A 52702-nucleotide genomic window follows, 5' to 3' on the forward strand; every position below is an offset into this window, starting at 1 on the left:
CGCCCGACAACATTATTACACTCCCCGGAGAGAGACATGCACCGCGCCCGAACGAAACACAAGCAGCACCGGAACACACAGACACACAGGATTTAGTCTGCTGTGAGGAGAATATCTTTCCGGGGAAGTGTGTGAAGGATTCTCCGATATGAACTGTGAGGTGTTTGTATGGTGGCTTTGGACCTCCGGACTCAAGATCAATAATTGTGTGTTGGTGAAGAGTGACGCGAGAGTGCGTCGTGAGTTGAGGAGAGCGCAACCCTTAAAAAGTTGATAGGAAATTAGTGAAGCCGCAGTACTGTGAGAAAGGGGGTGAAGAAAGGAGATTTGGGATTGGTTGAGTAAAGATTTTCCCTAAGAAGCAGAGAGTTAGCCTCCCGGAGTGGATCCGCGAGAGAGAACTCTGCGGTGGAACGAAGTTCCGGAGAACACCAGCGTAGGCAAACGCTAGGGAGTTGTACGTTGCATGGAGTGGTCCTCGTGTAAAAATAAAAAGTTGCTTTGTGCAAGTACGTGGGAGTGGCTACACGAGAGCTTTCCTTCGTGCAAAGCTACATGAGGGAAAAAGCTCACTAGAGCCTTCCCTCCTTAACGCTTTGTTACAAGATGACCCACGCCGAACGAAGGCGCGGCAGGTGCGAAAGAAGAACTTAGAACGCGGGTGGCAGCATGAAGTATTCAGTGTTCGTGTCATTGTGTCTGTATTCTTCCGGCTGATAAGGCAACAGGAAAAGGGACAGAGAAGTTGGGTCAGAGGTGGTTAAGGCAATTTAGCACGAGTGAGCGTATCAGCGATGTGACGTACGCTGTCGATTTTCCTCCGTCTGTGCGTCTCCAATGTACGGTGAATATACTCTTCTTGCCCAGGTTTTGTCTGTCCTCCCGCTATCCGCGCGTGCCTTCGCAAGAAAAGAACATCGAGCAGCCACGCCGTAACAAGAACTAGCCGACCGAGGCGGGAAAGTGGTCGGACGGGCAAACCGAACATGCATTCGTGGGCGGCCGAAGCGCTTGTGGACTCACGACTGCGTCAGACGTGCGGCGGGCAGAAATTGGTGGGGAATTCCTTGCGAAACGGGCCGACCTCGGACTCATTCAGACACAGGAGAGCCGTAGCTCACTAGCTTTTGTCCTGACACCTGGCGATCTACCGCTCCTGAAAGCAGTGCAAGCTGGTGGGGATGCAGCCCTCGAAGGCGCGGGGGGTGGCGCAATGTCTGTGTGGTGACTGTGTGTAGCCAGCGCGTACGCGTTTGCAGACAGCGCTGTGCTTTGGTCGTGGAGCAACGTACGTGGCCCGCCGGGCGCTGTGCTATGGGGATGCCCGCCTTTCTGGGGCAAGTGTCGTGTGGGCTCCGGGCGGGTCGCAGCGGCGCCGGACAGCTGAAGATCCGTACAATGAACCTTACGGTACACGGTAAGTAGTCACCTTTCGGCGCATAGCGGCGGGCACTAAAGCAAACCAAAAGTTGCGGAGGGGGAGGGGGGGGTCGACCCCCTCGCTGATCCTCCGTTTCCCTAGTCACTCCGCTGAGACCGCTTGGCCGGCCACGTATCCTTGAGGCCTTGCTCGTCAGACTACCGACGAGATGGAGCCGGCTTCCAGCACCGGTTGTCACTGGCGCCCACCTGCTGGTCGTTCGTTGTGCTCGGGCAGGGGCTGTGAACCGTGACACCCACTGTAGACAAAAACTAGAGAGTAGCCAAACAGAAAGGCCCAAAGAAAGGAAGCGGCTGCCACTCCCTCACGCTGTTAACTGCGACCGTGTGCCACGGACAGTGTTGGTTCTGACTGCTCTTTGTACTGAGTAACATTTGGTCTCGTTTTGACGGGCATATTTGAACAACCAGAACTTCTAAGGCTGGTGGGAAAGCACTGTCTTACTTCAGAGGCTTCTTTCAGAGAAACGTCCGGTCTGCCTCGCTGTGAGCTGTGACAGCTTTTGACGTCATAGCCGCTGCATTGCTGATATGTACACAAGTGTCACTGGAACCGTCTGCAACGCGGGCGTCGCGGTTCTTTTCCTACAGTAGGACTCAGATTCTCGCGCCGTACCTGTCGCACACGGTCTCGCGGCCCGGCTAACCATGTCTTGCTGGGTCAGATCGCCTTCCGAAGGGCTCGCACAGTGGCGGTGTGCCCGGCGGCGTATTAGCCTCTCGGGGCGTCGTTGTATATTCGGCTCGACAGCAGGCGCGGATCGGCCTTCACACAGACAATTTGGCGGGCCACGACCCGTGCTACACGTCACTTGGCAGGTTTGTCGCACGGAAAAAGGAGAATAACCCAGTGGAGTAAAGGGACAGCATGGCTCGCGCCACAGCTTTGCCCAGGTCCCGCGTCGTATGAGGTAGCAAGCTACGGATTTGAAGGTTGCTGTCACCGGCCCGAAGCGCCCGACTTTCGGGAGAGTGCTTCTTCTGTGTGTCTGGGCTCCTGGTCACCCAGCTGACCGCTGCAGAGTAGGGCTGAATAACTGGGTCGCGGAGTCGGTGGGCGATGACGTCGTGGCAAAGGGGAGACCAGGTGCAGGGGCGCTGCCACTCCCCCCCGTGGTTGAGCTGGGGCCCCGGAGGAGGGGAGTGGCCAGTTCCTTGTGGTGACGCAGAATGGATGGTGGCTGAGCGCCACTGGTGTCACTGCGAGAAGAGTGAGGGGAGAAATGTTCCCGTGGCAGCGCGCCAGCAAACGACAGCGATGCGAGCTTTTTTCCAGACGTGCCTTCTCTCTCCCTCAGCAGCTTCTTTCGTTGTTCCTGGCTCTGTCGGGCTGCACCTATCGGTGTTCCGCGGCTCTTCGTACGACGTCTCTTGCTGGAGTAGATACGGTGGCAGTCGTCGGTATGCGAACCACCCACCCTTTGTCCCGGCCAGCGTTCCTCCCGGATTCTTTTTTTTTCTCGTGTCCCCGCTCACCTGCGCGCCGCGTTTTCCTCTAGTCGAAAGGGAGCCTCTTTTTTCTCCTGAATTTGTGGTCTCTTCCAAGCACTTTCGGGGGGGAGGAAACCTGTACTTTTGCCAGACTTCGTTCGTTTCATTTGCCGTCCATGTTTGGGCCTTAATGCGTCTTTGCTTGTCCTTTACCTTGGGGTCGGTCGCATATTTTCCCTTCACTTACCCGGGCAGATTTGTGTACGGGCCCAGCTGCGGTGTCTGAGCCCCTGGTGGGATGGTGTATGGACAGTGACACGCAATTGAGTTTAACTGCAGCAAGCGGAGCACAGCCAGCGTCGGTGCGTGCGTGAGCATTTCAGCGAGCATAGGCCGTGCTTTAGCAGTTCATGGCGAAGACTGAGTTGCCGCCCTGCCTTGCTCGGGCGCTGTCATCTCGTAATTCAAGTTGTATCGTTTTCCGGCCGGGAGACACTGCAGATGTCATGGTGCGCGTACCCCAGCCAGGAGGGGCTACAGCGGACTTCTCTCTCAGATGATGTCAACATTTGTGTCCCGTCCAGCGCCGCTCATTGCGTAATTGGCAGCCGTACTTATGTGAGGAGCTGCGCTTCTACTTCACAGCCCATTTGTGCCACGGATTTTCCCCGGCTCACACCTCTTTTTCTCAACTAGAACCGAGGTATGGCTGTATGTCACATCGTACGGGGACATGATCTGCGGCGTGTGGCCGCGCAGCCACCGGGCGGGGAGAGGGGCGCTCGGTGTGCCTTCTCCCGTGCTTTTTAACTCGCTAGAAACAGGGAAATGCTTGCTTCTTTTTCCGTAGCCGACTGGTCTTCACCGTTTTCAGCCGTCAAGGGATCTTCCCCTTCCGCTCGCTCAGCTGCTGTAGACGCAAAAGCGTTTTTATCTCTTAGATGTGGCTTTCAGGGCTTCCAGTTGGGCTCGCCAGCGTCGAAAATGCAAAAGGTGTAGTGTCCTTCTTTTGTGAGGCGATTTACTGCGGGCACTAAAAAGTGCCTTCCAGTGTACTGTGTAGTAGTGTCTGTCGTGATGTGCACCTGCGTTGCACGGGAATCGGGAGGGGAAAGTAGGCCGCGTACTAGTCTTCCGAGGTTCACCGACCCACAGTCCCTTGTGTGGGCTATTCAGGAGAAGCGCGCGAGTTGTACTAGCGCAGAGGCCCAGGTGTCTGCAGGACGTTTTCATTTGAGTATCCGTCCCGGTATACCCGTACAAATCACAAGTGGTAAACATGGTGCTTCAGCGCAACCGGCGTCGCCAACGGAAAAAGAAGACGTCAGCGGGGATCGGCGCTCCGGTAGCGCCGGCCTCCTCTGCGCCGGCGCCTCCGGGCGGGGGGGCAACTGACGAGAGTGGAGCAAGCAGCGGATGTGAAGATGGTGGGCGGGTATGGGAGAGTGGCACTGTAACGTGCCCTTCTTCTTCCGCTCGTGTGCAAGATGAAGATACTTCTTTTTTTTCCCCGGCGTCCGGCGCCGGACTTCATTTCCGGCATCACGATCCTGGGAGTAGCCTCGGCAGCTGTAGTGGCAGTGGAGCAAGCAATGATATTCAAGGTGGGCAGCCGGAGGTACAGGGTGCGGGCCCTTTCCCGAGAAGATCCTTGCCAAGACAAGATGCTCAGAGTCTGCAGGAGTTCGAGAAGCGGTCCTTCAGCAGCGGTGATGACGAGGATGTGTCTGCCCACCGCCAGAGAGAAGAGGGCGGGGCAGGCGAGTGGAGCGCCACCGAAAGCGACGAGCCGTACTCCAAAGTTGTGTACGATGAGGAGGATGATGACGATTACGAGTCAAGGCATCCAAGCGATGGAGATTCTTCTTTTTCTTCCCGGGAGGAAGAAGATGATGATGAGCGGTATGAAGAGGAGGAGGAGGGCAGCAATCCCCCTCTGGAAGTAAGCGGTGACGATGAGGAAGACGATGAGGAAGACGATGACGATGATTCGCAGGACCTTCGAGGTGTATCGCAGGCCGGGTCTGCGGGAGTGAATCCTCAGAGTCCACGCTTCGCATCCGGGGACACGTCTCGAGACACCGTTGGAGATACGTCGAAGGGGGCAGGAGAAGGTGGTGGCGCCGTGGCCAAGTCCGATATCGGGAGGGACGAGGAGGGGGGCGGAAACATGGAAAGCGACATGTATTTCACGGAGAGTGATGATGAAGACGCGAAGGAATATAGGAAGGGAGGGTACCACCCTGTCAAGGTTGGAGAGATTTACAATCACCGGTATCGAATCGAAGCCAAGCTAGGGTGGGGGCACTTCAGCACTGTCTGGCTTGCTACAGATCTCCAGTAAGTTGTTCCGGCCAGACGTCCTCGCTCTTTTCCGGCGTAGTGAGGCCTGGAACTGCAGGTTGTGTTGGACGCGGCGGTTGTCTGGACAAGAACACGTGTCTTCAGGTGTCTGTTGCCAGATTGTAACACGGCATAATCTCAGTCAGCGGGATGACGTCACGGTTACTGTGGTGGTGCGATGCGGAGGTAGAAGGCGAACACAAGCTCGGCCACAGTACTACTATCCTTTGTGTCCGTCTTGTGGCGTTGGCCGGCACTGAAGATTTTGGTGGCGTTCCTATCGCGAAGTTTGCGTATGAGACAGGAAATCAGAGAGTTGCAGGGCAACGCTGTAGTGGGGCTGTGGCCTGGCCCCCCCCCTGTCGCGGGCGGTGCCCTTTCAGGGGCCAACCGTCTTTTTTTTTGACTGTCCTTAGGCAGGAGAGAGTTTGTAGGACAGCTGGAGAACTCACTTGAAAAGTTCGTACGGGGGTGTTGTATCCAGGCCGTGGTGGGAGCCTGGTGGGGCGACTTAGAGGCCAGAGAGGTGGAGGGGCAGCAGCCTCAAAATTTTGTCGGTTTTTGTTGCCGACGATGCCGCGGGGCTCAGCAGTCGTGTCTGTCAGTAGTCGACCGTGACGCCACCCCGTAACGACTTGGCTATAGACTGCGGTTCAAGGGGCGCTGGGGCCGTGGTAGTCTCCTGGTTTCGCCATTGAAGCGAGGGCTGATGAGAGGCCCGCGTGAGCGGCGTTGAGAATTGGTGGGCGTTGACCGGCGGACGATTTCGCCCGCGGGAGTTCTTCGCCTCCGCTGTTCTCTCATGGCGGGCTCGTGAGGACACTGGTTCTCTTACGTAGTAGCTCGTGCAGTAGCCTGTGTGTTGGCATGTACGGCTTTTCTTTCTTTTTGTGAAATCAGAGTATGTTTTTGCTTTCTCCTTGTGCTTTTGAAGCGCTAAGCCGTTGGACTACGTAGCAATAAAGTTCCAGAAGAGTGCAAAGCACTACACCGAGGCCGCTGTAGACGAAGTTCATCTTCTGACTGCCGTGAAGGAAGGAGTGCATAAAGCCCTCTGGCGAGAGGCCTCGAAGGGATACAGTGTGCGTACTTCACATTGCCCTGTCTCGGAAGTGCCAATGAGGGAGGAGATGGCGCGAAGGGGTGGACTGGAGGAACTCAGATACGTTCCTTCTCGCTTTTTGTTTCTGAAAAGCGGTGGTGGCGTGTGTGAGCAGCTGTTGTGTCTGGACAAGAGTCCGTAGCTCTCCTGCGAAATCCGGCATATAGTGATGACTTCTGTTATTCTCAGCACTTCGTGCCTTCTGTCAAGAGCTTCAGTCTGTCTCAAGGGAAGAACTGCCTACGGGTTCTTGACGTGCTTTTCCGTGCTTTTTTCGTCTTCCGCTTTCGTTCCGAGCTCAGCACGTGTGAAGGGACGAAGGAGTGTGTCAAGCCGACGTTCCAGAGGGGATGTCGCGCTAGATTGGCTGTTCATCTTCATACTCTCGAAGAGACAGAATACTGTGCATGCTCACTGTGAAAGGAGATGCGTGTGTGAGATAGTTTGTCTTCACTAGTGTGCGTTTTTTTCCTTGCGCGTTACGTTTACAGGAGATAGTCAAAGAGCGGCTGGCAGAAGCAAAGCCGGCGGACCGAGACAGTGGCAGAATCCCTCCTCCTCCTATGTCCCCCAATTCTTCTGTAGCGCTTCCACCTGTGGTGGTGTTCAAGGAGAAGTTCTCCCACGTCGGTCCGAACGGACGACACATGTGCCTTGTATTCGAGGTGTTAGGTAGGTCCCTTGTTTTTCACCGAGACGCTGTCACAGTTTGCACACGTGGTCTGTCGCAGTGACATGGATTGAAGAATTCATGATGTAATCCAAGTAGTGATCTCGGAAGGTTCAGAAAGGCCTCACCCCAGGAAAGTTAGAGAAGGGCGCGAGTCTACCTGCTGTCGGGCTGAACACTTAGTTTTCCTAGATATACCTAAGCAGAGCAGTCTTGTCTGGGAACTTCCCCGAAGGTCTCAGTTCGGCATGCCCAGGTCTGTACATACAGTTTTCGGGTCGCAGACGGTTCCCAAAAGTCTTCCGAAACATTGTGCGTCAACGGGCGGGCTCTTGCAGACGCTTGCGGCATTTTGCTTTTCTTCTTTCCTCTTGTGGCCTTCAGGCCCGAATCTCCTCTCTCTCATCAAGCGCTACAACTTCCGGGGGTTGCCGATGAACCTCGTTCGGCGAGTGGCTACAGATGTTTTGTACGGCTTGTCCTACCTGCACGATGTCTGTAACATCATCCATACAGACTTGAAGCCGGAGAACGTTTGCGTCTCCGCGTATCCACTACCTCCTCCACGCGCTCCCTCTACGGGCGTCACTGCGGGGGAAGGGGACGTTCCAGGTAACCCCGCACTCACTGCGGAGGATCGAAAACGTGAACGCAGAAGACGCAAGAAACAAAATCGTAAACGAAAGAAGGCCCTCGCGGCGGCTGCCGCGAGTGGGACCGCGGCGGGAGAGGAGGAGAAGAGTGCAGCGGCAGGAGGAGACAAGGATCTAGACGAAGACGAGGACGAAGACCACCAGGCTTTGTGCAGCAACACCGGTGGGGAAAATTCTCAGGAACCACGAGACAAGGGAGATAACACGAAAGAGGAGGGAGTAGACGGAGACAAGGACGAGGAGGAAGCGGATGTGAAAAATAACACGCCACCTTACGTCAAAGCAAAACTGCGGCCGAGTCGCTCAGATCCTTCGCTGCTAACCACGTACACTGACAATATACATGCGCTTCAGGGCACTCTGAACAGGTGAGGCGGCTAAAATATTAGGTGTCGACTCGGTCGATTATGGCGTTCTCACAAAGAAACATCTACCTCTCCAGAACGTATTCCCGTCTTCGGCGCGCTTGCTTCTGTTCCCTTCTTTTATCTCCCGGTACCTGCCCACCTTTGCTGTATCGTGTAGCCGGTGCCGCTCATATTTTCTTTTTTTGTTCGGGGCCATTGACAGTCAGTTTCCTGGATTTGTCAATCACACGAGGGGTTGCTTTTTCTGGTGCTGCGGCAGCAGGGTGGGCGGAAGCAGTAGTGGAGAAGGGCAATTGAAAACGGGAGCAAGATATGCACGAGGGAGTTTCGCACCAGAGAGGACGCCTCGTTCTCAAATAGAGCCAGAAATGCGTATGCGCCTGGAGTAGAGCGGATTTTTATTTCTTGCAGCACCCCAGAGCGCAACACGCGAGAGCCCGGACCACAGCGACTTCGGCTAAGGATCTAAACGGAAGACTTTCACTAGGATACGCTTGTTCTATAGTGAGACACAGTAGTGCGCTGCTCCCTCTGTTCAATGACATGCTGCCAATGTGTGTGCGACTCCGGTTGTTTTGGGTTGTATAGACACATGTATAATTTTGTCGGGTATTCTCAATTCCGGAACCCCGCAGCGTACTGTTGTCCGCGGACGGGGCGTCGAATCATGTACTGGCTTCCGGTGGACTACGACTGTCCTGGCGGGGAAGCCGCTTCACAGGTTGGAGACACGTCCCCCGCTCGTGATGCTTCCGCGGAAGGATCCCAGGACAAGAAGGGAGACGGTAGTAAAAAGGGGAAGGGTAGCGGGGGTAAGACAGGCTCGAAGGGAGGCAACAACAAAGGGGGAGCCTCTGGTTCAGCCGTTTCTCCAAGACCAGAAGAGAAGGGCGAGAATAAAAAGGATGGCTTACCAGGGCGGGCTGGAAATGACGGGGACACGGTGGTGGGTCACAAAAAGAAAAAGAGGGAACCAGAGCTTCAGCAGCTTCCCCTTCTTCATGATGATCTTCTTCTGCATCCTGTGGCTGAAGGCGTTTTCGCAAAGCAGCAGAAAGCTGCAGGAGGGGCGTCGCAGGACGGCGAGGCGGGAGGGACAGGAGGCACGGGGAAAGGGACCGGAACACTCATGTGGGGGCCGTACGCTAAGCTGGCGCCAGGAGAGGAACCTGTGAAGGAGTGCACTGTCGTCGATACTTCCGAAGGGAAAATCTGCATCAAGTTAGTCGACATTTAAACTGCCCCGCACTGTGAAGGAGACACTGACTGTATCAAGGGTGTGAAATTGCGTCCGTCGTCGTTTCCTTGTACGTTCCCTGGTCTGGGTGGACTTGGGTTCGTTTCTAACTTCTCGGTCGAGTTTGAACGGGAGTGTCCCTAGTGAGCTTTCAGCAAGTTTGATCTGCGCAGCGTAGGACCTAGACTGTTTGGTTTATTTTGTCGGATCAGGGAAGGTGTCATTTTCTCCATTGTTTTTCATACGAAGCTCGATAGTTCAGACTGCCGTAACTTCTTCGTGTGATCTGCTGCGTTGTCTGCGATTTCCGTTGTACCGGGTGAGTTCCCGTCCGATCTGCATTTGTATAATCTGCGTGGTAGTTGTAGCTGTGTGTATCGCTGTTCGTCAGTGTTAGCTTGACATGGTATTATCCTTAGTCAGCCAGTGTCTCCAGATCGAACTGTTTCAGTGTTGTTCTTTGTTCAGGCCTTTACCTCCCGGATCGTCGTACATTTTCGAACAGCCGAGTGCTGTTTATAAACTTTGCGATCTGGGTAATGCCTGTTGGGTACAGGAGCACTTCACCGATGACATTCAGACTCGGCAGTACCGTTCTCCCGAGGTAAGATAGTCTGGACATCTACCTCATACAAGGGTGCATGTTTCTTTCTCGCTTGTATGGAGCGAGTTTCGCGTAGCAATGCGAACAAGTAGGCACTCAACGTGAACGTTTCCTCCCTGGTTGAGTTGTGTCCTCGCGGTAGATTCTTTGCTCTTACTCTTGAGCTGTAGTTGGTTTTGGTGAAGAAGAAATGTTCTCTTGCTTTTTGGACAAGCTCATCTTGAGATCAGTTACTGTTCATCTTCTGGCAAAGGACACTTCTGCCGCATCTTCTTTATTTTCGCTTGCTTTTGTGGCGTGGTACATTTTCTTCTCCCTACTGTTGTCTCGGTGTTCTCCCTGTAGGTGATAATCAGGGCCGGGTATGATTGCTCAGCGGACGTGTGGTCTTTCGCTTGCATGCTGTTTGAGCTGATTACTGGGGATTATCTCTTCGATCCGAAGTCTTCCTCCGATTTTGATCGCGACGAAGATCATCTGGCGTTGGTGAGAGATCTGGCTATAGTTCTGCCCGCAGTGGACAGTTTCACTGTGTTTTCTCACATGAGTTTTGTGAGTGTGCGGTCAGTTTCAGTACGTAGACAACTGCTCTGTATGTGTCCGAGAACTGAGGAGCTTTGGCGCACAGCTACAGCTGTCACTTTGGGCGCCCGCTGTTGTGGGAACTTTGCAGTGTTTGTTTGCTTGCTGTAGGGAAACCCCAGCCGGTGTGTAGGTGTTTCATGCTCTCACGTTGCAGCTGTTGAGGGTGGTCGTCGCGTGTTCTCATTTGTGCGGTGGGGACGCCTGTGTGTGCCAGTGCATTTCGCTTCTTTCCTTACCAGCATTCCATAGATGGATCGCTTGCCGGTTTTCCTTCTTATCAGATAATCGAGCTGCTCGGCATGTTTCCTTCGGAGTTCATCAGTCGCGGACGGCTGTCAAGCGTAAGTTTTTCCGTCATCGTTCACTCAGCTGACTAAGCACCTTGAATAGGGTTTAGGTAGAATGAGCAGTTAGTCACTCTTTTCCGTCGCATGGAAAACAGTCAATGTCTGAAATCGCCTCAGACTAGCTGTGGGACTCCTCGTAGCTTTTGCGGGTTTGACCTATCTTCTGGAGGGCTTACGAGGTAGAAAGGTGTGGGTGGGCGGACTTCTTGTAGCAGGTCGGCAGTTGTGTTTCCCACCTTTTCCTTCAGAGGTTTTTTCGGTCAAACACAGGACAGCTGCGAAACATTCAGCAGCTGCGCTTCTGGCCCCTCGATGCGGTACTTCGTGAAAAGTGAGTGCATGTCCGAGACTCTATAGAACAATCCGAGCCTCTCCACTTTTTTTCGTTGTTGTGTCTCAGGGTAGTGGTACGTGGCTTCTCTTCAGTAACGTCTCTTCGCTATCCGTTCAAGGCGCCCCGTGCCCTGTGGGAGGTCTGCCTGAGGCGTGTTTCCGTTGTTGCTGTTACGACGCGTATAAGCTTGCACACTGACGGGGCCCGTGCACGGCTGTTTCCCGCCGGCGGTCGTACCCGAAGCGCGTGTGGGCGACGGATCAGTCGAGTTCTGTAGTGTCGTCCTGGTAAACACAAGCCACAGAATCCGGGGCGCGTCACATACGTCGTCCGTGTGTGCTCACGGCCACCAACGGAAGGTGACAGGTTAACTTGGCGTCAGGAATCTCTGTGCAGGGGTCTCATACGTCGCCATTGCAATGCTTTATTTCAGTCCACCAGTCCGAGCGTTCCAGTTTTTCTGACACATTGAGATGACTACCGGTGGCTCTCTTTGCACAGATCTGGAGCCTCTGCTTTTGGTGGTGTAATTCGTCGCTGTGGTAGCGGGTCTGTGAGTTGTTTCGCCTTCGCATTTTCTTTTGCGTGTCAGCACGACATTCCTTCGGTTCTATTGCGTTAGTGTGAGTGCCGCGTGTCATCTCCCTCTGCATTATTTGTTCAGGTATCACTTGCCGACAATAGAAGCTGAGTCTCTCTCAGATTTCTTGTTACCGATGCTCGTGATTGACCCCCGTCATCGCCAGTCTGCAGCACAAATGCTTCGGCATCCATGGCTGCGCATGCGCACTTTGCAGGATGAAATTGTCTACGCTCAGATGGTGAGTGCTTCTTTCGTCACAGACTTTATGTATATCCTGCTATGCCGCATGCTGACTGCAGCTGTAGTGTGCCCTAAGACATACAGCAGGTCAACCCTACGAAGGGCTCTCCGAACACTTGCGGAGAAAGGAAAAGAACTGTGCCGTGTATATATCCTTGTCTTGATGAGGTATAGGCACGAGCAACGGGGAGGTGAATGAATGTGTTGACGAGAGTAACAGAGGAGGCCAGAAGAAAGGGAGGCGGGGTGCCGACGATGTGGGTTGTCTGCAGGTTACATTATGCGGGAGTGCAGTGACAGTTGAATTACTTCCTTTTTTGGTACGCACTTCTGCGACGTGAATCAGCGGAGTACGGGATTCTCTAGTTGTCGGAAAGCGGGCGTAAGGTGTGAATACACATTTCCATTTGCGGGCATAGGGATACTGGGTGATCCATTTCAGAGAGTCATGCCATAATTTTAAGGCGCGCTGCACAGTCAGTGGTCACGTAGATCCCCTGATGGTGAAAAGCCTTCCCAGGTGTTTCAGATGACTGAAAGACGACTTCGTAGGTGCGTGGTGGCGCCTCCTTCAGTCGAAGAGCGATGCAGCAGTCACGGGTGTACGTGGCGAGTGTTGGTATGGCCGTTTCCGACTGTTCTTCAGCGGCGAAACATGCATGTGAGCCATCCTGTCATCGATGGAGTTCTTCAGCAGCTGCCTCCTACGGGAGACGATGCTGACGAGGATGACGCCGGCAGAGCGTGTTGCTCCGCGCTTGCTTCTTCTCCGGCGCAAGCTCCGCCTGTAGGTGGTGTCAGTACGGCGGCGGTGGCGTTGACCCAGCCACACCACCACCTTGCTGCACATCCCTACAATCCGCACAGTCTTTTTCATGGAGGCGCGCCCGCCAGTGGGACCAGTCATCCGACCAGGTGAGGATGTTAGGCAGCGCGTTGGTTGTCACAGGTGCTGGGCTATGTAAGAGCCAAGCGTCTCAGTTGTGGAGAGTAAGGGGCGTTTTGCCCGTCACGCACACTGCTACAGTCTCGCCAGGATTTCTTATAGCGATGAAGTTGCTCCAGAACTTTTTTTTGTGTGTAGAAGCCGTGTTAGTATAGGACACGTGCGTAATTCTGGGGTGCTTCTTGGAGCAGGTTAGATTACCAGGTGGTACAGATGAATGAGCTGGTGTGTAGACAAGTGACTTGCGTGGCAGAGGTTCATACGCGGAGGCGAGGATCTGAGGGACAGTAAGTGCCTGAGTTCCTGTTAGTACGAAGGAGTTATGTTAGGTGGGCCTCACCGGAAATGAGCGCCGAGGCGTTTTTCTGTTTCGACATGGCTAGTTCATTGCTGTCCTGTCGCGTTTCTGCGAGTCCGGGGTGAAACGTCCGGGGAGCAGCCGCCGTTTTCTACAGGAGGGAAGGGGTCACTCTCGTAATGTCCAGCAGTTTTGCACCTGCTGTGTTCGTCCCTTTGCAGCTCTGGTTCGTCCTTTTCCGGGGTTGCAGCGGCTTCATCATGTGCGCCTTTGCTTCTTTCCTCCGGGGCGGGGGCTGCCTTGGTGACTTCCCTTCCACCACCACCCCCACCACCAGTATCAGCGTCTAACCCAGCCGCGTCGCGAGCCGGCTATTCTGGCGGCTCGACACTCGACTCGGTTCTGTTATCTCCGAGCAACCGCGGCCCTTTGTCGGGTTCCTCTGTGGCTTTGAATTCCGCTGTTTCTGTGGCAGTGGCGGCGGCTTCAGGGCAAGTTCCTCCTCCACCTCCGCCGCCTCCACCACCACCTATTCCTTCTCACATTTCTTCAGTTCCTCTGGTGCCGCATCAACCCTCGCCTCTCGGTTGCTGCTCTCTGCCCTCGCATCCTCCTTACCCTCTTAGAACAGAGAACCAAACAGGAACGCAGCAACAGCTCCCAAGAAGTTCGGACGCCAATGTAGGGGTGGAGGCAGCAGGTGGTCGTGGACCGGGAAGTAGCAATGCTGGTCCTGTTAGCTTTCTTACAGGTAGTTCCCTTGCTGCGTTTCAGCACCATTTGAGGACAGCACAGCTGAGCTCTGTCGTTGCTCAGGGTCAAGCTGCTGGGGCGGGTGGACAGAGCTCGAATGCAACGCTCTTTGGACAACAGTTGCCGCCTCATGATCTCCAACAGCTTCTTCTGCTTCTGCCTCCCGAAAAGCAGCAATTGCTTCTTCAGGAGACTGGTGGCGGTCCGGGGGTCTCAGCGGGGCGGGGTGGTGTGGAGGCACCCGCCAGTGCTGCGGGTGCTCCTAGCATGGTATGTGTACATCAGGAGCTGAAATGGCTATTCGTCTGCACCATCGTAATTTTAAACTAGGATATGCAAGGGGAAAGTCTGTTTGTCAAGATAGTAGGACAGAGTGTTGCGTGGTTTTGGGGAGATGGAGCGTGGTAATGTGTCCCCCTTCCCTCCAGGTGGGCATTGTAACTGCAGAGTGTGTCTGGGCTGGTTTCTGGTTTCAGTTGTCTGAAAGCCTCTGTTGACTGTCGACTCTCTGGTGTAACACCTTGCGGTACAAGGCGCGCAGGTCAGATATCTTCAGCATTGGAGAGCACTGTGTGGCAAAGCGTGCGCGTCGAAGGTGGACGCCGTCACACTGCCGACAGTATGTGGGCTCGTTTTCATTCGTGTGAACGCTTTGCCGTGGTAATGTGCTTTCTTATTGGGGAACGTGGCTGCCGTATGCGTGTTCGTATTCCTCGAATGCGGCAGGCCTGGTTTCAAGTGATCAGTACGGGAGGGATGTATCAGAAAGCATTTGCATAGATGGTCGGATGTAATCGCTTGAGCGCCGCGGTGTACACTTTGTATATGCGCTCTCGTAGGAGACATATGACCAAGCTTTCGTTGCTGGTCGCCTAGATCCGACAACCGCATCCTCGTCACCGCCTAATGCGTCGTTTTCTGTGGGGAGAAATGGCGGTCTTGGTGCTCTGACTGCTCGAGCAACTTACGGAGATCATTCGCACGTGACTGCGGGGGAGAGAGCAGCCAAATCCGGAGTGGTGCCAGCAGTTGAGAGTCGAAGGCAACACGACTGCTCAGCGGATAAGGGTGGTGGCAGCCTTGGCAGTCGATCATCTTCGCTGGAGCGACACGATCAGATTCGTCAGGGGATGTTGCTCGGGGCGCCGTCGAACATGTGTCCTGACACCCGTCTTTACAGCAGTAATGATAACGCATTCGCGGGCATGCAGCAACATTGTACTTCTTTGCCAATCGGTATAGGCACTGGAGGTGGCGGAGCCAGCAGAGGGGCTCTAAGGTACGCTTTTCTATGTGCAAATGCTGTAGAAGTTTCGAGGAAGGGCGGTGTACGTAGTGTATGTGTGAGTACCTGGATTTTCTTCGGGGTTGTTGTTTCTTTGTGAACTGCGTACCTAGAGACCGAGTTCGTATGAAGGCGCACGATTCTCGTTGCGTTGTCCTTTTGTCTGGCAGCGTGTGCGGTCCACCCGATGTGGACTTTTCTCCACACCAGCCGTTTTCCGTGACGGCCGGTGTGGGAGGAACCGATTCTGAAGCAGCAGCTGACCTGCTGCTGGCGACTGATTGTCAAGGACAACTGAAAGGCAGTCGAGGCTCCCTCCCCAGCGGCGTTGCCAGCGGATCTTTTCCTTGGCGAGTTCAAGGTCAGCAGCTGACAAGCGCAGAATTGCTTGCCGCGTTCAAGCAGGATCAGCGGGCTCTTAGCAGTTGCTTTTCTTACGATGGAGTGAGCGGCCAGGGAGCTGGGCCGCAATCTAGGAGTGGTACAGCAAGCGACGTCAACCACCATCTGCCTTACTCAGCCTGCTCGGCGCAGCAGGGAGCCGGTAAAGTAGCATCCAATCTGGAAACCTTTGTGTCACACCAGGGCCAACAAGTCGCGGGTAGTAGGGGAGGCGGGTTTTCCGGAGTCGGACGAAAAGATGAGGAGAGAGGTAAGCCCCTTAGTTCGTGCGTCAGTTTCGGCCTGGCTGGAGCAGAGGGTTCAACGTGAATCCCAGTTGTCACTTGTGCACATTCGCCGAGACGCTTACAGGTTTTGGTGTGAGAGAGGTTGGTTTCGCTTGTGTTTTGGGCTTCAGGTTGGCCCCCGGCTGCTGTCATGCCTGCGCAGACGTGGCGTCCAGATTGTCCAGGCATCGAGTTCCACGCGTTCGCGTCCCAGCGGCAGCAGCACCTAGATCACCTGGCGCAGCATGGTGGAGTGCAGCGCACTCACATGCAGCAACAGTTTCACGAACTTGAGACCAGAGAGAAGGTTAAACAACAACTCTTGCGCGAGCAGGAGGACCTGACCCGGTTGCTTGGGAAGGCCCAGCAACAGTACAAGCAGCACCATTAGATGATGAAGCGCGTGCCTAGTTAGGAGGCGATGCAGTGTTCTGGAAGGAAGGTAGAGCTCGGTATGCAGTAGCAGGGATTGTGGACAACAGAGCCACGAGACGGACTTTTAGTCTACTGCGTATTCATTTTTACTGGGACGCCAGCATCTGCGTTGTCAGTGCGGTTTTTGAACAACGTGTAAACCTACCGTCGCCTACCGGAATCAGGCCCTACAGCACCGGGCAGCTTCCCAGCTCCTGCTTTGTCTCATGTCTTCGTTTCTGTGTTATCGCCGAATGTCGCGTTGGCGGGTTTGTTGTGGAAAACGAGTGTGCTGTATGGTATCAACCTTATTTCCTTGACTTATTCAATCGATAAAGTATGACGCAACGCCACAGAAGATGACCACGTCTAATCGCATCCCTAACGAATTACGCTGGTGGTGGGCGGTCACCACCGTAAGACAGCAGAGCCTGGTCCACTCATCGGTATACACCCCCACGTCGCCGACGCCAAGCGGCGGGTGCCCTGTTTGCTTAGGAAGCAGATGTGTTTTACGGGTTCGTCGTAGAACACATAGGCACACTTCTTGGAGTGAGGCGTTCATGGAGCAGCGACCGAACTCTCTTAGCGTCCATTCGCGTGTCCTGGTTGTGCCGTGACTGGAGGTCGGGCATCCAGCCCGACAGTAGGCACAGTGCTGAACTCAGCCGGACCGAGCTGTATTTGTCTGGGGCGGGCTCCGCAAGGAATTCTAGAAATTTTCCACGAGTCCGCGAAGTGCTCTCCGCGCTTTCTTAAGAAAACTGGAACATCCCTCGTCATCGTCCACTGTTAGTTTCTTTTGGGGGACAACGGCCTCCGGAATCTCCATCTCTTTTGCTGGAGGTATCTGCGATGGCGTAGCGGTATTTGCCACGAAAGTTCACTGAGTCTGATAAAGCGTCACGCCTCACTTCTTCCGGCTCAACAGGCGCCTAAACACGGGCAAAGCAGTGGCTCCCAATTCAAGGGTGAACCCGTATGCTGTGCCGTACCTGCGGTGGTCGGGGCGTCACGGCTTCTTCAGCTGTTGTCAGTGCTTCGGTCACGTCTGCGAGGGGAAAATCAGACACTCTTAGGTATGCATGGAGTGCATTCGCTTCCTACCCATCTCCTTCGGTTTCTCCGGAAGAGGCCTGCAAAGGTGTAGTCAGCGAGGCTGCGCCGGCCACGAATCATTCGCTGCGTACACTTCTTTAACCTCCGCTTCTCCTGACCGGGGAATCTTGTTCTGCAGAACCGAGTGTGACGGCTGATCCGGGGAAGGTTAGAGCCCGAAGTGTTGCTTTACCGGAGAAGCATGTGGAGTAGCGTGAGGCGTCTCCGGCAGCTCCTTGCGGGCTGAATCATTAGTTGGTCAGGTAGGAGCGTCAGGGTGAAAAGCCGCATGCAGCTGCATTTTCACCTTCTGTTTTCCCCTCTTTTCTTCCTTCCTCCTTGGCTGCATTCACCACTTGAGCGGCTTCGGTTTTCTATACGGAGGTTAACGACTTGCCTTGCGCAAGCTCTGCTTCTTCCTTAGCTTTCAGCGTCTCTAAAGGCTTCTTGTGCTTGTGGCGTCTGTGAGGACACGCATGCTTGCAAGCAACGCAAGCTTTCCGATTCTTCCCTTGAGGATTCTCGAGCAACTGCTGATTCTGATCCTGGACCTGCAGAGCGTCGGTGCAAACTATGCAGACCGCCGTTGCGACGGCCAGGAATACAGCGGCTTTCATTGTGGCCGTCAAGAGACCGACGGAAATACGAGAGAATTCACAGGTATGAACAGGTGCGCCCGGGATGCGGAGCAAATGTGGCACGGTGAAAAGTGGACCGGGGAGATGGTACGCGACAAAATGTACATACACCACACGACATCTGCTCGCGGGCTGAAGTGCATGCGCTTGTTGTGGGTAGCCAGCCTGTCACTCCGATAGCTGTCACACCTTAACGGACCGGTTTCGGCCACCGAACTGAATTAACCCAGGTTGACTGCACTGCAGTAGGGGAGCCGGCCTCTCCATACTCAGGCTTCGACACACTGCTTGTCTCCGTCCACGATCCAGCCTTCGATTTCCGTCTCACGAATCGCCTTTTCTGGCACGTCCTCGTTGTCGTTTTTGGTCGTCGGCCAAGCAAGTACCTCATGAATCGGCCGGCGGAACTGCGAGTCAAGGTCCCTTCTCTGGATGGCCCAGTAGCGTACCTGCCCTCCTCCGCCCCCCCGCGGTAGTGGAAGAGTAGATTCTGCACAAGCCTGCGAGCGCCGCAACTGTCGCAGCAAGTGTGCAAAGTTCTCGGCAGGTCAGCGCCATCCGGTTTGCTGTTTGCCGTGGGCGCTACACCCTTTTGTAAGACGTGCTGTATTCCTACGCCGGTCCTGCGAATTTAAGTGTGCCTATCACGATGGCGCACCCGCCTGGATTCTCACCGTCTAGTGGCTCGGTTATCAACGGTAAGTGCTATGCAATGAACCAGCACCTCCCTATCTCCTTCGTCAGCTTCGTCAGAAGCCGGAGAGCTACCAGATGACAGACTTGTTGGCGAATTTCTCGGTTATCACCAACAGCCTGTTAGTCTTCGGGCTCTGCCGAGTTAGTTTTTTTCATGGTTCCGGGTGGTACGTTCTCGCCAGTGCTGCAGAAGAGACCCGCAGTCGACGACGCAGGCGTGAGCCGGAGCATGTGGTGCGCTCGATCTGATACGCCTCCGACTCCACAGTGTATCAAAGTCCAGAGATTGGTGTCACGCAGGAGGGAGTCTCCGTGAGCCTGACTCTCCGTGGTGCTGTTCTTGATCTTCGGCCGCCGAAGTGCCTCACAATTGGCGGGCTGACCTGTTTTTTAGTTTCTTCTTTTGCTTTCTGTGCAGTCAGAATTTTTGTGCTCAAGTCTCCATCACGCCCTCCATGTTTGGCATTTTAGAATCGATCTTTTCTCTTTCTTCTTTTCTGATGTGTTATTGAATATAGCTAGCGTAGCTCATTGGTAAGGGCACTGACCTGTGCACTATCCAAAAGATGCCCGGGCTCGAAACGCGGCTGCGCCACCTGGCATACTCGCCTGTCCGCGCATTTCACGGTACAGGGGTACCAGCCGCAGGAGCTAACGCAAACATCTTGCACATGTATGTGCAGACATGTACATATATCTATATATATATATATACATAGATATATACAGCAACACCCTGGCAGTCGCTCTGTTTCTTGGATCACCCGACGCAAATAGGCTGTTCGTTCTCGGGAGCTGCACTTTCTGCTTGGCCAGCACTCACGTTACTTTCGCCGTTTGTTGCGTGTACGGGGTGTACGGTTGGTGGTGGATAACGCATAAGGCACAGACATACTACGATTGTTATTTGGTGGCTGTTCAGTGCCCACCTTCCGAGTGTCGGGTAGCAGTGCTCTGTCCAAGCGGTCATCGGTCCCCAGGGGCTGTACTGCACGGGTCGGCAGGCTTGTCTGATCTGCGACAACAGACAGTCGTGCTGTCCGCTTGACCTCTTCTATATCGTGGCCGACTTCTACATGGCGTGCCCTATCTACAGGAGGTCATCCTACGGTTTACGTCCCGCTGATTAACCAGACGATTCGTCGGAATCGTATTGTAGAGATTCCTGAGATCCACGTCATTGAGAAGCTGGTCCCCAAGATCAAAGTGCAGGATGTGATTCGGAAGGTGCCCAAGACAGACGTACGATGGGTGGAGAAGGTCGTAGAAGTCCCTCAGGTGCAGGTAGGCTGAATGAGTTTTGTTGTCGTATAGACAGCTACGGTCTTCGGCACCGTCAGTGTCCACGGGGTCAGCGGCATGTTGTGCGCAGGTGATCGAGAAAATCGTGGAAGTCCCGCACGTTCAAGAAGTCCGGAGAGAAGTTCCGCGGGTTGAAGTGCAGGAGATAGTACATCGTGTACCCCGGTACCACGTGCAAAACATAGAAAAATACGTGGAGGTCCCGCAGGTTCAGTACGTGGAGAAGTTTGTCGAGGTCCCGCACGTCCAGGAGGTGGTGAAGTACCGGGTAAGCCACTCCGCTCTTCATGTGTGTCGTGTGTCGCCCCGACCGACGTAACCGGCACTGTCACAACTTGAGGAACGGGCTGAAGTCCGTCTGGGAGATATTGCCCTGCTGCAGCGGTGGGACAACCGTGCCCGCGGTGAAGTGCTTTTCAGTCACGTCGCTGAATGTTTGCTACAGCGAGGGACAGGTTTCGCGGTTGCTGGTCCGGGAGGTCGAGATCTCTTCTGCGATGCAGAGGAGACTCCGTAGAGTCATCAATCTAGAGACTGGGTAGCCGGAAGGTGCTCTTTGAGTTGGTCGTTCAGGAGAAAGTCCAAGTCATAGAGGTCCCGGTCGAGAAGATTAGGGAGGTTCCTCGCATTGAGGTCAAAGTAGTTGAGAAAATTAGGCACGTGCCAGGTCCCATTGAATATATCGACATCCCGCAGGAGCGAATTGTTGAAAAGCCTCTCTACCAGACGATTGAAAAAGTGATAGAGGTTCCGGAAGTCCAGGTGAGAAATCGCTGAATCTACTATGCTCGTCAGCTGTGGCTGCTCCTGACGGCGACAGCTTCGCGTGGTAGTCTCACTACCGTAGGACAGAATACCACCCCCGCTTCTGGCTTTTCAATGACGCGGGTCATACTTCCCCGCACGCCACTGCCTTTTTTTTCGTGCTTCAAACTGAGGACGATGGATGCCAGTGTGCGTGTACTCTGTGTTTCAGGATGTCCTTGTAGAGAAGCCGATCATGGTGCCGGTCCCTGGTCCTGAAGTCGAAGTCCCAATCGAGGTGCCTGTTTACTATGATGTGCCGGAGTACTACCCCGTTCCAGGGAGAGTGATCCCTGTTGAAAAGGAGAAGTTCTATGAGAAGCTGGTAGAGATTCCAGTGTAAGAACGGCCACTGTAGAGTCCGTCTCTACCTGTATACAATATGTCGCTGACTCGTCTCTCCAGCTTTTTCTCCAGGCTCGTCGATAGAGTCCTGCTTCAGTTGTGCACCCGGCCCTGACTACGTAGTTCTGAAGTCCTTCCATCTCATGGCGGTGAATCTCTGTATTTCGATTCGCTTCAGGCCTGTCGCACAGGAAAAGGTCAGGGTTGTGCGGGTCCCTCGCGAGGTGCCGGTCGAAGTGTACAAGGAAGTCACCGTACCCCAGTACGTTGACGAGGTCGTGGAGGTGCCCGTGCAAGTACCCATTCCACAGCCTCCGCCTCTTATTCACCCCATATTGCAAAACGTAAGGCACTCTTCATATGCGCAGGGCAGCTTCTGTTTCAGCTTATTCATTTCCTCTGTCTTAGTCCCATGAAACGGTGGACGCGTCCAGCTGTTGCTTTTCCCCGTAGTCGCTTTAGTGTCAAAACGCGGTAGCCATCGCGTGTAAATCTTGGTTCTGTCTTCATGTGCTTGCAGCAAATCATTGATGAAGATCCCATCTACGAGCAAGGACCGCCGCGCTACGTGTATGAGGCTCCGGTGTGGGCACCGCCTGTGTATGACACTTCGCCTCGCTCGCCTCCGATAGAAGCGCCTGGGTATTTGCCACCAGCTATTATGGATGCCAGCAAGCAACCCGTACAGTCGGCGCCTCTTTCGCCTAGGGCAGATGGGGGCGCCAAAACCGGCACTTACGCGGACCGGACTAACTGTAAGTAAGGCCGCCCGTCGGCACATGTTGATGTATTCTCTGTAAGGATGGTCAGTGCATTTATTGTCGTTTGCGTTATTAATGGGAAGGAAAGGCCTGCAACTGGCGGTCATTCTTTTCTTTATGGTTCCGTGTAGATTACTGGGGGCACCAGAAGCTTATTTGGGAGCTTGAGCGACTGCCGAGTTTCGGTGCTGTCTAGGGATAGCGTTTGCGGGACGAAAAACGGAAAGGTTTGTTTCATGTTTGGCACTGAGGTTCTTCGTTGTGACATGTGCGGCGTACCGTGTATGAAAATACGTTGGCGCTCGAGAATCTCACGAGGTTTTGAAGGAGGGAGTCGCTCTCTCTCACACTGTCTCTCTTTCTCCATTTGTCTCCTGTGTTGAGTCGGAAGTAGTGATTTCGGCTGAGAAGTCTCATCCTGCGTGTCTTCGCTCGTGCTCGCACTCCCCGGTACGCTTTCCCACGTCCATACATTGTCAATTATCACTCCGATTATCTCCCTTGCACTTCGGCGACGGGCACCGTCGAGGGAAGGACCTTCGTCTGCAGTTTGTGGCTAGTTTCGTGCTCAGTGTTCGCCGTCAGTCAGCCCTGTGGTCAGCGAGCCATTGTCTTTTTTTTTGCGTGAGTTCGTGGTCCACTCTGCGCTCCTCGTAATTCTCCGATCACTGTGATGCGCCCTAGTGCTGAGTAGAGGTGTTGGCTTTTTGTGGATTTTGTAGTCGTGAATACCGCTCAGCATTGCTTCAGCCTGGAAAATTTGAACGGGTTGGTTTGAGATACTTTACTATATGGGCTTTTCAGCCGATATGAAATCAAGAGAAGTTCAATCTAGTCTAGGGCCAGTTTGTTCCATCCCTCTGGCGAGCCCGACCCTGCCCTCGTTGGCATCTATCTGCACGGACAAGAGGGCTTCACTTCTACCAAGAGGCCTTGTTCGAGTAGGGCGGGTGGGAGGTTCGCTCTGAGGTTGCACTCACTCCCTGCAGGAGGCACCGGCCCGCTAATTAATAAAGCGCACAAAGAAACACCTTTTTCCCGGCAGTCACGCACCACATTGCCTTTAAAAGAGCAGCCGGTGCACCGTTCTGCCCACTGTGAAGGACGCCGGTCCACATTCTTGTACTGAACGCTGCCGTTATCGGTGATGAATGGAAAGATCCGTCTTTTTTACTCTTTTCGTGGAAATCAGGCGAGCTGAGAGATTTACCTTCAAACGGCCAACGGCACACTGGCTCTTTAGAAAGAAACAGTGCATGAGGGCTTATTGTGAGCCCGGCATTAGCGTCGCCAGTGGACGACTTTGCTGGAAGCCTGCTTTTTCCTGCATTCAAAACATCCTGGTCGGCAGCTGCAGCAAACCATGTCGGCGACACTGGAGCAGGTGCAGGACGGGATGTAGGTACAGCGGTAATACCACCGTCCGGTACGACTTCCAACTGTCAGTTGTTTCTTTCTCTGGTGACGGTGCCACCCGCTACATCTGCCGAGCAATGGCAAGCCACCAGGCAGGTGAGGAAAGACCACTGGGATGTTGGCGCCGACGACATGTGGCGTTCACGTGTAGCTTTCAGCAGTGGACTACCCTGTGACAACAGTTGTGGAGGAGAATGTTTTGAGGCTGCTCGGGTGGTTGACAAATCGGGAAGTCGAGCACTTCATTCGGCTGACAAACCGGAAGCAGGGCAACTATCTACGAGGTTTACGACTCAGAAAGCTCACGTGGAGTAAGCTGACCGCAAGCATTTCCCCGCACCCGTGCGTCACAGAGGTTGTTGGCAGTCCTGGGTATTTTGGATCAACTGCACGAGCTCTCTGTAACTGTGAGCCTTACAAGCATTAGAGGAAGGCATACCGACCTCAAGGTGTCGCTCTTAGGGGCGAGCGGCGACGCAGCGAGAGCTCTATTACAAGCTGATAAGTGTTTTCCACAGCCAGTCTCAAGTCAACGCGAGTATACAGGTACCGCCTCAGCTTTGTCCCTGCAACTCTCACAGCTGCACCTGTTTCTTAGAACGTTGTCTCATGGCTGGAGTTGCCTCGCAGTTCGCTCAATGTCTACGCTTCCGAAAAAGGTGAATCCTGATTGTCGCGTGCTCAGCTTCTGACTGGCAAAGGATTCCTCCGCTAGGCTTGGTCGCCGGGATGGTCACATTCCGAAAGGGTCTTGACGTTCTTGACTGCCGCAGGACAGGTGAGCAAAGAGTTCCCCTGGGGCTCATACTGGGGCTTGAGGAAGCTTTCCGCAGGCGCTGGAGTCTTAATATCGGAGACCTTTCTCCAGGCGGATGAAATAGACTCATATGCGAGCTACATTGTCATTGTGGAAAAAGACGCAGTTTTTCAAAGTCTATGCGAACAAAAGATCTGGGACGTGAGCCCTTATCGTTTTGGCTTTCCGATTCTACAGTATAAGCAGCTGCCCCTCAGGTAATTCCATGTGTTTTACTGACAGGAAAGGGATTTCCTGACTTCGCTACTCGAAAACTGCTTCGGCATCTGCGTGAGTCACTAGGCCTCGAGGTAATCACCCCATGGTCGTGTCAAATGGAGCACCCCATTTTACAACATTATATGCAGTGTGCTTTCCTGGGTGACTTCGACCCCCACGGCCTGAGCATTTACATCTCTTATTCCTATGGGAGCATGGCATTCGAGGGGCCTTCGACAGCGTGCCCCGGGTTGCACTGGCTGGGTATGTGCTATGAAGATCTCAAGATGCTCCCGGACGGGGTTCATTTGCCTTTGTCCGCACGAGACACGAGTCTCCTTACGAGCTTACTTCGTCATCCTGCAATTTCTCAGTGCCCGCGACTAAGAGAGCAGTGCTTGGTCATGTCGAATCAGAACATCAAGTTTGAGATAGAAGCACTCAGCAGTTTGGGTCTCAACTATCTGGCTCGGTATTATATTCCCCTGAAAATTTTAAAGCGAACCTGGATCTGAACAAGCTGACTCCCGAATGCATTCATACAAAGTGAGGTGAGAGCTGCAATGCCTTGATCCTCCGCCCACAGCGGGCCTTGTAGCCGCTCGTGGCTGAGCGCTGTATAGTTTCGCGCCGGCTGAAATTTTTTCCTTTCTGGCGCAAATATGAGGGCACGCTTTTTACCTGTCTTTCCACGGGCACGCACGATGAAGAGATTGTCGCTAGAAAAAAGAGAATACACTGGGATGGGCTTCATACACAGTCAACTCCCAAACTATTACTACGGGTAGTCAGGCTGGTCCAATTAACACGCGTAGGCAAAGCCACGAATCGTCGTCTCGTGGGCACGGGTAACAGTGGAAGGAAACCGCAGTGTGGTAGACGGAGCACTCCAAGCATTTCCAAACATGGACTCGGTGGCCATTCCTGGTTAGACCGGCGTCGCCCACGTCACTTCTGCAGAGCACAAACGTCCCTCGGTCCGTTCGTTACCGGGAAGCAAAAGTAGTAGTTGAGTGGCTTAACATCAAACTCTACCAGTAGAGCCACTGGGCAAGCTGCTGTACTTCTGTAGCACTGGAACTGACACAAACCAAGCATGGCGCACGAAGCACTAGAGGCTGGTAGCATACTAAGAAAAAGTTTGAGCGCCGCCGCCGTTTCTCCACGCATGTGGTGACTGTTCTCTGCAGTCGGGAAGATTTGCGATGGTCAGCGCAGGGACATGGAGTGAGCCAGGAGCAGCACTCGCGTGTGGAACGAGCTGCAACGTTCGTTCACCGTCGCAAGCTCAACAGTCCGGCTTACCACATCAGCAACTAAACTATGGGTAAAACGTTCTTTTCGTGCATCGCAAGTTACTACCAGTGTATGAATAGGCGAGCAGCGCGTCATCTCTGCTTTATGTAGGCACTAAGAAGACGAAATAAGAGCCAACGGCGCTCGCCATCCTTGGATGGTGTGTACACTGTGCACTCCTGCCGCAACCCTGGGTATTCGTTGGAAACGGCGTTCGGCGATGGAGCTCCCCTTGCGTATCCCATTGCCGGGGTTACTATCTCTGAGAATCTTCCGCTTCGTCCGCCTTGCGTGAATCATGGGAACGATTTCCATACGTCGTACGGCTTTTTTCCCTGCTTCGGTCTCGTGGCGGATCCCACAGAGCTCGAGTCTAACGCTGCCACTTCACCGATCTGCATGTTTTTCAACGGCGCTCCCGCCTGCGCTGATTCCTTCGTTTTTGACTCTTCCTTAATGAGCAGCCAACGTCTTTCGGTTCCGCGTCGCTCGCTGGATGGCTGGCAGTGAATGGGTACGACCGTCGTAGTTTTCTTGCTCCCGTGGTTGATCACGGCGGGGGTCCTGAGTCTTTCTGTCCGCCCTCGGCACGTTAACTCCTCCTCGCAGGTCAAGGCGTAGCGTGGCGGTGTTTTCCAGAACCGTTTGTTGTCTCTTCGTCTGTTGTCATGTTCTCCGACCTACCGCTTTTTCTATAATGTTTCCCACTATGGATGACCCGACGAGTTGGCATCGGTGTTCCTGTCATCCGCTGCCAGGGCAGCCGGAGCCACTTCCGTCTGGTTTGTCACTGGGTTGTCGGAGCTGCAGTCCCTATCCTGGTTTCCACTTCATCAGTCGTTCCTCGGTTCTGCTTCACTCTCTGTTATGTTTTGGTAATGCTCTCCTCGCCGCAGGGACACAACTCGGCCGGTCTTCTGGGCAGCGTTACGTTTCGCCCCCCTTTGGTGACCGCGCTCCTGCCTCCTTCTGGTATTCTCTTTCATCGGACTCTCCGCCTCTACTCCCTCGTTTCTCATGCTAACAGATGGCGACACAGGCCCGTGTGATGAGTCTCGGCCTGCACCCTTTTTGGCGACTGCGGTCTAGTGTCTGCTCGATTCACCCCTCCATCAAGTGATTTTGTTCCCCACCGGGTTCATTCTCCCAAAACATTCTGGAGAGATAAATCGTGAGGTTTTCCTTTTCTGTTTGAGTACCCGTTTCCATATGGCCACTCTTCACGCAGGCCTTTCGTACTAGTTCCATGTTTTTGCCTAATACTTGCTTTTTTGAACATGAGACATAGACATCGATTGACCGTCTCATCCCGTGATGCCTTGCGGTCGTGGGCGTTTTCACATTTCCTGTCTAGTGTTTCCACGTGGTTTGCCGTTGTGGCCGACTGCTCCAGCTCGTGTGAACTTGCACCGTTGCGGCACGAACTAACCTGAAGTCTAAGTACAGCTCTACAGAAGCGAGGAGTCTCGCCAAGGGGGGGGCAGGGGTGTGAATGAACGATTGACCACTCCAAAGTCAGGCTCTTGTGTCGCCTTTCCACCTATATGCGACTTCTCATCCCGTCGCCCTGTCCCCCCTTCCGCTCCCGCGCAGTCGACAACGCGCTGTATCAGTTTACAAGACTGAATTTTCTGCCTTCTTTCTGTCTGAGTGGTGTTCCGCTCTCTGAAGAGACCATTTCTCTACTTGTTCCCGTTTATAAAGTAATTGTGTACCTGCTTGTCTCTCTCGCGTCCGCGTTTCGTCTTCTTTCTGCAGTAAAATCTGAGTATTGTCTCTCTCCTTACGCGTCTGGACAGCCTACAACTACCACTACAACTACCTTATTTCCTTTCCTTCTCTTCGTCTCCGCCGAGTGGAGATTTCTTGTCGCGGTAACAACGGATACAGTGCGCTCAGCTTGTCTGATGGCGGAAGGCGGAGCAGAGCTAGCGCCCGCTGTGACGCTTCGCGATGGACATCGGGGTGGAGGACGAGACGGGGATAAGGGAAATTGTGCGTATGTTTGTTGCATGTCTACTCGGTCACGAGCAAGTGGTATCCGTTCTCAAGGTGAAAAGTACCTAATTGACGAGGGGAGAGGGACGCGGGAAGAGCCTTCAGAAGTGGCGTGTCCTGCTTATAGACGAGGTAGTCGTTCTGCTACCGACAGGTGCTGTCATGGCTCCTGTTTCCATAGCACAAAAAGCTATAGTACTGATTGCACTTCAGGTGGAAGGAGACGGCGACGGGGGCAACTTCAAGCGTTCTCTGATAGGAGCACGAGTGTGTTGTCGCGGGAAGAACTGAGGACAAATCAGCAGAGTCATCGCTGGGAGACTGCAGCACTAGAAACAACGTTCAAGTTCGCAAGAGGCCCGCATGTTCAGTGTTACCCTTTTTCGTCTTGTCCTTTATTCTCATCCCATCTTTCAAGAACCCCTCCGGACAGTTCTTCCTTGTTCCACCGTCCTCAGATAACGCGGAGGGCGGGCTTCTTTCCTGGAAGGTATAGGCCAGGGGGGGAAGAGCTCCCGGAGAGAGCGAGAGAGGATCCATCATTCTCGTCCGTATTAGGTCGTAGTACTTGGAACGGCAATTCGAACTGTTTTATTGAAGTTGACTGTAGTGATAGTGAGAATCGAAACTGGTCGTGCGGGGAGGATAGATGCTCTGGACTTGTAGGGCAGTCGAACTCGATGGCGGCAAGGAAGGGAGGCGAAGAGAAGACAGTAGACAATAATCAGTGTGATAGTGTGGACACGCATAGGGAGACAGCTTGGATGATGAAGAAGAATCTGTCAATCCTCTCTCCTTGCTCGCCTTCACCACTCTCTTCTGATTTTCCTCCCTCGTCTTTATTTTCTTCCTGTCCTTCCTCAGAGGCATGTACCTGCCCGTGTGTTGGTTCACCTGAGCCGCTCGTTGTTGTTGGAGCATGCCCTCTCATGGTGAAAAGAATCTTGTCAGTTCCGGGGGATGCCTTGGAAAGGTCTCGTAGTCATGACGCAAACCGTGATGGTACTGATGGTGGTGGCCGTGGTGTGAAACCACAAGTCGCTGTCGTTGTGAAGAACGGGGAAGGACGCGAAAGTCTTGTTGTTCCCTGTCCTTCCCTTCTCTCTCCTTTCTTTCCTGACGGCAGCTCCCAGGAAAACAGCCACTACATGGCCCTCTGCGCCTTTTCTCGGTCACCGCCATTCAGTGCTAGAGGTATTCCTTCTAGCAGTGGAAACATCTGGAATCTCTGCTCAGAAGATGATACGAGAAGAAGTAGGACGAGCAGAAGACGAAAGAAGAGATCGTCTTCCTTTTCATCATTGATACATCCCAGCGACGACAGCGATTTCGTAAGTATGGTGCCACCGTCCTTAGGTCCAGAATGGCAGCAGGGATCCGTGGGAGAAGGGGGAGGTGTCAGGGGTCGAAAGGACCATCTTTGTTTCTTCTCGGAGGTGGAGGAACGAGAAGAAGAAGCCAATCGTAGAGGGACAGGCCGAGCAGCAGCATTGTGGGAGGGCAAGGAGGAGACGGCAGGACCTCATAGAAGAAGATATCGTTACAGGCGAAAGAATCTTTCCAAATGCCAAGTCCCCTGCGATTTTTTCATAGGAGAGAAGCAAACAGAGAGAAATTCTGACATTTCACTCCCAGAGAATGAGAAGGGTGATTCCGGAACACCGGGGGAACCGAGTACCAGTGAAAGAAGTGATTTCTCGTCTGTGTACGTTTCTGATGGAGGAGACGGGAAGGGAAGAAAGGCCACTGCTGGGCCGCTAAAGCAGCATCGTCAGATGATTTTCTCGAAGTCTGTGAAGTTTCGCGGTCACCACCGTCGCCTTTGCGACGGTGAGGGTGTCGTGCACTTGAAATGCCCCATACGGGATGGGCTAAACCTTGGAGAAGGTTCTCTGCTCTTAGGAAGTATGTCTAATACCATTATAAGCGAGCACGTGAAGGGCAAAATCTGTGTAAGGGAAGACGCCTTTGATGGTGACGAGAAACTTTGTTGTTCTTCTTTTTCGCCCCTGTCCCCTTCTGCCTTGTGTTCTGTCTCATCCTCTTCGTCACTCGGTTTGTTTCCTGTTGGAGGGAAAGAGGAAAGGAGTTCTTCTAACGAAGGCAGAAGCAGTAATGATCATCGCTCCACCACTAATAGTCATAGTGAGGGAACACATTTTCTTTTTCACATCCACAGAGATACTGCTTCTTCCTCTCGTCGGAGTCGTGCTGCCTCGAGATCATCAACCCTGTCAAAAGCTCTTTCGAGGTGCAATTCCCAGACTGTCTTCTTTCCTTCAGCTGTCTCGAACAACCCGTCGGGGGAGGAGAAGAAAGAATGGCACGAGAAAGATGCTAGGGAAAGTTATAGCTCTGGTAGTATACATCACGGTATGAGGAGTCCTCCTGACACTAAGACGGATAACTTCAGAAAGAATAATGAGAACGGACACACAGTGTCGAACGGTCCACGCTTGAGACGAGCTCAGTATTCTTCTTCTTCCCCTTTGTACGCAAGCACCAGACGTGAACTCTACAATGTGAAGATTGGTGAAGGACGTTTTTTGGCTGAGCTTGTCGGTGCGTGCATTTTCATGCGTCATGGGGCTCGTACGCCAAAGGAAAACCTCGCAGATTCCTCTTCCTCCTCGTCCTCTTCCTCAGCTTCTTCGGGAAGTCAGGAGTCAGCACCGACTTCAGCTATGGGAGTTGGGGTCGGCAGTCATCCGGGTGAGAAGAATATGTTTGGCACTACTTCCGTGCACAGCGCTCAAGCCGAGAAGAGGGGAAAGCAGACGACAGGGAAGGTCTTGAATGGCGAAGAAGATCCGACCAAAGTGGGACAGGAAGAGGAGGAAGATGCACAGGAGAAGCAGGGAAGAACCGGAGGTGAGAATATTATCGAGCAGGGAGAGGGTTCATCTGATCGCACACGTGGAGAAACTGATAGTACTCGCACAAGTCCTATCAACAGTAAAGTCAAAGTGTCTTGTCTGTTAGGAGAAGGCTTGTCGACGGCCTCGGTACCAGCGACGGAGATGGCGGTCGGTATGAAAAAGGGGGCGAGAGAACCTGCGGAGCAAGGTGAAGAAAGGAGCGTTGCCTATGGAGTGACGCCCGAAAGAAATGCACTAGAAGAAGGACGACCGACTGAAGAGGAGAGGAAGCGGAAAGCGAATGAGATTCTCAGCGGGAGAGTTGATGTGGGACATGGTCAACGAGAAGGATGTTTTCATCATAGCGTTAGTCCCCCAAAAGATTCTTCTGTTCCTGCTCCAACTCCGTCTTGTTCGCATGTTGTCGATGATGCAGAAGGGGAGTCGCTGTCTCTTACCTCTAGTATGACGAAAGGGGATTCGATAGGTATCCATACTTCTCATCAAACTACATCGATAGGTCATCCTCCCGGGCGCATGACTACAACACCCATTCAGGAACACGGAGTCGTTGCGAAACGTGTAGGAAAATCGATGACTGCTCCTTCTGTCTACTCGGAGTCTCTCCCCTCACCTTTCCCGTCACCACCGGCAGCGGTAGGGTGTCTTGTTTGGGTCCCTAGTCATGTTTTGTGGGACGCGAATTCTGCGAGGCGACATCCCAACTACTTTCGGAGTAGTAGTAGCTATAAGGATATGTTGTTGGATATAGCATGCCCTCAGAACTCAAAGAACGTGGTGGCCGAAGACGGAGAACACCCAGCTGTCTCGTCGTCGTGGTTGTTACTGACTTCCACTTCACGGAAGATTGGTGGAACTGGTGAACTAGAGGAGAAGAACCATGGCGGTAATGACCCTTCACCTCCTCACGTTGCTGCGCCTGACTTTTTGGGGGAAGAGGGCATGAAGGGCGACCCTTTCTCCTGTGCTGGCTCTCGTCGTAATAGTAACACGAAGAGCGGTCTACCTTCTCTAAGGAAGAAGACGCTATCCGAGGAGATAGGAAGAGGCAGAGAGACACAGAGACATACGGACGAGGAGAAAGGCCCTGAGTATCTTTCGGGGTGTAAGGGCAGAGTCAGGTCTGGTCCGTCTGATGCTCGTGAGGACCAATTTCGTGCATATCCTCTTTTTCCCAGAAAACGACATCTCGATAGTAGCAGCAGTATCGATAACAGTGGTAGTCGCAGTAGCACTCTGAAGATGATCTCTCTGCCGTCATCTTCGTTCAGCCGTTTTCTCCAGAAAGCTCAGGGTGAAGATACGCGCACTCCGTCTTTCGTGTCGTCGTCTGGAGTCTCGAACTCGTCCTTCTTACATCACAGCCGTCACACGTCCTCTTCTCCCCTCACTTCTCAGATAACAGCAGCCGCTTCGTCTGTAAGTACGTCTGCTGTACCTTCGGAGACAGATTTTGTGTCCTTGGCTTCTGATGGGAGCAACAGTAGCCGAGCTGGTACGGCTGGGTATGGCACAGTCGGGCGAGGAGGGGGAAGCCTTCTGGAGTTTTCTCTTTCTTCTGTCAGGAGGAGTAGGGAAGGAGAAGAGACTGAAGGATTCATGTCTCCGTATGCTTCGACAGGGAGGTGTGCTACGGAGGAGGGATGCCAACGCCATGGTATTAGTAGCAGTAAAAGCACTGGCGCTTCTGTAGAAGCTACAGGGGTCAATAGAGATGATCCTGATTCTACATCAGAGGCGGGGGAGAAGGTTAGCAAGGAGACTCACGAGAGGGCGGCAGAAGAGAGAAGGGCAGATGGGGACAAGAAGACGACGCTTGGGTTGGACTGTGCAGTGATGGAAGTAGAGAAGGAAGAGAGTGAAAAAGAGGTAGGGGGGCACCAACCGAAGGCGTTGGACGAAGGAGGTGATAACCATAGTGGTAGCAGTCACGCTGTACTCTCATCCAGTGTCTCAACTTATGGCTTACCAGCTAGCGATGTGGAGAGCTGTCGTATTTTGCGCGAGGGCAGCGGTACTGCCGGGGGGTTGGGGGTGGACGGCAGCGGACGCCTGGTGTCTCTGAAAAAAACAGATGATTTTGATAGGTGTAGGGGAGGAGATGTCACGCGACTCTATTGTCGGGGAGATTCGAGAGAATGTGAGTCTCCTGCGAGCGTATCGACAGCTGCTCTGACGACCAGTAGGGGCAGTGGATTCTCATCGTCTTCCTCGGATGGTTCAGCGTCGAGGCCTTCCATACAGCAGAGAACTCCCGATGTCGCAGGAGGGGGGGGAGAGGATTTACCCGAAGAACCTGTCATGATCAAGGAAAGGCTGCGGTGCAGTGGCAGTGTATATACAGATAGAGGGGATGCGTCTCTTCGAATTACCCAAGAAGGAGAAAAAGGAGGAGGAGATGGAGAAGACGAGGGTTTTTGTCCTCCCCAAGCAGGCCAGTCTCCTTTTGTTACCTTCGGACCTGCGTTCGCGCCTGCATCTGTCTCTCCTGTACCCACAGCTTTGGATCGTCCGAACTCTCCTAGCCATTCGTCAACATCTTCGTCGTCCTCTGTCCCTTTTTCTCTCTCTCCATTATCCTCTTCCGTGCATACAGCTGGTGTCTCAGAAGGTATACCATTACTCGAGGGGACAACCCCCTCCCTGAAAGGGCGTGTTTCCTCTCTGGTTGCCAGTGCCTGTCAGTACTCTTCTTCCTCTGCGGATGGCGGTTCTAAGGAGACTCCCTCGGCTGTTGCAGACCGAGCAAACGTTTTCTCACGAGGCCGCGCAGCCTCGACCTTGTCGCCTAGTGGTTGCGATTTACTAGATGATTATCAACAGCACGGTAGTGTTGTGAAGAAGCTGGAAGTCGCCATGGACAAGTTCGTCACGTCGTCTTCTTGTTCTTCTTCATCTTCAGTTGGCGTGTCCTCTACGCCGTCTTCGTGTTATTCTCCTTCGTCATTTTTTTCTTCTTCGTCGTCTTCTACCCCTTCTTCGGTAGTACGCCGTCTCCGTTGTGGGGTCTGCGGTACTTTCTCGTCAACTCCTCTTCTCGGTGGTCTCTCTCTCGGGGTTACGCGTGCCCCTGAGAAATCAGCTTCAACTTCAACTGTCACTTCTTCCTTTTCTCCTCTTTCGACTCACACCGCTTCTTCCTCTTCGTCTCAGGTCATGCACCCTCCTTTTCTTTCTAATCCTGGTGTGGCGGGGGTTTCCCCTTGGCCCTTCAGCTGTGCCCCAGGCCTTCTGACAAAAGCGGGATGGCAGCAAGCTGCGTGTGTGGGGTGTTCGCTTCGAACTCTGCAACGTGTGATTCTTCGCAATGTCGTACTCCGTGACCGGTTAGTCGTCCTCACACGTCAAAAACATAGGCATCACCGTCATCATCGTCCTTGTGCTAGACATACGTCGTCGTCTCCTCAACATGGTCTCCCTCCAGCTAAAGCAGGAAGTTTCCCGTCCTCGGCAGCCGCGTCCTTAACTCGAGGCACAAGACCGTTCTCCTCTCATGACGCAGTGGCGAACCTGGAGAAAAACAAGGTGAAGGTGGACAAAGGCCTGGAACCTAGTAGTGACGGTGGGGCTGATGAGAAATTCCTCCGTCATGTGGAAGTCCCTCACGAGGAGCGAACTGATAGGAGAGATTCGTGCCACGCACAAAGCGACGTCGGCTACGGTACCTGTACTGGTAACAGTGAGGATAGTAATAGCTGTCCGGGTGGTGCACAAACAACTCAAAAAGGGGGAGGACGGAGGCTGGAAGAGAAAGCCGCAACTAGGCGAGGCCTCACAAGAAAGAATGAGAATGAAGGGGAGACATGTCATCTCATGTTAGATCCTAGCCGCGGGGGCGAGGGAGGTTCCTCAAGAGAACGAAGATGCTCGCATCCGTTTTCTCTCTCTTCTGTTTTTTCCTCACAGCAACATTCAGGAGGTTCTGGAAGAGCAGCCGGCGGTTATTCTCATTATCGTTACGCTTCAGTGTCTGATTCTCCTTCTGTTTCCGCGTCCCGTAGTGGCATAACGAAAACAGTTTCCTTGTGTTCTTCTCCTTCGTCGCCCACTTCGTGTTTATCAGCATCTCTCTCATGTCCTGTGGTGTCGTTCGCATCTTTGTTGTCGCCTCCTTCGGGCTTCCCTTCGCCTTCTTGTGACCCTTTCTCGATAGCACCATGTGTGCGTGGTACCGTTCAAGACTTGGAACCAAACACAAAGGCGGTTCCATTTAGTGTCACTACTTCACCGTCTTCCTCTTCTTTTGCATCTTCCTCGTACCTGTTCTCTCGCCCTACGCGCTCATTTCGAAGCCGTGGTCTCCTGGATGGCGCCGGTCATTGTCTGCACGCCTGTAGAATGCCGGGTGAGAAGCAGGGAGGAGGAGGGGGCGTTGTACACGATCCAAGTAGTTCGCAAAACTCTCGCTTTGTTCGCGGCAGTCAAATTCTCCACTCTTCTAATGACAGGGAGACGAGTCCTCTTCAAGTCAATGCCAACAGTGAAAAGAAAGAACCTGCACCGTTCTCATTTCTCCAGAAGGATTCAGGAGTGAAATACCCGTCCTTTGGGAGGGAGGTGGATGGAGAACGAGGTGCACCAAAAGTGCCTCTGTCTTCTGTTTCATCTTCGTCTACAATACACTCAGGTGAGGGTGACGAGGAAACACATCACGCTGCAGAGCATGCGCTCGCGAAGGGCCTCGAGGAAGGATGTCAAAATAGTCGATCTCTTATCTTGTCGGAAACTGGTTATGAGGAAAGAGAGGGTCATTGCCCTAGCGTGGATGATTCTTCTACTCGTTTGCCTGTACGCACCGCCCCGCAGAGAGCTGAACAAGACATGAGGAAAGATGATGAGGAAGAAAGGATGATGCTAATGGCCGGAGAAGGAGCGGAAAGACCGCTCCATTATCGTCCTGAACCGCGTGATAGTAACTATGTGAATCAAGATACTATTTCTCCGGAACAGGTAGCGTCGTCGTCGGTCACTTCAGCATCAGGGTCCTGCCGTCATGATAGCGAGCAGCACCATCTACAGCGTTGTGCGGAGCAGTCTCTTTTGTGTCCTCTTGAAGAGAGGGCGTACCAGGGTGGGGGGTCGCCGTCTCACTTACTGCCATCATCGTTAGCAACTTCGTCGTCTTCGTCTTTTGCTCCTTCAATTCGCAACCGTCGAGCTGGTCTGCTCTTATGCAGCACGGAATCTCTTCGATGTCAACAGACAGCTGAAGGAGTCCTTGCCGGCATTCTCCATGGGCCTTCGATACTAAGACGAATGCAACATCATTGTTGTGCTTGCTCCTGTAGTATGGATAGCCCTCCTGGGAGTATGGTGGAATATCAGGATGATGATGGGGACATTAGCAAAGATTGTACGATTGAGCTAGAGGAGAGAGCTCTGATAGCTGGAAGCAATCATGGTGAGAACCTCGCGCAGAAAAAGATCGCAAGAAGTGGAGGAAAAGAACCGAAGCAGACAGGACAGAAAGCTGATCAACAGCATGAAGAAGAAGCGACTGTACAGGAGGATCACAGCTGTCTATCCTCTGCCCACAAGGACATTACAAGTACAACTCATTCAGTATTCCCTCAGCAGCATGACGGAGAAGTTGAAGGTTCAAGAGGTGGAGTTGATGGAGTGTCATCGTCCTCAGGATGTCTTTATAGAGAAAAGTCCTTCAGCACACACGAAAGCATGGCCCCGGGACTGACTGTAAGTGATGAGGCCATTCCGCCTATGGAGAGTCCTCCTTGTAAGACCACAATCCAAGAATCACTCTCTCCCTCGACCTCCCCGTGCATAACGGAAGGGGGAGAAGAGCAGAAGCAGGTTTCGCTCTCTGATGGATTGCCTCGACAAGATAGCCAGACGCCTCTCAAAGGACCCACACCTTGTGTTCCCCGTGTAGGAGGTCTCTACGGGCCTCTTGAGAAAGGAGAGACAGTCCTGTTTCCATCAGTAGATGACCCTCTTCGGTCACCAAGCTATCAGCCGCCGCGGACGTTATCCGTACCTCGTGGTTGCGGTAGTAGTAGTGGGGTCTCTTCTGAGTTCGAAGGTAGAGGCTGCTCTGTATTGTCACGTGAATGGAATAAGGAGGTAGAGGAGGACGGATGGTCGTCGCCCCAGCAGAAGCCTGGCGATACGAAAGGATATGAGGGTACCGAGTCATTGTCGCCTTCACCTGTTTTCCGAAAGTCTCCTAGTGTTGCTGAGAACTCGATTTCGAGTAGGGCCGGGAAAGAGACATCTTCACCTTCTTCAGATGTTCGAAAAGCCTTCCCATGTCTTCATGTAGCTCCTTCGGGCTCCCCATTGTCTTTTGCTCTGAAAGCGAAGAGTCCCTTGGTGAAGCTTCTCAAGCAGAGGACACTCGAGCGATCTCAGTGCTACCGAAGAGTTTGCGAGCAGGTGAGCGGGAGAGAGGCGAGGGAGAGGTGGAGAGGTTTCGATTGTCTGAATGGCCGTTATTCAGTATAAAGACGCGGATTTTTCATGTTCTGCCTCGACCTCCTGGTCAGTATCGGAGAAGGAAGAGTTCTCTAGTTCTTGTAGAGTTGGCGGATCATCTGCGTTGTTGCTGCTAGACTTGTGTCAAAGCACAAGGCGGCGAGGCATTAATCGCAGAGAGGCAACGCAGTGGGTGCGGGTAATCATCTGCGTTGTGTGACGGAACGGGATAATGAATCGTCCATAGATCGTCTAGTGTTCTAGATTATGACTATTCTTCCTGTATAGGTGAAAGTGAAGCCAGTGAAGTTGATAGCTGTTACTTCATGTGGATTCTGAAGAGGAATGGTAAGAAAAGCCGGTACACAGGAACAGGCTGTCTTCATCCAACCAAAAAGACTCTAAAGGAGAAAAGAAGAAAAAAAGGAGAGTTTGGCAAGTCTTTTCAGTCATGCTTTCGCCTTGCTTCGTGTCGCAGTTCTCTAGGGATGTCATCTTGTTTCGTTCTTTTCTTCTTTCTTTCCTTTTACAGCTGTACGGAGAATCTGAGCTTCTTCGTAATCTAACTGGATGGCATGAAAAAGCAGGACTGAAAGTCATGAAGAAGTTCGTGTCAGCGTACGGGGCATACCTGTTTCATGGTGTAGCGCCACCGACTCTTCAGTCGGGGAGTTTCTTCTTTGCACCTGCAGCAGCAGCCGCCGAAGCTCCTACTACGGCAGCGTTAGCTGTCTTTTCGTCTGCCGGGACAACAGCAGTTGCCATGGACCGTTTTCCAGTTTCAAGTGTATCTAATACGTCAACACCTGCAGAGACGCCTGTTGAGGGGGGGACGCATAAAGTTCTTTCTTCACGCCTTTCACTCAATCGTTTTCTAGCCGAGAAATCAAGCGACGGCATGTCAACCTCTTCCGCGTTTGTCAGTCTTCGGAGGCCATCAGCTCCGATTCCTTTATCCCTCTCACTGAATACTCCAGGGTCAGGTATCAACGGAAAAGCACGGAACCGGGAGAATGATACAGGGGGTATGAGTGTTATTGTCACTCAAGGCGAAGAAGACGGAATGATATTTGATACCTCACTAGACTCCTCCTCCTCCTCTTCTGTCTCGTCTTGCTCGTCGCCTCTAGGACATCCTTCTTTCGATACTTCTCAGCCTTCTTCTCTTCTCGAGACAACAGTGTCCGCGGGTCGCCCCCCCCCTGTCGCGTGTGTGTCTGCCTCGATGGTGAGTGCGAAGACTATCCCTCGTCCGGCTGCTGGGCTTGTTATCTCATCCTCGAAAGAGGAGACAGAAGGGCGGGTCCCCGCCGAGCGAAATAAAGAAGGTTCATCGGGGAAGAACACAGGACAAAGTCAGGGAGAAGAAACAGGAAAAGGCAGCGTGGCCGGCGGACACACAGGAGGCACTCTCCTATTCTCTTCGCAGACGGCTGTGACGTCAGATCGCCACGCACAACCTGTTAATGCTGATGGGGAAGTAATAACGTCAGCATCTCTGTTACAAGCTACATTTCTCGGTGCTGATATCGTCACGAGGCTTCAGTTCGGACTAGATGAGGAAGTAGGGTGGAGAGCAGGGGGAAGCTCTCTTCTTGAACTTGCTGGGCGTCTCGAGCAAATGGCAGACTGGTATGCAAGTAGGTTTGGAGAGGTTGAGGGGGGAGGGTGTGACGACAGTGGTAGTAAGTATCTTGATGAAATGCGCGACGGCAGTATTGAGCATTGTTCTCCGTTCTGTTGTGCAAGAGAAAGGAGCAAGGAAGATCCTGGTGAAGACACTGTACACTCGTGTGTAAACGCCTGTGAAAGGGGGGCGGAAACAGCTCCCCTTCGGAGGGTCGGGACAGGGTGCGAAAGCTCACGGGAAACCAGAGAGAAGACGGAAGAAGAGAGTGGTGAAGCATCACGGGAAGGAAGGGAGGGTAGCAGGATGAAAGGAGCTACGGATGGAAGAAGACAGGACGAGAGACGGCGAACACGAGAGAAAACAACAACAGATGGTGAACATGATGTGAAGAGGAAGGGAGAAGGATCTGTTTATGAAGATGAAGTCCAAAGAGAAGGTACAAAAACAGGGGAACGAGGCGATAGCAACGAAGGAAGAAAACATTTGGAAGAAGAGGTTCCTGGGTATCCGTCTCCACCCTTTCCTCAACTACTCCAGATATTTGTTACACATCAGTCGGCACTACTCGCTCTCCAAGCAGCTTTAGGTATTCACACAGAGCAGTTACATGTGCCCCAGTTCGGGTGTTATATATCTGCTGAGCTGCTTCGACTTCGCCCGCCTTCCCCTGGTGATGCTAGTTTCCGTGGTCCGCTGTCTTTGTTCTCTCATGGAGAAAAACTAGTGCACAACACCGGAACAAAACCGGAGGAAGGCCCTGTTTCAGTACATACCGGAGGGCGAGGGGGGGAAGCACCCGGAGGCGATTGTAACGTGCCCCAACCAAGGAAGCTCAGATTCGGTCATCATTCAGACGAAGCAAGTTTCTTAGCAGCACGACGGAGTGAAGGTGTAGAAGGAGAAGGCAGGGGTCTGGTGTACTCAGCGACTGCTTCTTCACCTCCTGCTTTACCTCAGCGGTGCTCTTCTTCTAGCGCAGCGCATGCCGAGAGCCGAAGGTCACAAGAAGATGAGGGGGGGGAGTTCGGACGTGGAACGGAAACCAAAGCCCGTGTTTTCCCTTCTATTAGTACAGTAGAAGGTCCCGGAGGGCCGACCAGCTTATCTTCGGACAGTTCTCGAGTTTCCGGTTCTTCGTTTTCCCTTGAAGGAGAGAGCGAGGCCAAGCGCCTCGGCACAAGACAGCAGGGCTGTAGGGGAAGGGAAGGGCCTGTAACAACATCATTCTTGTCACCGTCTAACACAAACTCTTCGGAGTCAGCACCGCCACGGCAAGTTCCACAGTTGACCACAAGAACAGCATCGGACTCAAAGGCTTCATCGTCATCATCGTCGTCTCGACCTTACACTTCTCCCCATCCTCGGTTAGAGCACGTAACACCACCGAAGCCAAAAGAGTTAAGGCGGCGTCACCCAGGTTTCCTTGTTCGCTGGAGTATCAATGGCTGTTCCCCTCTTGTTCTTCCTCCTCATCTTCGCTTCTCCGTCAGGTCTTCTGTGAGAGAGGGAGAAGAGTGTTTGGAACGGAGGGATGACAAGGAGAAGACTCCATGCAGAAGAAAGGACGATGAGGGTAATCTGGACTCTGGACAAAGTCATCTTTTCGACACTTGTTCAGACATCGAACTGAAGGAGGGATTGATGAAGCATCCCACTGTCGGAGAAGGGAAAGAAAACAATCAGGACATTGTCTCGAGGGATGGAAAAGCAGAAGAGAAAGGAGAGAAGGCTCGGGCTCTCGACTGTGTTCAACATGAAAGACGATCATCACTTCAAGACCCTGATAGAGTGAAGCCGAATCAGCAGCAAGGAGAACGAAGAGAAGCGGAACTCCTTCATATGCTAGCGAAAGCCCTTGACGGACGCGGGGAGAAACTTCGGGCCCTTCAGCATGCAGCAGCTGTAGCTGAGTATGTTGCAGCTGATGCACACGTAAGGAGTGTCCTTGCTCAGGAAAGTACGGAGTGCAATGGCTCTTCGAATTCGCTGTCTGAGGAAGGTACGGGAATTTCTTCTCAGACAAACTTTAAGAAGGAAAACGCGGAAACTGGTCCAGGAGGTTTTGACGTGAACAACAGGGGAGGGCAGTCTCTAGTGAATGAAGTAAGGCTTCTTAGTTTGCCCGAGTCCCCCTCTTCCTCTTCACTGCTGTCACCATCCCGACCGAAGCATCCTGGCGTCGAATCCCCATGTACTCAGTCAAACACGGGGGAGGATACTACTCTCTCATTCGATGCCACTAGTACGGATTCTTATTCTGATGTTCGGTCGGTCACGGGAAAGGAAGATGGAGGCCGGCAAGATACCAGGCGTACTAATAGTAGCTGTAGTCGTCGTGGTAGTAGGAGTATTGCGAGTTCGAGGAACGAGTCTAAGAGAAGAGGAGTCTGTGAGGACAAGTTTTCGTCTGAAGCGGAGTTACGCGGGCTAATAACACAGCTTCTGTGTGGACGGCGTATACCTTGCTTCTGTCTACATTGCTTGAACCGGGCTCGAGTAGGGTTAGCGGAAGACATCGACCATGTTAGGGATAGCAAAGACAGTCGAGGGGGGGCGAAAGAACAAGGGGATGACCGTATCAGTCCACCAGCATGGATGCGAGGAGAAGATAAAGAAATTTCTGACAGTGTGGTAGGAGGGAGACGGAAAGCATGTGACGTCAGTACAGTTGATAAAGTAGATGAAGAGCTCGTAAAGATAGGGGGCGGGAAGATGGAAGATAAGGTCGAGATGCCGGTATTTGGAGAGGAAAAGACAGGAGAGGAACGCCACGAAGGAGACTGTTCAAGTGAGCTAGACAAGGAGACAAGTAATATCACCGAATTAGACACACTGTTGAGGTTTATCGATGCCCGTATAGACAAGTATGGAGTGCCTCTGCCTGTAGGGGAGGAACTTGAAAGACTTCAAGAGATTGTGCATCGTGATTTGAGGGGAGGGAGGGGGGCTGGCGCTCGGAGTAGCGGTAAAACTCACGGCGGCAGTAATAGTAGTAAGACAAAAAAAGAAGAAAAGTGATGGGAAGAAGTGCGAGCAAGAAAAACTTCAGAAGACTTGAACGGAAAGCGAACAGAAAGAAAACAAACACCAGGAAAAGGGAGAGGGGAGTAGCAGCCAGGATACTGAAGAGAGAGAAGGTAGGAAAGACGAGAAACACTGATGTGTGACAACATGTTGATAATGATCGGACCGACACCAGTATCTTCTCAGGGAAGGTTACTTGCTGCAATCAGTTTCCGTCCTGCAGCAAGTATGTTTTCTTGTACGCTTGCTTTTCTCAGTCTTTTGTATCGTTTTCATACTCGTTTTTTGTTACAAAGTTTCTTTTTTTGGGGAGATATATATGAGTATTTTTTCCGCCAAGGATGTGTTTTCTGTATGTCTGTCAAGAGTAAGTATGGGCAAGAAACGCCACGGCCCCNNAAGTATGGGTTGTACTGATTCCACGAAGGTATCCTAAGTTGATATGTCTTCGACTCTCACAGGCTCATATCTACACAGAACACAGTAGTTATTCTCTTTGGTGATCGTTTCCACTACGCGCCTCTATTCGTTAAACGCAGTGGTTGGTTGTTTTCCCGTTGGTGACTCGTCTGAAGGCGCCTCATTGCAGTGCTGGAAGTGCCCCAAATTGATTGCGCACCTGGCTCATTCTTTCGCAAAATGTAGGAAGTTTGTGTGCTATCTGANNGGCGGTCGGCTCAGACTTATCCGGTTATTCTTCGAAGGGTCATTTTCTACATGTTTTTTGACGGTGATGCTTCTTCAAATTTAGGGGACTGGTAGTTACAGACTTGTCCGACGTCGGTTTTGGATACCATCGGAAAACCTTCTTCAGACCTGGAAGGAGGCTTTTGAAAAGATTATTTGCGGAGGGGAGGAGAGAGTGCTATACTGCGTACCGTGGGGGTAATGCTTTTTTCCGTTCGGCGCGTTCGTGTTACTGTATATGTGTTGATTTACGGATCTGTAGAGCAGTTGTATGCAAGAACGTACGCACCAAAGCATGCAGATATGGCAAGTCACTCCTGCTGCTGGCGGGAGTCGTTGCGTTGGTGTGGTGAGAACGGTGCACGCTACGAACATGTGGAAAAAAGATACTACACTCGTGTGTTACTTCCTCTCGTCAAACAGCGTTTGCTGCGGAGCTTTAACAACTCTCCCTGCAAGGTTCTCGCAAACCACGGAGCAATGAATATTTTTCAGTACAGAAGTCCTCATAACACTTCGCGTTTGCCAAGTATTATGGCAATAAAAAGCCGGAGCCGAGTGACTAGATTGGAATTCTGATGCTCCCGTTACTTCCTTTCACTCGAATCTTTCCATTGGTATGGGTTACCCTTGGGCGGCCGGCACCGGTGCGATATCTTAGACGGATTCAGAGTGCCTTCCGCATTATCGGGCATGGCGGAAAATCGCGGCTCTTGCTCCGTTCGGGAGCACCTGCAGGGATGTGTGCTTTACAAGGCGGGAGGAGTATCCGTATCCACGACACAGGACGGACACCTAGAGTGCTCGCCTGCTTTCCTTAGTTTCTGCAGTTCCGGCTCCGGAAAAATGGTGTCTCGGCCTGTAACTGAACAAGACTGAAAGAGCGTTTTGCTGTGCTATCAGCTGATCGTCAATCTCAGGGCGCGAGTGCGTTTCGGGAAGCATGTTAGCACAGGAAGAGGAAAGGCAGCAGGAATTAGCAACCGGAGGCTGCCGTCTTTGTTCTTGTTCAATTCGGAGTGAGAAAGGGGAATTTCCACCTTGAGTGTTATTTTTACGGGAGACGTATGAGAGTTCCAGAGTGGAGAGCGGTTTCCCGCCGAGAAAAGAAGAGCTTCATTGGACGGAGAGAGTTACCGCGCTCGGCCAGCCGCGTCTTCGTCTTTGGCTGCCTTCCTGCCCGAGTGGAGTCTTTCCCGAAAGTGGGCACGGAGGCTTTCCTGTAACGCGCCCGAGGAACCGAGGCCCACACTGAGATGCAGCATTCGATGTGGCTCTCCACGCCGCCTTGGCCTTGAAAGAATCCCTATCTAGCCACACCTCTTGTGCAAACTCCTAGCAATCCGAAGGATCAGTTCTATGTGGCCTGCGGGCTGAGAGGAAGCCCGTCTCATCACCACTGCTAACCTCGATTCATGCAGACGTTTCAAGAAGCACATACAGAAAGCACAATCTGGCTGACAGCAGCTGCGTGCCAACACTGGGAGGATACCCTCGAGAACAGGTCGAAGGAGGTTAACTCTCAACAGGTACTTCTCACGCTGTTGCTTAGTTAGTCTGGCTGTAGTCGCAGGTGACGAGGGTCTACCTTCCGATGTGCTAATGAAACCGGTGACAGATGAAAACCCGAGAATCTCTGGTCGAGAGGTGTGTCTGGCTTACCCTCAGGTTTGTGTGCTGGAGGACGCCTATTCGGAGTTCCATCTGTTTGATTTCTTCCTGCAGGTAGAAAGCCCCGGCAGACTACAGAAAGAATGCCACATTGCGGGCGGTGAAACCCGAAGAATCAAGCTACCGCCTAGCGGAGGTCTCCGTGTTGCGCCGTACTGGAGAAGGATAACCCATAACCTCTGCACCCGTGTCTCACTGTCTAGCCACCATCCGTTGACGCGGTCAGCGCCGTGGTGTTTACCCGAAGGGTCTTGAGAGTCTCGGTGAGCTGCTGAAGCGGCTTGGCGTCAGTGGCCTTCGCTGATTTCTCCTGTAACAACCTGTTGTTCCTGTCGTGCTCTCGTTGTGCCGTCTCAACCTTCGATTGGACGTCATCCAGCTGGGCAGCGAGACTTTGACGGAGTTGCGCCTGCTCTTGAAGATTCGCCCGAACATCTGCGAGCTCTTGGATCTGGACAGCCATGCAGCGTTGTCATACGTTTCGTCAGAACGGGAGGGCCACACTGGTCAAACAAAGCTCTGAAAGCGTATTCATCGTCGTGTAAAACTTGAGAAGCATCTCGCTGATTGGACCAAATGTTCAACGCAAGAAAGAGAAGGCAGCAAATGTAGACGCCGCGGATATGCTACGGGGGTGAAGTGCGCGCCGTAACCGGAAGCCCGTGTGGACTGCTTCAAATAACAGCGCCCTTTGCTTTGTCGGTACGCAAAACGGCTACTTCGATCCAGGCTGCATCTTCAGAGGTGTTCTATTCCAGGTCAGCTCCTGAATGTGACATATCTCTAACGGCGAGTAAGCAAAACTAGCTCGTAGTTCACCAGGCATTCTGACGCGAAGTGGAATCCGGAGAAAGAAAAAGGAGACCACGCTGGCAAACACACTGAACAGAAGGCACGAGAAATAGCGAAGGAGCAACATCCACATGGAGTAGCACTTTTTCACATTGGTCTAAACTGCACCCAGCAGTTCGTCAGAATCACCAGAGTGTACAAATCGTCGACTAGTGGAGGCAAGATGCATAACTTGCCACAACGCTTACCGTCTCTCCGAATTGTTCTTGTATCCAGTCCTCTTTTGCATCCACTCTGTCGAGCATTTCTCGAAGGTCATTTTGCATTCGTTTGAAGGCTTGGCAGAGGCTGGGCAACTGCTGATCAAAGATCTTCTTGAACTTCAATGTCTGTTGGAAATGGATCCGCCACTCACTGCGTTCGGAGATCAGCGGGGTGCTGCGTCCCCCGAGTGGGGACTTCAAGGCTTCCTCGTGGAGTGAATAACCACCTGCTAGGAGATTTTGCTGGTGCTGCTGCAACCTGAGACGCACACGCTGATCCCCACACAAAAGAACTTACACGCTGTCGCCTACACATGTTCCCTTACCTCGCGCCATTCCGATGTCCGGTGAGCCGAGCTAGGGTTTAGGACCCGTCGAACGCCTCAGAGTAGGTAAGCTGTTTTGAAGGCTCTTGTACAATGGACTATACGGTGGTTCACCAGTCGCTCGGCGCAGAGACTGCAGCTCATCTCTCCCTCTAAAACTCGAGAGACCAGCTGGCAGCTGGTGGCCTGAGTATGAGAGAGCTGGTGCCCAGCAACTGCTCTTGTGAAGCTCAGGTATCGCAGGAGGCTCGCCTCCCGTTTACTGGAGAGGAGGGCACGCAGCGAGATCTCCGGCTCCGAGTTAGCTCAGATGATTCTAAAGCCTTCCAGAATATGGACCGTCCGCCGGACATACGAGACCGTACCATAGTTTCCTCTCTCCACTGCTCACGGTCCTGAAAAGGGACTTGTGCTAGTGATAGCAAAGCAATTGACTGGCTCCCGTCTGGGGCTTGCTGCAGATGCCACACGCTAGACACAAAAGGGAAGCGGTCAGCTTTCGAGACTCCTTTTCTGATCGATGCACTCAACTTGTGAGTGCGGACGGTACACAAGGCGTCACCCCTGGAGAAAAACGAGTGAACTACCTCATGGAGCACCGCCCCGGCGACTGACGTAGGGCGCCTCGATGCGTTTGTCATACCGACAGCTTTCAAGAAGGCGTGACACGTCACTACAAACTCTGACACCAGGAGGAGAGACTCACAGCAGGCAGCTGTTCATCTGGGGCTTCGTCAGAGTCGGAGCCGGCTGCGTCGCCGCCTGACGTCTGGCTGCGGAGATCGGCGAAATCCTCGAACCCTTCATCCAGTACGAGACCGCCATCAGCCGCTTGGTTCGTAAACGGTCTGTAAGGCTCGGGCTCGATGCCACGAACGTTGACAAGCTGAAAAAGAGAAATAGACCGGGGGCAAGGGGTGGCTCCTAGGTGGAAAATCTTCCTAGTGCTCATGGCATTCGTAACTCGGAAATAGGGTCGGCAGGGGAGACAGACTCGGAGGCAGTCTGCCCTCCCAGTCTCGCCCTGACAGCGCTACGACAGTAAGGTGAGACAACACGTTGCAGCCAGTCCGAGACAGGGTTGTGCTGGGGTGGGGAGAGTGACAATGCTGATTTGAGAACAAGGTCCCTGGACCGTGCAGGCATTTCGAGCAGTGCGCCTGCAGCCCTGGAGTTCGTCGGAGAGCCCCCCTTCTGGTGCTCGGTTCTTTCGCCCGTGTTCACTAGCTCCGTAGCGCGGCTGCTGGAATTCTTTTGCTTTCCTTACAGCTCCTGCTCGAGAGGGTTCTATGGACAGAGAGAGCGCTGCTGTGAGGCTTCAGGCAAGTCATTTCACAGTTCTCCTGTCTGGCACAGCCCCTTACTTGTCTTAGGAGTCCGTACAGCACCTTGCAGGCTGGCTCCCCGTACCCCTGAAGGGCAACAATGCGTCCATAACACCCAGCTGCAGGTTCCAGCGTGATGTCCGGTAGCAGGGAGCACGGGCTGGCACTCATACCTCCTATCGGAGGACTGGAAGGGAGGCACGTCGGATACTAGGCGCGCGCCAGGTGGCTTTTTCCGAGGCCTTCCCGCCTCACCTGTCTCAAGGTGGAAGCTGAAACCTCCACGCCGTCGAGTTGAAATTCCTCGAGTGCCTCCGCTGAGGACAAAAAGAAATGAGAGGCCCCTGCGCAGGCTAAAGGACAGCTGCCGCGACAGGGGTACCAGAATGACGCTTTTACGTTGCTGTGAGACGCTTTTCTGCACGGCGACTGAGCCGTCCACTCCCTTCAACTCTCGTGGCAGTGCCCGGTGGACCAGTTTACGACATCTGACTGCGACAGTACGCAGCATCAGGGAATTCTGGTTCTGACAAGGGCTTATGGATCAAATTCACATGAGCTCGCACCCGTTGAGCGGGGAACGATCGGTGCGTGCTGTGCTTTCATGGTACGAGCCCGGGGCACTTGGTCTAACGTACGCTGGTCGAACCTGCAACATACATCCCCCACTCCGAAGTACCAGCTTGGTAGCACATGTCCCCGAGCGGGCTCCTTTCGGCTCGCATGGTGGCGAGGCGTATTTTTCATGTTAAGTCACGTCCGATTTCGAAGAGCACTAAGCAGCGGCGACCTCGTCGAAGGCCCTCTATGCACCACTTCCGAGGCCGGAGCATTCAAATTCTGCGCTTCAGGAGGTGAGTGCAGATAGAGCTGAACCACCACTCTCACACTCCCTCGGAGTTCCACTGCGCTGTTCCCTACCAATGTTCTCTGCAATAGTCTGAGGATCGTCGTACCGACCGACCGTAATCTCCTTCCCGAGTGCCCCCAGCACGTGCAGAACCCACGACTGGAACAACCGGAGCTGAAGCGAGGCGTTCTCGCCCGGAAAGCAGAAACTGTAGGGGTTGATGGGATCCGGAGCCCTGACGAAGCAATCATGTACCCGGACAAAGGGTAAGAGCACAGCTCCGTCTCCGCTGCGCCACGGTGTACTTCATCACAGAGACAAATGTGCAGGCAGCTAGAATGGTTTGTTTTTACTCCACCAAAGAAGTACTAGTTTCTAATATACCATACCCTCGCGCCCGCCTGTCTGGGTTGCTCCCGCGCAGCTTCTCGACTTCTCTAGGATTCTATGCAATTTCCGGTTGCTGGACTGTGCTCCGGCAAAGCGATTGTCGCTGAAGGAGCGGGACGTCAGGAGGCAAAGCACTACCACTCTGCTCAGACGGTCAGTTACAGTCTCTGCAGGCTGCTTGACAACAGTCTCGTGGGAGAGACGCCTATTTACATGATACGCCGCTGTGAGACAGCGGGAGCTACGGGATTGTGAAGCGGAACAGCGATGCCGGACATGAAGCGCTGAGCGGAGTGACCCAATTCTGACACTGAGTAGAAGTCCTCACGCAGAAACCAGTTACGGTCCGAGCAGCGCGCAGCTTCTCTCCGGCAGCGAAGGCCCGTAAACCACTCCAAGTGCTTAGTCAAGAGACTGTACCCGGCAGAAAACTTAGAACCTTCAGACAAGGTCAACAGCTGTACTAGGGCAACAATCTTTTCGTTGAGGCCCACGGCGCCGGGTTCGAGAGGGGCGGTCTTTGCCGTACCCGTGACGCAGCTCCCTGAGGAGCCCGTGCGGCTGTAAAGCTCGGCCGACGCCATGCTGACTGGAATGCGACACTCGAAGGCGGAAGTGCCAGGAGTGCCACTGGGGACAGAGAGTTAATTTGGCACCATCCACCTGCTCAATGTCCCTTCGAGCTCAGCCAGGCCGTGGCGTGGCAAAGAAGAAGTCGAGTACCCGAAAGCTGGCGCTCGCCTGCATCTGTGTGCACGGGCCGAGTCCGGTACTCTTGCGTCCCTCAACAGCCCTTCCGCGGACCGGTTTGTTACAGAGTGACGGGTGGGCAGTTATGCGACGGCAGCTAACGTCACACCGGGTTTCACTTGAAACCACCTTCGATGCTTTCGGAGAGGACGACGCCATGAGGAGGTGGCTCGCTGTGCGTCCGAATGGGTCCCGCGCGAGCTGAGCAGGCTTCAAACTCCCCATCTTCCGTCCCCAGCCAGTTATGCGGGTGCTTCCATGTGGGATACTGCCCCAGACCAATGTTGCAGTTCCTCCCCGATAAAGCGAGTGAGGCTTTCTTTTCACATCAGTATACGAAAGCACACTGCCCGAGTTCCGTAGGCTGGTCTTGTCATTTTTTGCTGGCACGTTTGTCGATGACGTAGTTGATACTACAGATTTTCCTGTTTTCCCGGCCGTCGCCCGGTGAAGTCCGTCGGCGGTCTAACGGGTAGCCGCCGTGGATGATTGCGAGAATTCCAGGCATCTCTCTACGAAGGCTTCGACGACTCGACTGGTCATAAATTGACTGTGGACTCTCCATGTCACTTTGACTTAACTCCCTCACCGCGCAAAGGGACAGCAGCTGTCAGATCCGTGACAGCAATTTCGACGCCCGTTGGGCACTTCCTATGGGTCTACCGGGCGACGCCAACAGCGGCCAAGGCAGCTACCAAGGGAACCCAAAGAGGGTCCCCCGCACGAAAGAGCGAAGTAAAATAGCGGATGAAAATCTCCGAGACCGGGAATTGAACCCGGGTCTTCCGCGTGACAGGCGGAAATACTAGCCACTATACTATCTCGGACGGGCCACTTTACTGACACGATTGAGATCACATGCATTGCCTGACTGCGCCCATGGCTCTGAAAGAAACAGTGGGGTTGCTGGTTTTCGACTGGATACTCATCAGACTGGCTCTTGTCTGTACTGTCAAACCGCGATAGGGGTGCCGGTCACGGACACCCAGGTTGGGCACTGACGTACGCAAAAGTCCCCATCCGAGATAGTATAGTGGCTAGTATTTCCGCCTGTCACGCGGAAGACCCGGGTTCAATTCCCGGTCTCGGAGTTCGTCTTGTATAAGGCTCAGCCGGTGTGCGGCTTGTAGGTTACCGCTCGCTGCTGTGTGACGCCTCATTTAAGTGAGTCTTCTTTCCCAGATGATGAGTAGGGACACACAGAACGCACGCGGTGAGAAAGAAGTATCGCAGGCATGCCATGCAGTTGCCAAGTACATCCGGACTTTTCTCTCACTTTGTACACCCGTTTAGTCCTGTCGACTGAAAGGTAATGCAGGTGGGGCGCTCATTTCCACTCACCGTTTAGCCACGCTTCCCGTGGCTTTTACAGTCCGAGTTCGATGAGCGGCAACGGAAGCGTTAACCTCTGGACCTTCATACACGCACTCTGCTCCGGTAACACAGCTCAGCTATAAAAATTCCACAGAAACCGGACTCTTCCTACAGCACTTGGGAACAGCCGAGTCATCGTATGACGGTCCATCTTTGTTGCGCTACTCCAATACAGGCAGGTTCCCTCTTTTTTTAGACCAACAAGAGAACTTCCCTATCCTTATTAGCCTCGTCACCGCTTCCAACTATCCCCTCGTCATCGAGTGCCCATCGACTATAATAGTCGCGTAGAACAGCTAACTCGGAATTCCGGTTCGGCGTCAGGCGCAGATATTAACTTGCTGGTCGGTTGCTGCCAGTATCCGCGACGGTACGGCGCGACTTCCCACGCCCTGTCTTCGACGTACATAGGCAACAAGTCGAAAATGACAAGAAGTTGAACGACGTGAAGACAGTAACTCCAGGAGCATCGCAGGGTCCCACAGGGATCCTCGTGAATAAGAGAACTTCTTTGGAAGACGAAGACCCAGCTGTCACATGATGACGACGTTGACCACTCTTCTTTTCCTGTCTCCGCCCCAAGCAACCTAGCCCATCATCGTCAGCCCCTCCCGGAAAGACACTCACCCTGCTTCTGTGCTTGGACTCGTGTTACTCGTAATACGACACTGAGCGGCGTTTTCTGGCTTTTCTTCCCTCGGTTTCAAGAGAGTCCATACACAGCCAAAAATCTTGGGAGATTCTCTGGACCGCCCGGGATCGAGAATGGCTGAAATCTTCCGTGTGTTCCCTACCGCAGGCTTTAGTGGTCGTAGTTGTATGGAGTTCGAACGGCTTGTCTCTTCCTGTCCGCGCCTACGTCAGCTCGCTTCCTGCACAGTTTCCTCCCCGTCATTTCTTGAGAAAAGAGTTTCGAATGCTTGTTTCTTTTCGAGAATCCAGGAGAACATTGAAGTTTCCATCTCATAATGGGATATCCTGGTGAAGGAACTGCACACTCCATGACAATTTCTTTGTTCCCTTGCCCCTTTGCTCACCGAGACAGCCCAGGCACCGAGACACCATCAAACAATCGGTGTGTCGAACACCTTTCATTTTCTCATCGAAGCGGAACGCTACCTCACTCACCTCAGGCCAGTTCTGCACGTGGCACACTTTTTTCTTTCTTCGTCTTCCTTCCGTACCTATAACTTCGCGTACGTCTGCATTGGCCCCTCCCGAATACACGGCACCCGTTCCCTTTCTCCCGATTGCCTCGTCCCCGGTGTGTGTCTAAAAGAAGAGCCGACTACGAAGCAGTTTGATTTTCGTATTCATTATTGTCCGTGGTCTGAAAGGTGTAAAGTCCTGCCTTGATTCTAGCACGGGCGAGATCGGACTGCAAGCCCCACGCGTGAAGAACATCTTCATACAGGATTCTCTCACGAAGGAAGAAGACATCATGGCGATGACCGGATGCATCACTAGTTCAAAGGCAGCCCCAATTGTCTCCCTCGTGCCTTGTCTCCATCAGTAAAGCGCAGGAAAGCTGGATGGCAGGACGGATCCCACCACCCGTACGACCTTCCCTTTCCTTCGAAGTCATCGCCGTGCATTCCTTTCTGGTTTTTTTCTTTCCTTGTCCCATCTTTGTCTTCCTCATTCTGTCTATTTTGAAGAAATCACTAGAGACAGCGGGGCGTGGCTTTCTTTTGTATACCTTAGACCGACAGATCCCTACCAGGGACACGCTTATCTCCCAAGTATGTGTCGTAAAGAAGAGGAAGAACAATCGGTTGGAGTTTTCTTTCGTAGCTCCCTTATCCACTGTTCTACATTCAGATGACCTCTTTCAAATGCCCACATCTCTTCACATTTCCCTCAGCGTCGTTTTCTCTCCGCTTACCTCTTCTTCTCGATCTGTACACTTTCCTTCGCTTTGATGTGTGAAGGGCTGGGACATCGTCCCAGGACAGCAACAGACCTCAGAAGCCCACCCCATCCGTTGGTCGTTTTCCTTTTTCCTGTCCCGGCCTTTCGTTTACTCGTGGCAACATGTCAAACATGAAGAGGTTGAAGGGAGAAGAAGCCCGTTCATCGTCCGTATTGCTTGGTCATACGGGCGTAGTCTTGAGATGCCTGGCACTGGTCCTCGTGAATGCGGGCCAGCCTCTCCTAGTGGATTTCCTTCGATACCATGGGGCTGCTGAGGTAAACATCGTACTCGGTCTTCTCCTCTCTCTGTTTTCTTTCTCTTCTCTGCCTCATTCCTTTTCCGTCCCGAACACCCGGCTATCCACAATGGACTGCAATGCAGTTCATCCATATCCGCTGGCTATGAGCGTACACGAAGATCAGGTGTACATGCATATACATTAGGGAGTGAAGTGTCTATATACATATATATATATATATATGTAGGGAGTGAAGAGTTTATCGGGGTATACCCTCAGTTGTCCGTGTGTATGCGTAGAAAGATATCGCCTTGTCATCCTTCAACATCTATCTATCTATCTATAAAATTGGATTGTATATAATCTATCCATCTTTAATGTATCTATCGAATATAATATATAATCTATCTGTCTATCTATCTTCAATCTATCTATCTGATATAATCTATCTATCTATCTATCTCTAACACCGGACAAAACAAATAG

The 52702-nt window shown here is 53.0% G+C and overlaps 5 protein-coding genes across 5 annotated transcripts in view; all 5 read left to right on the plus strand.

Moving 5' to 3' along the window:
- Nucleotides 1–2638: 2638 nt before the first annotated feature.
- Nucleotides 2639–16278, plus strand: CSUI_001174 (cmcg kinase (incomplete catalytic triad); the record flags this gene model as incomplete). Its single annotated transcript, XM_068061380.1, has 15 exons — nt 2639–5211; nt 6149–6296; nt 6808–6988; nt 7371–8007; nt 8596–9228; nt 9713–9848; nt 10194–10334; nt 10715–10774; nt 11029–11111; nt 11779–11935; nt 12584–12852; nt 13403–14204; nt 14774–15213; nt 15390–15871; nt 16019–16278. The coding sequence occupies exons 1-15, from the start codon at nt 4151–4153 to the stop codon at nt 16276–16278; spliced, it is 5490 nt and encodes a 1829-aa protein (XP_067926634.1). The 5' UTR covers nt 2639–4150.
- A 2408-nt stretch (nt 16279–18686) lies between these two features.
- Nucleotides 18687–23457, plus strand: CSUI_001175 (alveolin domain containing intermediate filament imc13; the record flags this gene model as incomplete). Its single annotated transcript, XM_068061381.1, has 8 exons — nt 18687–18735; nt 19830–20017; nt 20106–20303; nt 20609–20797; nt 21012–21178; nt 21363–21528; nt 21705–21939; nt 23138–23457. The coding sequence occupies 8 exons, from the start codon at nt 18687–18689 to the stop codon at nt 23203–23205; spliced, it is 1260 nt and encodes a 419-aa protein (XP_067926635.1). The 3' UTR covers nt 23206–23457.
- A 589-nt stretch (nt 23458–24046) lies between these two features.
- Nucleotides 24047–24887, plus strand: CSUI_001176 (topoisomerase via; the record flags this gene model as incomplete). Its single annotated transcript, XM_068061382.1, has 2 exons — nt 24047–24139; nt 24401–24887. Coding segments are annotated over exons 1-2 (534 nt in total), but the record flags the coding sequence as incomplete, so codon positions are not given.
- Nucleotides 24888–27216: 2329 nt separating this feature from the next.
- On the plus strand, nt 27217–41629 carry CSUI_001177 (uncharacterized protein; the record flags this gene model as incomplete). The annotated part of the gene is made up of 3 exons (XM_068061383.1): nt 27217–28160; nt 28797–36942; nt 37514–41629. 3 exons carry the CDS (start codon nt 27217–27219, stop codon nt 41627–41629), a joined length of 13206 nt encoding a protein of 4401 aa, XP_067926637.1.
- Nucleotides 41630–50756: 9127 nt separating this feature from the next.
- The window catches only part of CSUI_001178 (transporter permease protein), a gene marked incomplete at its 3' end in the record, with an annotated part of 7269 nt that continues 5323 nt past the window's right edge, over nt 50757–52702 (plus strand). The window contains exon 1 of the mRNA XM_068061384.1: nt 50757–52253. Coding sequence (XP_067926638.1) covers nt 52098–52253 — 156 coding nt within the window. The 5' untranslated portion in view covers nt 50757–52097. The remainder of the gene's footprint in view (nt 52254–52702) is intronic.

The sequence above is a fragment of the Cystoisospora suis genome (genome assembly GCF_002600585.1).
Source record: "Cystoisospora suis strain Wien I chromosome Unknown contig_472, whole genome shotgun sequence".
NCBI lineage: Eukaryota > Apicomplexa > Conoidasida > Eucoccidiorida > Sarcocystidae > Cystoisospora > Cystoisospora suis.